At 48.8% G+C, this 72,089-nt stretch overlaps 2 protein-coding genes across 2 annotated transcripts; one reads left to right on the top strand and one right to left on the bottom strand.

Moving 5' to 3' along the window:
* Positions 1-45,432: 45,432 nt before the first annotated feature.
* Positions 45,433-47,737, top strand: LOC103642232 (uncharacterized). Its single transcript, NM_001301537.1, has 3 exons — positions 45,433-45,889; positions 46,019-46,326; positions 46,407-47,737. The coding sequence occupies exons 1-3, from the start codon at positions 45,511-45,513 to the stop codon at positions 47,589-47,591; spliced, it is 1,872 nt and encodes a 623-aa protein (NP_001288466.1). The 5' UTR covers positions 45,433-45,510; the 3' UTR covers positions 47,592-47,737.
* A 371-nt stretch (positions 47,738-48,108) lies between these two features.
* On the bottom strand, positions 48,109-52,164 carry LOC103642231 (glycosyltransferase BC10). The gene has a single exon (XM_020545928.2). The coding sequence runs from the start codon at positions 51,783-51,785 to the stop codon at positions 50,466-50,468; it is 1,320 nt and encodes a 439-aa protein (XP_020401517.1). The 5' UTR covers positions 51,786-52,164; the 3' UTR covers positions 48,109-50,465.
* Between the last annotated feature and the right edge of the window lie 19,925 nt (positions 52,165-72,089).

The following is a 72,089-nucleotide window of genomic DNA, read 5'->3' as shown; positions in this document are numbered from 1 at the left end:
CTCCTCCTACGAGAAAAACGATGATCCCCAAAGAGCTATCACATTAGGGGATGGAAATCAAGGTTTGGTCAAAGGACTTGGTAAAATTGCTATATCACCTGACCATTCTATTTCCAATGTTTTTCTTGTAGATTCTTTAGATTATAACTTGCTTTCAGTTTCTTAATTATGCAAAATGGGTTACAACTGTCTTTTTACGGATATAGGTGTTACTGTCTTTAGAAGAAGTGATGATTCAGTAGCATTTAAGGGACTATTAGAGGGTCAGCTATACTTAGTTGATTTTAATAGAGCTGAACTCGATACTTGCTTGATTGCTAAGACTAATATGGGTTGGCTCTAGCATCGCCGACTAGCACATGTTGGAATGAAGAATCTTCACAAGCTTCTAAAGGGAGAACACATTTTGGGACTAACCAATGTTCATTTTGAGAAAGACAGTGTTTGTAGCACATGTCAAGAAGGAAAGCAAGTTGGCACCCACCATCCACACAAAAACATCATGACGACAAACAGGCCACTGGAGCTACTCCACATGGATCTATTCGGCCTGATAGCTTACATAAGCATCGGCGGGAGTAAGTACTGTCTTGTGATTGTGGATGATTATTCTCGCTTCACTTGGGTATTCTTTTTACAGGAAAAATCTCAGACCCAAGAGACATTAAAAGGATTCTTGAGATGAGCTCAAAATGAGTTCGGATTAAGGATCAAGAAAATAAGAATCGACAATGGGACGGAGTTCAAGAACTCTCAAATTGAAGGCTTTCTTGAGGAAGAGGGCATCAAGCATGAGTTCTCTTCTCCCTACACACCTCAACAAAATGGTGTAGTTGAGAGAAAGAATAGAACTCTACTGGACATGGCGAGGACCATGCTTGATGAGTACAAGACTCCAGACCGGTTTTGGGCCGAGACAATTAACACCGCCTGCTACTCCATCAACCGATTATATCTTCACCGAATCCTCAAGAAGACATCATATGAACTCCTCATCGGTAAAAATCCCAATGTTTTGTATTTTAGAGTCTTTGGTAGCAAATGCTTTATTCTTGTTAAAAGAGGTAGAAAATCTAAATTTGCTCCTAAGGCTGTAGAAGGCTTTTTACTTGGTTATGACTTAAACACAAGGGCATATAGAGTCTTCAAAAATCCACTGGACTAGTTGAAGTTTCTTGTGACATTGTGTTTGATGATACTAATGGATCTCAAGTAGAGCAAGTTGATCTTGATGAGCTAGATGATGAAGAGGCTCCGTGCGTCGCACTAAGGAACATGTCCATTGGGGATGTGTGTCCTAAGGAATCCGAAGAGCCTCCACAAACACAAGATCAACCATCATCTTCAAATCAAGCATCTCCACCAACTCAAAATGAGGATCAGGCTCAAGACATTGAAGAAGAAGATCAAGAAGATGAGCCACCTCAAGAAAAGGACAATGATCAAGGGGGAGATGACAATGATCAAGACAAGGAAGATGATCAAGAAGTACAAGGTCAAAGACCGCCACACCCAAGAGTCCACCAAGCGATACAAAGAGATCACCCAGTGAACTCCATCTTTGGTGATATTCATAAGGGGGTAACAACTCGATCTCGTGTCGCTCATTTTTGTGAACATTACTCCTTTGTGTCTTCCATTGAGCCATACAGGGTGGAAGATGCATTAAGAGATTTAGATTGGGTGTTGGCAATGCAAAAGGAGCTCAACAACTTCATAAGGAAGAAAGTATGGCATTTAGTTCCACGTCCTAACCAAAATGTTGTAGGAACCAAGTGGGTATTCCGCAACAAGCAAGATGAGCATGGTGTGGTGACAAGGAACAAAGCCCGACTTGTGGCCAAGGGATATTCACAAGTCGAAGGTTTGGATTTCGGTGAAACCTATGCACCCGTAGCAAGGCTTGAGTCAATTCATATATTACTTGCCTATGCTACTCACCATGGCTTTAAGCTTTATCAAATGGACGTGAAGAGTGCCTTCCTCAATGGACCAATCAAGGAAGAGGTCTATGTTGAGCAACCTCCCGGCTTTGAAGACAGTGAGTACCCTAACCATGTGTATAAACTCTTTAAGGCGCTTTATGGGCTCAAGCAAGCCCCAAGAGCATGGTATGAATGCCTAAGAGATTTCCTTATCACTAATGGCTTCAAAGTCGGTAAAGCCGATCCTACACTCTTTACTAAAACTATTGCAAAGGATTTGTTTGTATGCCAAATTTATGTTGATGATATCATATTTGGGTCTACTAACAAATCTACTTGTGAAGAGTTTAGTAGGATCATGATTCAAAAATTCGAGTGTCTATGATGGGGGTTGAAGAATTTTCTAGGATTTCAAGTCAAACAACTACAAGAGGGCACCTTCATCAGCCAAACCAAGTATATTCAAGACATACTCAACAAGTTTGGGATGAAGGATGCTAAGCCCATCAAGACACCTAGGGAATGAATGGGAGTTCACCTTAGGGCCGTAAAAAGAATCATGAGATATTTAGTTTATACACCTAAGTTTGGACTTTGGTACCCCAAGGGATCCACCTTTGATTTAATAGGTTATTCAAATGCTGATTGGGCAGGGTGTAAAATTGATAGGAAGAGCACATCAGGGACTTGTCAGTTTCTGGGAAGATCCCTGGTGTCTTGGGCTTCAAAGAAACAAAACTCAGTAGCTCTTTCTACCGCCGAAGCCGAGTATATTTCCGCAGGCCATTGTTGTGCACAATTACTTTGGATGAGGCAAACCCTCATGGACTATGGCTACAAATTGAGCAAAGTCCCTCTCCTATGTGATAATAAGAGTGCAATCCGCATGGCGGATAATCCCGTTGAACACAGCCGCACTAAGCACATAGTCATTCGGTTTCACTTTTTGAGGGATCACTAACAAAGGGGGGATATCGAGATTGTTTATGTTAGCACCAAAGAACAATTAGCCGATATCTTTACCAAACCATTAGATGAGAAAACCTTTACCAAACCTAGGAATGAGTTAAACATTCTTGATTCTTGGAATTTTGATTGAAACATTGCACACATAGCTCATTTGTATACCTTTGATCATACCTCTTTTATGCCTATGACTAATGTGTTTTCAAGTGCATTTTTATGCTAAGTCATAGATTGAAAGGAAAATGGAGTCTTTGGCGAAGACATGGCTTCCACTCCACTCTATCGATATCATTTACCCTTTGTCGTCACTCCGCACCACTCTCCACTTTGGTATAATCTTCACTCTTATTACTCATACCAATGGGGAGCAAGTAAACGAAAAGGGCTCTCAAAAGACTTCGTTTTTGGCGATTAATGCCAAAGGGGGAGAAATATTAAGCCTAAAGCAAAAGGACCGCACCACCAAACTTCAAAAATTATTTTTGAAATGATGATTTATGTTTATCTTTTTAATTGGTATCTTAAGATGAAATATTTTAATTGATATATTTCAAAATTGGTATGTTTTTCAATTGACTAGAATTTTTCAATTTGGTATCTAAAAATACTTGATCTTCTTTTAATTGGTAAAACCCTCTTGAACACTAAGAGGAGAATTTCATTCATGGGGAGTTTTGTTTTAGTAGAAAATTTCAAATCTTAAAAAATGCTTCTCATAATCTTATTCATATACCTTTGACTATTTGCAAAAAAATTGAAAAGCCTTTCCAAAATAATTTGCAAAAACAAAACAAGTGGTGCAAATGTGGTCCAAAATGTTAAATAAAAGAAAGCAATCCATGCATATCTAGTGAAAGTATAAATTGGTTTAATTCCAAGCAACCTTTGCACTTACCTTATGCAAACTAGTTCAATTCTGCACTTATATATTTGCTTTGGTTTGTGTTGGCATCAATCACCAAAAAGGGGGAGATTGAAAGGGAAATAGGGTTTAACCTTTTCCTAAATGATTTTGGTGGTTGAATGCCCAACACAAAAAATTGGACTAACTAGTTTGCTCTAGATTATATGTTCTACATGTGGTAAAAGTTCAATACAAACCAATAAAAAGATCAAAGTTAGGGTTCAAAAGAAAGGAGTAAAAAGAAACCGAAGAGAACCCTGGTCTAGCGCACCGGACTGTCTGGTGTGCCACCGGACAGTGTCCGGTGTACCAGGGGTCGTACAGTCTGAACTCCTCACCTTCGGGTTTCTCAGACGCCGCTCTGCTATAAGTCACCGGACTGTCCGGTGTGCCACTGGACTGTCCGGTGAGCCAGCGGAGCAACGGCTCCAGCTCAACGATCGACTGCAACGGACACCTGCAAAAGTGCTACAGTGCGCGGACAGTTCGCGTAGAGCCAGAGCAGCCGCTAGAAGGCGCACCGGACTGTGAACAGTGCTTGTCCGGTGCTCCAAGAAGTCAAAGCTCCAACGGTCGAAACCATCAGAACCCTAACGGTTGGGTGACGTGGCTGATGCACCGGACAGTGTTCGGTGGTGCACCGGACTGTCCGGTGTGCCCATCGACAGACAGCCTCCCCAACGGTTGAATTGGTGGTTGGGGCTATAAATACCCCCCAACCACCACCACTTCAAGCATCCAAGTTTTTCAGACATCTCATTCAATAAAAGAGATAGTGCAATCAATACAAGACACAATTCAAAAGAATCAAAGCCTCTCCAAGTCCCAAATACACTCCAAACACCTAGTGACTAGAGAGAGAGTTTTGCTCGTGTTCTTTGAGCTCTTGTTCTTGGATTGCTTTCTTCCTTCCTCATTCTTGTTCCCAAGTGTTTTGTAAGCAAGGTAAGAGACACCAATTGTGTGGTGATCCTTGCGGGGTCTAAGTGACCCGTGAGAATTAAGGAGAAAGCTCACTTGGTCTAGGTGACTATTTGGGAGAGGGAAAGGGTTGAAAGAGACCCGGCCTTTGTGACCACCTCAACGGGGACTAGGTTCTTTGGAACCGAACCTCGGTAAAATAAATCACCGTGTCATCCGCTTTATTTGTTGGTTGATTTGTTTTCGCCCTCTCTCCCGGACTTCGATTTTATTCTAACGCTAACCCCGGCTTGAAGTGTGATTAAAGTTTGTAAATTTCAGTTTCCGCCTATCCACCCCCCTCTAGGCGACTTTCACCTCACAACCCCCATTTTTGTCGAAAATAGGTATGAGCGACCAATTTTAATAATACCGAAGCCTAACACCTACGAATTTTTGACCAAGAAATGGTCTCCACCATAAATACAAGAATGTGACCTATGGCATGGAAAAATATGCTAAGTAAGGTGTGCGAGCCTCTGGTCGATGATCAATAACCACTCAACCCCCATTTTTGTCGAAAATAGCCATGAGTGACCATTTTCAATAATACCGAAGGCTAACGCCTATAGATTTTTTACCAAGAAAAGTCTTCACCAGAAATCCAAGAAAGTGATCAATGACCATTTTCGATAATACTGATGGCTAACACATACGAATTTTTTACCAAGAAATGGTCTCTACCAGAAATCCAAGAATGTGACATATGGCAAGGAACCAGATGTGGGGTGAGGTGTACGGGCCTATGGTCGATGATCAATGGCAACACAACCCCCATTTTTGTCAAAAGTAGCGATGAACAACCATTTTTAATAATAGCGAAGGCTAACACCTACGGATTTTTGACCAAGAAATGGTCTCCACCAGAAATCCAAGAATGTGATGTATGGCAAGGAAACATATGTGGGGTGAGGAGTACGGGCCTCTAGTCAATGATTAATGGCCACAAAACCCCTATTTTTGTCGAGAATAGCTACAAACGACCATTTTCAATAATACCAAAGGCTAACACCTACGGATTTTTGACCAAGAATTGGTCTCCACCAGAAATCTAAGAATGTGGCCCAGGGCAAGGAAACATATGTGGGGTGAGGTGTACGAGCCTCTAGTCGATGACCAATGGCCACACAACCCCCATTTTTGTCGAAAATAGCCATGAATGACCATTTTCAATAATACCTAATGCTAACACCTACGGATTTTTTACCAAGAAATGGTCTCCACCAGAAATCCAAGATTGTGACCTATGGCAAGGAAACATATGTGGAGTCAGGTGTATCATCCTATGGTCAATGATCAAGGGCCACACAACGCCCATTTTTGTCAAAAATAGCCATGAACGACCATTTCCAATAATACCGAACCCTAACACGTACGGAGTTTTGACAAAGAAATGGTCTCCATCAGAATTCCAAGAATGTGTCCTATGAGAAGGAAACGTAAGTGGGGTGAGGTGTATGAGCCTCTAGTCGATGATCAATGGCCGCACAATCCCCATTTTTGTTGAAAATAGCCATGATCAACCTTTTTCAATAATACCGAAGGCCAACACCTACGGATTTTAACACCTACGGATTTTTTACCAAGAAATGGTCTCCACCAGAAATCTAAGAATGTGACCTATGGCAAGGAAACATATGAGGGGTGAGGAGTACAGGCCTCTAGTCGATGATCAATTGCCAGACAACACCTATTTTTGTTGAAAATAGCCATGAACGACCAATATCAATGATACCAAAGGCTAACACCAACGGATTTTTTACCTAGAAATGGTCTTCATAAGAAATCCAAGAATATGACCTATGGTAAGGAAAAAATGTGGGTGTGGTGTACGGTCCTCTGGTCGATGATCAATGGCCAAACAACCGCCATTTTTGTCGAAAATAACCATCAACAACCATTTTTAATAATACCGAAGGCTAACACCAACAGATATTTGACCAAGAAATGGTCTCCACCAGAAATACAAGGATGTGACTATAGCAAGGAAACATATGTGTGGTGAGGTGTACGAGCCTCTGGTCGATGAGCAATGGCCACACAACCCCTATTTTGTCAAAGATAGCCATGAGCGAGCATTTTCAATAATACATAAGGCTAACACCTACAGATTTTTTACCAAGAAATGGTCTCCACCAGAAATCCAATATTGTGACCTATGGCAAGGAACATATGTGGAGTCAGGTGTATGATCCTATGGTCAATGATCAAAGGCCACAGAACCCCCATTTTTGTCAAAAATAGCCATGAACGACCATTTCTAATAATATCGAAGTGTAACATGTATGGATTTTTAACCAAGAAATGGTCACCACCAGAAAGACAAGAATGTGATCTATGGTAAGGAAAAATATGTGGAGTGAGGTGTACGAGCCTCTTATCGATGATCAATGGCCACACAACCCCCATTTTTGTCGAAAAAGGCCATGAACGACCATTTTAAATAATATCGAAGGCTAACACATACAAATTTTTGACCAAGAAAAGGTCTACACCAGAAATCCAAGAATGTGACCTATTGCAAGTGTTGGAACTTGCTCTCTGGTGCAAGGGGATCCAACGGGGGTGTGTAGTGATGTAAACAGGGTTCTCGCACGAGATGCCAATAGCTCTGTTGATCTAGCCTCTCAAGGGCACTGTGCGGGGGTATTTATAGGTATCTGAGTGCCCAGCGTCCTGTGTTAAGGACGCAAGTGCCCTCAGACACCTAGGTTATCCCCAGAATATTCCCATAAAGCGGGGTTACAGACCGTAGTTACAGGGATGCCTTTACAAATTAGGCCCGTAATGCGCAGCGGCCACGCAGGGCCTGTTACAATGGGCCGGATCACACGTGGGCCTCCATGCTGGACGAGGTCGCAAGATGTGACGACCTTGTCACAGGTCTTCGTCCGGTGACGTATGGGACGAAGGGTGAGCCCGCCCGTTGTCTTGTCTCCGTTGGTCCAGCGATTACGGCGAAGGCATCGAGCGAAGGGTGGCGTCTCCGCCTTCGCCCCAACATTTTCCCTCCGAGGGACCAGTTCGACTAAGTCATCTGGTGCCGAAGACGTCGCTAGATGGCGGAGACGCTGCCCTCGCTCGAAGTGGTTCCGCTGGGGTTTTTGACATGACCGTTGATTGACACCGTACTGTTGGACTGCGGGTTTCTCGAAGCGCCGCGCCCTGGGTATAAAAGGGGACGGGGGCGGCGCGTTTTGAACTTTATCTTTCCGCGCTCCATGAAAACCCTAACCGCCTTTTCAAACCTCTTGCTGCTCGTCTGCCCTCCTTGCTCTTGCTCGCCGAAGATCTGGCCCGTGTGAAGCAGACAGCCCGCCGCCGCCGACGGTACGTAGCGATGCCGACCTCTTCTACTTCTGTTGCTGCTACGCCGCTGGCCGACGCGTCGTCTGAGGAGACGTTGAGCACTGTGGCGACGGAGGAGTTGCGCGCCGGCGATACGGTGGATTTCGGTGTGTCGCGGATGTCCTCGGTCCGCGTGCAAGATATGCAGCAGCTTGGTTACTTTTGCGGCGGAGTCACTCGTGTCCCGGGGACGGAGGAGGTCCCCGAGCCAGAAGGCGAGTTGGTTGTGTTCGAGGCGTTCTTTGCCGCTGGTCTTCGCCTACCTGCGCACCGATTTGTGCGAGAAGTCCTGCGCAGATTCAACGTCCAGATCCATCAGCTGACTCCGAATGCCGTGGTGGCTCTGTCGAAGTATGTCTGGGCGACGACTTCGTACGGCGGACAGCCATCGGTCGAAGTCTTCACGAAGTACTATTGCCTGCACTGGCAGAAAAGGATGATCGGAAATAAGGTTGCCCAGTTTGGGTCCTGTACATTTACGTCGAAGACCGGCAAGACCTCGATGGAGGTAGTTGAGTTGGTTCCTTGCGCCCACAATAAATGGGGCAACTGGCATGAGTTTTGGTTCTACGTTGCGGAGGGCACAGTCGAAGACCATCCGGGGCTCCCCGTGGCCGAGATGTGCTCGCATTATTACTCAGCATACCCGCAGTTTGAAGTGGCGGAGGAGGATGCAAGCGAAGGGGCCCTTCGGTGCGCGACCGGCCTGAGCAGCGGGCGCGATTTGGTTGAGGAGTTTGTGGCGTACGGGGTGTGGCCTTTGGCGCATGGCTAGGCGTTGGGCGAAGTATGCCCTCGCCAGATGCCTTCCCATGGTGGGAAGCTGGTGCGAAGTCCCGCCTTCGCACTGGATCTGCATAGCCACGATCCGGCCGCCTTTGTGCGTGAGGCGGAGGATGGGGCGGTGCGGATCGTTGGTCGGTACATGCCGAAGACAGAGGGCCAGCGTAGCTAGGATATACGCGGGTCTAATGACCGCTTGAACAGGGTCTTCGAGTTGAATCGTCTGCCGTATGGCGGTTATCCCGGGCAAGACGATGTGGATCGTCGCGGGAAGAAGCCAGCGGCAGAGACTGGAGACGACCCCGCGCCGGCGGCCGCCCCATCCTCTAAGAAGAGGAAGCTAGGTATTGCTACGGGAGGACTGGGGGTTTCCGATGGTTTTGCTAGGGAATTGATGAGGACATGCGTGGCCCCAGGGGGAAGAATGTCTTCGCCCGAGCTCCGGGAGTCTTCGGCGCGGATGCTGAGGGTTACCGGAGGTTGGTGGGCTAAGAATGTTCCTATCCCCCACGCGGCCGGTGAAGACTTTTTTACATCTCGCATGGTTCGTGATTGGAGAGTGTTTCCTTATGGGCGGAATATTGCTGTTGTTGTGTCGGCAGTGATGGACAAGGATCGTTAGGGAGCTGCGCAGAAGCGCCAGGCGGTCGTCAGGCTCCATGAGGCCAGGCCGAAGAGGCCGCGGGGGACTGCGAAGGCTGCTGCCCCCGGCGGAAGCCAGCCGCCGCTGGCGGCGAAGTCGGCCGCCCCTGGGTCCAGCAGGGTGCCGGAGGCTGCGAAGGCGGCTGCCGCCGGTGGTACCAAGTCTGCCCCGGCGGGAGCCGTGAAGGCCCGAGAGTTGCCGCCGCCGGGCAAGCGCGTTGCCGACTTCACCACCGATATTAGTGTGGAAGATTATCTTGTTGGTAAGTCGTTGGCTCGAGTTTTTTTTATTTTTAATCTGTTGATACGTCGCAGGGTCGGGCGAAGGCCAACTTGTTGTTGTTCCGCCCGCCGTGGCGGCCGCGGCGGCTGCCGTGGTGCCCAGGGCGAAGGGTAGTGCTCTTAGCGCCGGGGGCGAGATTCCGGCACTCGCTGTCGTCAGGGACGAGGCGGGCGCTGTGTCCCGCCAGCTGAAGGAGGCATTAAGTCAGGTACTTTGAGCTAGACTTCGGTGTTTACCGGCTTCGTTGGGGCTGTGGTCTTATGTGTGTTTTGTAGGCGGCTGACTTCGCAGACCGCGCGGCGTCGGGGGCCCTTACGGCAGTTGTGTCTGCCGAAGTCGAGAGACTTCGGGCGCAACATGCTGACGCCGTCCGGGAAAAGTCGGCCGCCGACAGCAAGTGCCGCAAGCTGGCGGATAAGGTGGCCGCGCTGGAGGGTGAGAGGACTGACCTCCGGCGCCAACTGGCGGAGGAGAGGAAGGAGGCTAATGAGGCCCTCGCCAAGGCGCAGTCTGCGCAGGCGGAGGCCAATTTGGCGCGGGCGGAGGGCAGTCTTGCAAGGCAGCGCGCCGAGGAATTGGAGGAGCGGCTCAAAGCTCTGCAGACCCGTGTGGAGAGGACCGAGGCTTCGACGCGCTCGGAGGCTGAGCGGACACGCAAACAGCTTATGGACTCATACCATGAGCTGGGCGCGCGGACCGCTGACTTCGAAGTGCCAGACTGAGAGCCCGGACTTCGCTGCCTCGAGTGGCTACAGGAGGAGTTGCTGGCGCTCCCCGCTATCGTGGAGGGGTTTATGTCCTATGCCTCCCTGGTCACCTGCGAAGGGGCGATGAACGCGCTTTCCCGCGAAGGGTGCCGACACTATGAGGTCTTCGACCAAGCTGATGAAGATTTCGAGCGCGATATTTACAAGGTTGAGGACCGTGTGGTGAAGGAATCCGCGGGAGCCCTCTACGACCGGATGTGGGGCCCTCACGGTCGGGAGGTGGTCAGGGAGCGGACCGAGACGACGAGGGGTCAGGTAATGTTTGACTTTTGTTTGGTGTTTGTTGAATGTGGGTTATATGTGGGTTTGCTGAATCTGTGTGCTGTGTCTCAGGCGGCGCGTGGCGAGAAGGTGGAGGACTTCGGGGCTTTGAACAGCGCGCAGCCTGACTCCGAGTCGAACCCGGTGGCGGCTGTGTCTGAGGCCGCCCCGGAGCCGCCCCCGGAAACCGTCGAAGGCGTTCCTGATGCCCCGCAGCCACTACGGTCGGCGGAGGCCCGTCGCCAACTGCCGCGCCGAGGACTGAGGATCCTGTGAAGATGGCGGCGGAGCCGGCAGCGGAGGATCCCGCGACGGCTGGGTCTTCGCAGGTGGCTAGTGGGTGTGGGTAGTTAGGGAGTTTTGGATATGTTGCTGAACCTTGGTTGCTGCGCAGGTTCAAGATTTTGGGCCTGCGCATGCAACCGCTACTGCTAATTTTTTGGCGGCTTCGACCGTGGATGATGGGAATAAATCGGATGAGTCTGCATCTAAGTTTTCTGATTTTGGTGACTCTGGGAGCTCGGTTGAGTGGACTGAAGAGTCGTCGGATGAGGACTTGGACTACTTTGCGGCCTTGGACGTGGCAGCGGCGGAGGCTTCGCCGCATGCTGCGGATGCTGATGTTGTGCCTGGTCCGAGCGCTGGGCGTAGGCGGCGAAGGGCGGTTGCGAAGCGTAGAGTGAGTGAGGCGGACGGCGGTCGGCTTCGTGTGAGTAGGGCTGGCAGGCGGGAACTGTTGTCCTTGCCGGCCGCTGTGAGTGCAGGTGAGGGGGAGCTGCGAAGTCTTTTTGCAGGTGAGGAGCTGAGGATAATGCTATTTAACTATAGGGAGATGGGAATTATTCCGAAGGTTGAGCCGATGTAAAGTGTGATGCCCTCGCTTGTACATATGTAATAGCTTGTATGATGAGGTTGTGTGCTTTCGCACATTCGGCTATGCTCACGAAGGCGTTGCGTACTTGGTCTGGTGTATTTGTTATGTTGGTCTGGTGCGCATGTAGTCGGTCTTTGCGCGGACAGTTTGGTGTAGTCTTTTTCGCACTTGTTAAGCTTGGTCCGGCTGCACCCTTAGGCGACTGTTGCACGGACAGTCTTCGCGAAAGACTTCGATTTTTCGCACTTGTTGTGCTAGTCCGGCTGCACCCTTAGGTGACTTTTGCACGGATAGTCTTCGCGAAAAGACTTCGATTTTTCGCACTTGTTGTGCTAGTCCGGCTGCACCCTTAGGCGACTTTTGCATGGATAGTCTTCGCGAAAGACTTCGATTTTTCGCACTTGTTGTGCTAGTCCGGCTGCACCCTTAGGCGACTTTTGCACGGATAGTCTTCGCGAAAGACTTCGATTTTTCGCACTTGTTGTGCTAGTCCGGCTGCACCCTTAGGTGACTTTTGCACGGGTAGTCTTCGCGAAAAGACTTCGATTTTTCGCACTTGTTGTGCTAGTCCGGCTGCGCCCTTAGGCGACTTTTGCACGGATAGTCTTCGCGAAAGACTTCGATATTTCGCACTTGTTGTGCTAGTCCGGCTGCACCCTTAGGTGACTTTTGCATGGGTAGTCTTCGCGAAAAGACTTCGATTTTTTGCACTTGTTGTGCTAGTCCGGCTGCACCCTTAGGCGACTTTTGCACGGATAGTCTTCGCGAAAGACTTCGATTTTTCGCACTTGTTGTGCTAGTCCGGCTGCACCCTTAGGCGACTTTTGCGCGGAGTTGTCGCACACAAGGGTAGCTAGCGCTTGGCCTCGCGGTGACTTTGTATTAGTCGAATGTCGAAGACCGTCGGCGCGGTCTTTTTTCGACGTAGATTTTTGCAGGGGATTTTTCACTTGTATATTACATGACTCCGCCTCGTTAAAAACCTCACCCCCCGGGAGGAAAAGAGTGCGGGCCAGAATAAAATTGTTTTTGCGAATTACAAGGGCGAACTGGCCCTGATGAGTTAAACAAAATATTTGCGGAGATTATCGATGTTCCTGGAGTGCTCCAAGTCTTCGTCGTTTGGCGTTGCGAGCCTGTATGCGCTGGGGGAGGCCTTCGTCTTGACAATGAAAGGGCCCTCCCACTTGGGCTCCAGCTTGCCCCTGGACTCTGTCCGAGCTGTTCGGACGAGTACGAGGTCCCCTTCGCTGAATTCCCTCGGGATGACTGCGTGGTCGCGCCATGCTTTTGTCTGGGCTTGGTATTTGTTTAGAGCCTGTAGAGCGAAGACTCGGTCTCCATCGATGAGATCCTTCGAAGTGGGTTCGTCCACGTCGGGGACAGCTGACGAAACTGTTCGCGGGGACCCATGTTTTATTTCTTGTGGGGTCATGGCCTCCAATCCATATAGAAGGCGGAAAGGGGTGAACCCAGTCGCCCTGCACTCAGTCGTGTTTAGCGCCCAGACCGCCTCAGGTAACAAATCGGCCCACCTGCCCTTTTTCGTCGAGGAGCATCTTTTTGACAGCTGTGAAAATTTTTCCATTGGCGCGTTCCACAACTCCGTTGGACTGCGGGTGATATACTGAGGCGAAGGCAAGCTTGGTGCCAATGGAGAAGCAAAAATCCTTGAAGTCTTGGCTGTCAAACTGCTTGTCGTTGTCAACTGTTAGTTCGGACGGTACTCCGAAGCGGCAAACAATGTTTTGCCAAAAGAATTTCTGTGCAGTCTTTGATGTTATTGTGGAAACAGCTCTTGCCTCGATCCATTTGGTAAAGTACTCGACAGCGATGAAGGTGAACTTGAGGTTCCCCTGAGCCATGGGCAGGGGCCCGACGATGTCCAGGACCCAGCGCTGGAGAGGCCATGTGTGGGCGATCAGTTTTGTGAATTGCGAGGGGCTGTCTGATCGAGGAGAAAACTTCTGGCAGGCTTCGCAGGACCTTGTGACCCGATTTGCGGCGTAGATCATTGCGGGCCAGTAGAAACCTTGGCGGATCACCTTTGCGGCTAGGGCCCTTGGCCCTGCGTGAGAGCCACAGGTACCACTGTGGACGTCGCGCAGGATTTGGACGCCTTCGGTCTCGGTGACACATTTAAGCATAGGCTGACTGACCCCCTTCTTGTAGAGTTGGCCCTCAATCAGTGCGAAGTCCCGGCTTTGATGTTTGAGGCGCTTGGCCTCGTTGATGTCGGTTGGGTGGTAGTACCCCTGTAGGAACAAGGTTATTGGTGCCCGCCAGTCTTCGGTCATAATAAGGTTGACTATGCGGTGGCCCTCGCTGTCATTGGTTATTTGGAGCCCTTCAGGGCTCCGGACGGCTGGCGTGCCGATAACATGGTAGAACACGTCGGAGGGCAGGGACTCGCCTCTGGCGGCAGCCTTGGCCAATGCGTCGGCTTCTTCATTCTTGGCCCGGTCCACATGCTGCAAGGTGAATCCCTTGAACTGTCTCTCGAGACTTCGGATGGCCGCGAGGTATTGCATAAGTGCGGGGTCCTTTGCTGCATAGTCTTTCTCGACTTGGCCGGCAACTACCTTGGAGTCTGTTCTGATAATGCAGGTGGTGACACCAAGGGCCCTCAGCTTGCGGAGGCCGAGGATGACCGCTTCGTATTCTGCTATGTTGTTTGTGCATCTGTCAGATTCCAGAGCGAAGCTGAGGCGTGCCGCGTATCTGTGCTTGACCCCGGCGGGTGAGGTGATTACTGCAGCGGCGCCTGCCCCCGCATGGCACCATGCGCCGTCGCAGTGGATCGTCCAAACCTTCTCTGCGGACGGGTCCGACTGTGTTATTGGCCCAGTCCAGTCGACGATGAAGTCTGCCAGGACTTGTGACTTGATGGCTGTCCTGGGCTCAAAATTGATGTGGTAGCCGGAGAGTTCGGCCGCCCACTTGGCAATCCTGACCGATGCCTCTGGGTTTCTGAACAATTCACCTAGTCCCCTGTCTGAGGTGACTCGGACCTTGAATGCTTCAAAATAATGGCGCAATTTGCGCGAAGACATAACAACTGCATAGGCAATCTTCTCCAGTTCCGTCATGTTACATTTGGATGGTGTTAGCACTTCGGAGACGTAATAAACTGGACACTGCCTGATCACGCCCTTAACTGTCTGCTCCTGCACCGGTGCCGCGCTGACCGCATGCGGCGAAGCCGCAACATAGAGCAACAGGGGTAGCGAAGAGTCGGGGCTTGTAAGGACTGCCAACTCCGACAGGTACTGTTTTAATGAGGCAAAGGCCACCGCCTGCTCTGGTCCCCAAGCGAAGTCTTTTGCGCCACGGAGAGTTTTGAGGAAGGGGAGACTTCGCTCAGCGGATTTGGAGATGAATCTATTGAGGGCGGCCAACCTGCCCGTCAGACGCTGGATGTCTCTGGCGGACTGTGGAGGCGTCATGTTGATGATGGCCTGAATTTTGGTTGGGTTGGCCTCGATGCCGCGGTGTGATACCAGGTAGCCCAGTATTTTCCCCTGGCGAACGCCGAAGACGCACTTTTCGGGGGTTCAGGCGAAGTCGTGTGTCCCGCATGTTCGCGAATGTCTTGGCGAGGTCAGCAAGATGGTCCTCCTTGCTCCTGCTGGCGACGACGATGTCGTCCACATATGTGAATATATTTCTGCCGACTTGCCCCTCGAGCACTGTTTTGGTAAGCCGGGAGAAGGTGGACCCGGCGTTCTTGAGTCCCTCCGGCATTCTAATGAAGCAATATGTGCCGAAGGGTGTTATAAAGCTGGTGCTAGCCTTGTCTTCCTCCTTCATATATATTTGATGGTAACCGGAGAAGCAGTCAAGGAGTGACATGACTTCGCATGCGGCCGCGCTATCGACTATTTTGTCGATCCGAGGCAGCGGGAAGTTGTCCTTTGGGCAGGCCTTGTTGAGACTGGTGAAGTCGATGCACATTCGCCACTTGCCGCTCTTTTTCTGCACCATCACAACGTTGGAGAGCCACGTGGGGTAAGCCACTGGCTCGATAAATTTGGCTTCCAGGAGGCGATGTACCTCGGCCTTGGCGGCTTCTGTCTTCTCGTCGGACATTTTGCGGAGCCGCTGTTTTTTCGGTCTCACCGAAGGGTCGATTCCCAAGCTGTGCTCAATTATGGATCGGCTGACCCCGACCAGGTCGAGGGCTGACCAGGCGAAGACGTCTTTGTTCTTGGACAAGCAGCAGAGGAGTTTCTCCTCTTCATGCGAAGTGAGGTCTTCGCTGATGGTGACTGTCTGCTTGGGCGTGGCCTGGTCTAGGGGAACAGTCTTGGTCCCATCGTTGCTCTGCAGCTATGCCTTGTCGTGTTCTTTGTCGGTTGGGCTGACGGACGCAGGGACCTCGCGCTGGGCCATGAGGCAGTGCACATTTCTTTGCCCGGGGACGAAGTCCCGCTCTATGTTGCACGCAGTCTGCTGATTACCGTAGACCGTGATGGCGCCTAACGGACCTGGTATCTTCATGCACAGGTACAGTCCGTGAATGGCTGCCTCAAACTTGTTGATAGAGCCCCGGCCCATGATGGCGTTGTACGGATACACCATATCGACGATATCAAAGGTTATTTGCTCACTTCGGGCATTGGGTGCTACACCAAAGGAGAGAGGCAGTTCTATTTTGCCGACAGGAAAGGTGCCCTTGCCGCCGAAGCCATACAACGGGTTGTCCGAAGGCTTGAGCAGGCTGTGGCTTATGCCCATGCGGTCGAAGGCATGGAGGAAAATGATGTCTGCTTGACTGCCATTGTCGACTAGGACTTTGTGCAGGTCCCAGCCTACCATGCTGCAGTTGATAACCATGGCGTCGATGTGGGGGGCGCTGCGCAGGTCGACGTCTCGTGCATCGAAGGTTAGCGGTACGTGGGACCACTTTGTCTGCATGACTGGGCCGGTGATGGTGACGTGGTTGATGCTGCAGTAGTGGTCCCGCTTCTGCCGCTTTGTGTCGAAGTCGGTGCTAGACCCCCTAGTGATCATATGAATGACTCCGCGATACGGCTGATCGGCGAAGGCCTCTTGTTTTGGGGCGTGGGGGTGGGGGATGTTTTGATGTTGCTGGTGTGGAGGTGGGGGTGGGGGAGGTACGATTTGTACTTCCTGGTGGTGTTGGTATGCGTGGTGCGGTGGATGCGGGGCGGGGCGTGGATGTATGGTGGAGGGGGTTGCTGATAAGTGTGTGCGACAACTCTAGGGTTGTCGGCTGGCTGCGCCCGTGCCATCCTGTCTTTGGTGGCCTTCGTCTCTGGGCAGTCTCTGGTTTGGTGGGCGCAGTCTTCACCATGAAAAAGACAGTAGAATCGGCGCGGCGGCTGCGCACGCCCTCGACTCCAACCGCGAGTTCCATTTCCGCGGCCCTGGGGGGGATATTCCTGGCGGCGAGGGGCGTCAGCAGTGGGGTGCTGGTTGGCGATGTTGTGCACTTGCTGCTGATTGCGGCCGTCTCGACCGGAGTCTAGCTGCGGAGTCCTCGTCCACGTGTGGCTGGACTGTGGAGCATCTTTGGGTTTCCTCTGAGACTCAACCTTGCGCTGGTGGAGCTCTTCGGATTTGGCATATTTTTCAAATAGCTGATATAATTCCTGGAGGTTCTTGGGCGGATCCCTGATGCAGTGGCTGTAAAGGACGCCGGCGCGAAGGCCACTGATGGCGTAGTGGATGGCGATCTGGTCATCGACTGAGGGCAGCTGTGACTTGAGTGTTAGAAACTTGCGGTAATACTCCCGCAGAGTCTCTTTTTCCAGCTTCTTGCAGAGTGAGAGTTCGGCCAAGGCGTCGGTGTCTGGGCGGTACCATTGGAAGTTGAGCAGGAATTTGTCCCGGAGGCTTCTCCAGGAGTCAATGGACAGCGGGGGCAACCTGGTGAACCAGGTGAGAGCTGGGCCTTCGAGGGCGATGATGAAAGACTTGGACATCGTGGCGTCGTCCCCTCCGGAAGATGCAACGGCGACCTGATAACTCATGATGTACTGTGTTGGGTCAGTACTGCCGTTGTACTTGGGATAGGTCCCTGCCCGGAAGTTGGCAGGCCAGGGTGTCACTTGCAGGTGTGGCGCCAGGGGACTTCGCTCGTCGAGGTAGTTGACCCCTTGGAATGGCGCGGCGCGCGGGAAGGCGTGGTCGCGCTGGGGGAAGTGTAGGTCTTCCATTTGCGTGCGCTGTTGCAGGGGTGGCCCGTGCTGCAGGCCAAGGTGGCCTTCGCGCATGTCTTCCAGTTGTGCGCGCTGCTGCAGGGGTGGCCCGTGCTGCAGGCCGAGGTGGCCTTCGCGCTGCATCAGCGCGATCTCCCGCTCGAGGTCCTGGGCCTTCTGCTCTTCGTCGCGTATCATTTGCCGCAGCTTGGCTAGTGCAGACACACGCTGGCGCTTGGCCTCCAGTATCTCCTTTTGCCTCTGGAGATTGCGGTTCTTGATGCGCAAGGCGCGCAGCTGTAGCTGTTCTTCCGCTGAGACGCCGAGGACTTCGCCGTCCTCGGTGAGGTCCGCGCCCTCCGGTGGGGCAAAGCCTGGGGGAGGTTGCGGTTGTCCTTCAGGGCCGCAGGTGCGGAGAGCGTCGTCTTCGCAGGTGCGGAGAATGTCGTCTTCAGTAGCCTCTTGGTGGGTGGAGTGGGTGAGGGCGAGGGCCTTGCCCTTTTTTGCGGCCAGCAGTGCTGCCTTCGCAGCCTCGTCAGCCTTCGAGCTAGCTTTCTTGGGTGCCATCGCGGGTGGTTCTTTCGTAGCACGAACGGTGGGCGCCAAATGTTGGAACTTGCTCTCTGGTGCAAGGGGATCCAATGGGGGTGTGTAGTGACGTAAACAGGGTTCTCGCACGAGATGCCAATAGCTCTGTTGATCTAGCCTCTCAAGGGCACTGTGCGGGGGTATTTATAGGTATCTGAGTGCCCAGCGTCCTGTGTTAAGGATGCATGTGCCCTCAGACACCTAGGTTATCCTCGGAATATTCCCATAAAGCGGGGTTACAGACCGTAATTACAGGGATGCCTTTACAAATTAGGCCCGTAATGCGCAGCGGCCGCGCAGGGCCTGTTACAATGGGCCGGATCACACGTGGGCCTCCATGCTGGACGAGGTCGCAAGATGTGACGACCACGTCACAGGTCTTCGTCCGGTGACATATGGGACGAAGGGTGAGCCCGCCCGTTGTCTTGTCTCTGTTGGTCCAGCGATTACGGCGAAGGCATCAAGCGAAGGGTGGTGTCTCCGCCTTCGCCCCAACAGCAAGGAAACTGTAACACCCTGAATTTGGGGTATAAAATTTCTTCTCTAAATGCCTACCAAATTCTGGTTTTACCTCTTGTTCCTCTCTCTCTCTAGACTTCCTCTCTCTCTCTCTTCCTTTTGATTAGAGTTAAGTCAACTAGGTGAGGGGTTAACTATTTATTTTATCAAAACATATGTGAGTCATGAAATGTTGCTTCATGCTAAGCCTAGATTATTCTGTTGTTTGATGCACATGTTTGAATTAGTTTGAATTTGAATTTGGTTTGAATTTGATTTGAAATCCATAGAGAAAATAAAAAGAAAAATCCTTTAGAAATTCCAGGAAAAAGAAAAACAGAATTCAGCCCAGTTCGGCCCAATCCAGCCCAGCTAGGTCGCACGCCCGCGTCGCTTGAGAGGTGGGTCCCACCTATCAGCGACGACCCGCATCCACGCACGCGCTCTCTCTCCCTCTCGCTGCCTGGTGGGGCCAGCTTGTCGACGCCGGTTCTCTCATGCACGCGCTCGTTCCCTCTCTCTGCCCGGTGGGCCCGCTCTGTCAGCGCTGACTGTCTGTTCGCGTGTTCGCCCTTGTTTGCTCGTGGACCCCACCTGTCAGCCAACTCCCCTTCCCTAACCTCCCGCCCACGCTCGCCGTCGTGGACGGCGACCACGACGCGCGTTTCCCGGCCACTCCCCCACGCGCCTGACCCCTTATCTAGAGCCTGCACTCACTCGCTCACTCCCCTCGCTCAGTTGCACCCCCAGCAGACCCCCCCTCGCTCGGTTTGCGCTCATCGGACCTTCACCGTGTAGCTGAAGGCCGCCGCCGTCGACCCGAGGCTTCGCCATGTCCCTCCGGCCGTTCAAGCGCCCCAGAGCCCTCTCTCAAGGTAACCCAACTCCCCATGCCTCTGATTTCCCATTCCCTGCCCCGGTGCATGCGCAATCGCTCGTCGGAGTTGATGTGCGGCTTCGTCGGGCCCCTCCACCGCAGACGTGCCCTCTGGTGCCTCCGCGCCGGTGTCGTGCCAACTGCTGAGTCCGCCGTGTCACCCCGTGCTCGCCTGAGTCCTTTCCCAGTGCAGTAGACCCTCACCATGGCCATGCCCTCGCCTCCGGCAAAACTTCACCACGGAGTCGAGCGGCGCCGCCTCGGGTAGCCCGGCAAACCCAGCCCGAGCTTGCCATCAGATCTCAGGCGTCCACCTGAGATCTGATGACCCGACTTCAATTAAACCAGATCTAATCCTAATCGTTCGATTCAGATCTGGCCGCTCGGGTGCGCGCCCTCGCTCGTGCTCTGCAGCTGGGCCCGGCTAGTCAGTCCGCCTCGCACCTAGGTCACTGACACCACTGGCCTGCTTGTCAGCCCACACTCACGTCCGTGTGCGCGCTCGCTCGCTCAGATCTAATCCTGGCCGTTGATCTGCGATCGTGCGGTTGAGATCATCTGGTACCCCTTTGCGCGGTAGATTTGCTAAAGAGCCCCTCGGGTTTCCAAGAATCAACTTGTCGTCCCCTAATTTCACGCGCAGGCCCTAGTAATTTTGCAGAGAAAACCCTAACCTTTTAGTGAATCGCAGAATTAGATCTAATTTTGTATTTTGAATTCCAAAACTTGTTTATTTCATATCTTTTTCATATGAACTCTGAATTGAGCGATTCAAATTGCAAAATATTCATAAGATTATTCTTTATATGTTTAAATTATAATCATTCATTGTCTGCATGTATTAATTTTATGCCTAGACTATAGATTAGTATTAGTGATGGGTTGTTTATTAAAAAGAAAAACCATAATGGTAATTAGATGATTAACTTTGTGAGTTTAATATCATATGAACCCATCCCTGGTATAATTTTGGTGATATATTAAGATAAATGAATTTAAGTGATGTGATCCCCGAGATAGACAGTACTTAGAGAATCACGAACCCCTAGGTGTATTAGTCCACCCTAGAACCCAAATCTACCTCTCGTGTTTATACTGTTTTTCTGAGCTTGTGTTCACTTGATTTGTACATTTTTGGTGTATTGTTTCTTTGTCTTTATCCAAATGTATTGAATGTATGATCGCTTTGTTTAGACAACGAGCAGCACATGGTTCCTGAGTGTGTTGCCGAAGATCTTCCTGAGCAACAACCTGGTGAAGGCAAGTGTTCTCTGACCCATCCTACTTACTTCATAATTCACCGTCCCGCATTACTTTATTGAAACCTAAGGATTTACTAGTCTGTATTTACCTTGTCCTTGTTTACCTTTTTGGGTTATTATAGTTAGCTTCATGCTATTGCTCTAGTTTAAACATCGAACATGATGTGAATATCTATGATACGATGATAATATCTTGATGATGATTTTGTGATACTTTAGGGGACTTAGGCTGTTTCTTGAGTACCTCTCCATAAGGACCTGTTCATTGAGTGACCACCCGGGATAATAGTGCAACCATGAGGGTGGAATGGGATACCCTTAGTTGATTAATTAGAGGAACTTGAGGTGTAGCCGGTTTCACCGTAGGGCCATCAATGGGGTTCGGGCACAGTACTTGCTCTACCGAGGCTGGTTGCCGACGTTCTTTCGATTTGGTTTTGCTAGTCACCCTTCTTGTGGGGAGAAGTACTATGTTTATCAAACTAGAGAAACCTAACAAGTGGCTATCACCTCTAGGGAATCTTTATAAAGGCTACATAGTGTTTCCCTGGCCATTCACCTTGGTAGTGAAGATTGGGTCTGTACAACCCATGCTGGAAAGGGATCATGACTCGTGGGTAAAGTGTGCAACCTCTGCAGAGTGTTAGAAACTGGTATATCAGTCGTGCTCACAGTTAAGAGCAACCTTGGAATCCTCTTTCATTAGAAGAACTTCAGATACTTTTATGATGATGGTAACTAGTGATGATTATAACTCTAGTCTCTGGTATTTCCTCTTGGAGGGAGTCTCTTGGGTAATAAATGGGTTTATTACTAGTAATAAATACTTGGCCAACTAAAAACAACTGCTTTAACCTTAACTCCACATACAACTACTCCACTTTAGCCAAATGGGACATTTGCTGAGTACGTTGATGTGTACTCACCCTTGCTTTAAAAACTACCCCACCCCTGGTTGTCCCCATTGCAATCAGTGCTCAGGAGGAGATGCAGGCAACATGGAGGACTTTGAGGAGTTCTAGGACTATGATGAGTTCTAGTTCTGTTAGTGACAAACCCCCAGTCAGCTACCTGTGAATGCCTTATCTGCTATGTTTCGTATTCCACACTTTGATCATGTTTATGACTATGTTATGTTAATGACTCTGTGGATGTCTTGGACATCTTGATGTAATAAAGTACCTTTTTCGCTATTATTTTGAGCAATGTGTGATGATGTCCAATTATGTAATCGCTGTGCAGATGAGATTCCGATCTTGGCACGTACATGGTTCGCATTCGGTTTGCCTTAAAAACCGGGTGTGACAAAACATATGTGGGGTGAGGTGTATGAGCCTTTGGTCGATGTCAATGGCCACACAACCCCCATTTTGTCGAAAATACCATGAACGATCATTTTCAATAATACCCAAGGATAACACCTACATATTTTTTACCATAAAATGGTCTCGACTAGAAATCCAAGAATGTGGCCTATGAGAAGGAAACATATGTGGGGTGAGGTGTATGAGCCTCTGGTCGATGATCAATGGCCACACAATCCCTATTTTTGTCGAAAATAGCCATGATCAACCATTTTCAATAATACCGAAGGCCAACACCTACCAATTTTTGACCAAGAAATGGCCTCCACTAGAAATCTAAGAATGTGACCTATGGCAAGGAAACATATGAGGAGTGAGGTGTACGGGCCTCTGGTCGATGATCAATTGCTAGACAACCCCCATTTTTGTTGAAAACAGCATGAACGACCAATTTCAATAATACCGAAGGCTAACACCTACGGATTTTTGACCAAGAAATGGTCTCCACTAGAAATCTAAGAATGTGACCTATAGCAAGGAAGAAAATGTGGGGTGAGGTTTATGGGCCTCTGGTCGATGATGAATGGCCAAACAACCTCCATTATTGTCGAAAATAACCGTCAATGATCATTTTCAATAATACCGAAGGCTAACACCGACAGATATTTGACCAAGAAATGGTCTCCACCAAAAATCCAAGGATGTGACCTATGGCAAGGAAACATATGTGGGGTGAGGTGTACGAGCCTCTGGTCGATGAGCAATGGCCACACAACCGACATTTTTGTCGAAGATAGCCATCACCGACCATTTTCAATAATACCTAAGGCTAACACCTACGGATTTTTACCAAGAAATGGTCTCCACCAAAAATTGAATATTGTGACCTATGGCAAGGAAACATATGTGGAGTCTGGTGTATGATCCTATGGTCAATGATCAAGGGCCACACAACCAACATTATTATCAAAAATAGCCATGAGCGGCCATTTCCAATAATACCGAAGCCTAACACGTATGGATTTTTGACCAAGAAATAGTCACCACCAGAAATACAAGAATGTGACCTAAGGCAAGGAAAAATATGTGGCGTGAGGTGTACGAGCTTCTTGTCGATGATCAATGGCCACACAACCCCCATTTTCGAAAATGGCCATGAACGACCATTTTCAATAATATCGAAGGCTAACACATACATATTTTTTACCAAGAAATGGTCTCCACCAGAAATCCAATAATGTGATCTATTGCAAGGAAACATATGTGGGGTGAGATGTACGAGCCTTTGGTCGATGATCAATGGCCACACAACCCCCATTTTTGTCGAAAATAGCCATGAACGAGCATTTTCAATAATACCCAAGGCTAACACCTACATATTTTTTACCATGAAATGGTCTCCACCAGTAATCCAAGAATGCGGCCTATGAGAAGGAAACATATGTGGGGTGAGGTGTATGAGCCTTTGGTCGATGATCAATGGCCACACAATCCTCATCTTTGTCGAAAATAGCCATGATTAACTGTTTTCAATAATACCGAAGGCCAATAGCTATGATTTTTTGACCAAGAAATGGTATCCACCAGAAATCTAAGAGTGTGACCTATGGCAAGGAGACATATGATGGGTGAGGTGTACGAGACTCTGGTCGATGATCAATGGCTACACAACCCCCATTTTTATTGAAAATAGTCATGAAAGACCAATTTCAATAATACCGAAGGCTAACACCTACAGAATTTTGACCAAGAAATGGTCTCCACTAGATATCCAAGAATGTGACCTATGACAAGGCAAAAAAATGTGGGTGAGGTGTATGGGCCTTTGGTCGATGATCAATGGCCAAACTACCGCCATTTTTGTCGAAAATAGCCATCAACGACCATTTTTAATAATATCGAAGGCTAACACCAACAGATATTTGACCAAGAAATGGTCTCCACCATAAATCCAAGGATGTGACCTATGGCAAGGAAACATATGTGGTGTGAGGTGTACGAGCCTCTAGTCGATGAGTAATGGCCACACAACCCCCATTTTTGTCAAAGATAGCGTTGAACGATAATTTTCAATAATACCTAAGGCTAACACCTACGGATTTTTGACCAAGAAATGGTCTCCACCAGAAATCCAAGTATGTGACCTATGGGAAGAATACATATGTGGGGTGAGATGTACAAGCCTCTGGTATATGATCAATGGCCACACAACCCCCATTTTTGTCGAAAATTGCCATAAACGAACATTTTCTTTAATACCAAAGGCTAACACTTACGGATTTTTGACGAAGAAATGGTCTCCACCAGAAATCCAAGAATGTGACATGTGGCAAGGAAACAGATGTGGGGTGAGGTGTACGTGTCTCTGGTCGATGATCAATGGCCACACAACCCCCATTTTTGTCCAAAATAGTCATAAACAATCATTTTCAATAATACCGAAGGCTAACACCTACGGAATTTTGACCAAGAAATGGTCTCCACTAGAAATCCAAGAATGTGACCTATGTTAAGGGAACTTATGTTTGGTGAGGTGTACGAGCCTCTGGTCAATGATCAATGACCACACAACCACCATTTTTGTCAAAAATAGCCATGAACGATCATTTTCAATAATACCGATGGCTAACACCTATGATTTTTTACCAAGAAATGGTCTCCACTAGAAATCAAATAATGCGATCTATGGCAAGGAAACATATGTGGGGTGAGGTGTACGAGCCTCTAGTCGATTATCAATGGCCACACAACCCCCATTTTGTCGAAAATAGGAATGAACGACCATTTTCAATAATACTGAATGTTAACACCTACGCATTTTTTACCAAGAAATAGTCTCCACTAGAAATCCCGGACGCATGGTCGTCATGCCCTGCTACACGTCGTGCCTTGTCACCGCGCATGGGCAAGCGCACAGCAGCGCCTGCCTCGTTCGACCGAGCACGCCATCGCACTCGCCTCCCTCTGCTCTCGCTTTGCACCTGCTTGGTCGATCTCCACTCGTCTTCCTCATCTCCTCCTCGCCATGAAAAGCCACCATGGCCGACGCGAGATGAGCTCATGGTCACGCTCCCACCGTTCCACATTGTCCAAACCGTGCCCAGTCCTTGCTTCTCTGTCGTGAGCCGAGAACCCGGAGCCCACGCTTGAGCTCGGAGGAACCATGAAAGTCCGTCGTCGACGTTGTCGTGCTTCGGTTCCCGCCGGCGTGTGTGGACCGAGCATCTTCGTCCATCTCCTGCACCCCTGAGATCGTCACCGAGGTCGCCTTCACCCACCATCGCTCGTTGTAGCTTCGCCTAGCCATCTCTGCCGCCGGCCGAGCCACTCCTTCTCTCCTTTATCTCTCTATTCCGAGGAAGAAGATAAGGGTACCGCACGTGAATGGGTCAAAACCCGAGAGGTTTTCTGAAACGGTCATAGACTCACGGTTATAGTGTCCGAGGACCTAGAAGTAGGATCCGTATTTGTTTAGAACCAGAGGGGCTAGCATGCAAAGTGGGTTTTTTCGTTTCTATTTTCTTTTTTTGGTTTAAACAGCAGGAAAACTTGGAAAATTTTATAAATCGAGTATTAGAGCACCAAAATTTGTAAAACATTTTTTGGTACTCCTCTGTAATGGATCTATGGTCTAAAAATGTTGCAGGTCACAGTTCCAGTATGTTTATATATGGTTTGAATTTAAATAAGAAAATCGAGTTTCCATCTAAGTATTATTATGAATAGATTAGTGGTGACAAAAATAGGATTTCTAATTTTGTTAGGTTTCTCTTGAGATAGTCTATCTGTGATAATTATTGTAGAGGTATGTTTTATTGAGAAATTGATTTTTGTGAATTAAAAAGTGAAGTTGCTGATTTCTTAGAAATTAGGAAATAAATAGCAAAACCTCTAGTATTCAGGTGAAAACTTTTGTGAACACCACTTATGTGATTTGTCACCCCTGAAAATTAATATGAACCATCAGTCGTATAGGAAAATTTTGAGTTATAATTTAAAAATAGAAAAGATGTTCTCTCTAGAAAATCATGGAAAACAATTTATAAGGAAAATGTATGTGTAAATATTTGTGACATGTTATTAAGCCAAGTGAAGTATAGGAAAAATCTAATAATGGTTGTTTAGCTCGTTTGGTAACACAAAGTATAGGAAAATGGTTGTATAGGAAATATTTCCTTGATACCTTTTTATGAAAAGATAGTGATGCTTAGCCCTACTTAGAAAAATAAGATTGTTTTTAAATGATGATGTTTAACATTGGATATGGGTTTTTTGTAAAAAAGAACTTATGATGGTGAATCCAAATGGCCATGATGGATTCAGCATCCAAAAAGAGTACATATCTCAGGTACCAAGTTTTTGGGAATGGTTTAAAAAATGGAGACTAGACATTGAGCAAGAAAGTTCGCATATCTGTGTTGATTAAGGACCATACCGATTGTAGGCTTGCTGACCTAGGATCTTTTAGCTAGCCACATACCTCGTCATGGGTAAGCCTTGCCTTGGCCGGACCAATACTAGAATAGCTCGCATGCACTAGGAGTGGAGAGATGGCGAGAGTAGCATGTACCCACCTAGCAAGAGCCTGGATGGTGGAGTACTATGCTCTCGGGTCACGTGAACCTGTTCTGGTCTTGAGAAACTCGGGTGCTAGTTGATATATTGAAGAGTTAAGTGCTACATATGTTTTATGGTTGGAGATCACTAGCTGGGTATTAATCGATTCGGATCTCCGTTACTGCTCAGATATGAAGACTGGATCACGGCCCTGCATCGTAGTTAATAAGTGAAACAAGAATTTGGTAAAAGAAAGCTAGATCAGGACAAGTGAATGCTCTAGATTAGCCAAATCTAGAATAAGGAAAGAACTCAACTTGCTAAATAAAATTTTATCTTAAGGATTCAGTTTTAGTAAGCTTTTTCTGTAAATGAGTCCTTGAATCTTGTTTAACCATACCTTGATTCCCAAAAGCTAGCATACTCTTGGAGTCTTGTTAAGTCTTATTGAGTAATTGCCTACTCAAATTTCCTTTCCCTATGTTTTTAGGTAATAGTTTTGTGCTGTTGTGGATGGTGCTAGGTGCCGATGGGCTTGGCCTTCTTATATAAGTATATCCCGTCTATATTCTTTATGAGAATTATCACACAAGCTGGCATATATTTCAAACATTTAATTGTTTATATTTCAAAGTTGTAACTCAGACTCTTCCAAAGTTGTTCTACCTTTGAATCTCTTTTGTAATCATCTCTAAGATTGTATATTATAAACTTATTATAACTTGTAAACTTTTGTAATAAGAATTCTGCTGCAAAAACTTGGGTATGTGATTTGTGTTTACTTAATCTTGCGATCTTGGTTATAAGTGGTTTATCTGGGGTCCTTAGGACACTCGGACGGATCCTGTTAAGTTATCTGGTGCACATGCATAGTCGCCTAAGGTCTTTGAGATGAAGACAGGTGCATGTGGGCCCAATAACTTAGGAAGTTTTGCCACAAGGTCTGTGGGCTAGAATAATCCGAGGACCGAGGACAATGACGAAGATGTCCTCATGAGGGTCGAAGGAGGCAAGAGGCATGGGCGGTACTAGATTGCCGATGTGGCAATCGACTCGTCCTCCACTACCACTATGTCTCAGGTGCAAGAAAGGAGCACGAGCGCAAGCCCAGCCATACGACCTCGATAAGACAACTCACAACATCGCATACAAGAACTCCAGGTCAGTGCTTTTGTGTCTTGTCATTCATTGAGTTGTATACCTTCTCTTTGCAATATCGTAACATGGGGTGAAATATTGCAGGCCCAGCTAGAAGAAGAGAGGAGGGAACATCTGGAAATGGAGGCGAGGATGAGGGCAGAGTGGGAGGCAGAGCAGGCAGCTCACTTGGCCAATCAGCAAAGGATGGCCGACATGTTTCAGTACATGCACAGTCTTGATGCCGCATCGGGTTTTGCTACACCACCTTCGTTGTTCCCTGCAGCTGAACCTCCACAGTTTTCTACTCCTATGAGTATAAAAATTTTAGTCATCTATGATATATATTCATCTGGTTTCACACATGCAATCTCTTCTTTGTGTAGAATCAATCGGCAACATCAAACAACCCTCATGGTTCGCTCAACCCTTCACCGAACCAATCTAGCTAGTCACCTCACTGATGTTCTTCTGAACTTAGTTGTGGGACATGTTTATGGCATACATTGGATGCTTGTGGACTTATTTCTGTTAGTACTTGTGAGTTTTGTGAACTATTTTGTGATACATGTGACTTTTGTGATCTTTGTAAAGAAACTTGTGAGATTTGTGGTCTTTATGAGATATGTGGTGTCTATGATGTATGTAATGATTTTGTGATAGTTATTATGTGTATGTGATAATTCCGTGATATATCTTTTGTTTGTTTGGATGGAATAATAAAAACAAGTAAAAGGGGGTCTCTAGTCACTTTGCCGAGCGTGACACTCGACAAAGAGTGTCTTTACCAAGTGCGATAGCCATAACACTCGGCAAAGAAGCTCCCTTTATCGAGTACCAGCCCGCACACTCATCGCAGAGACTAACGTGAGGGCCCGTGGAAGCTCCCTTTGTCAAGTGTCAGGCTAGCAAGCTCTCAGCAAAGGCTTCTTCTTTGCCGAGTGCCACTTCACACACTCTGCACAGAAACTGGCGTGGGGCCCACTGAAGCTCCTTTTGCCGAGTGTTTGTTGTTCTGGCACTCGGCTAAGGCTCCGTCACTTGGCGCCGTCACGACGACTTTTCGTTGCCGAGTCCCCGACTCGGCAAAAAGGCTCTGTCACTGTCACTTGGTGTCATCACGGTGACTTTTCTTTGTCAATTGCCCGACATAAAGTACTCGACAAAGAGGTTGTTGCTGATAAACTATTTACCGAGTCCTTTTTATCGAGTATTACACTCAGCAAAGAGTTTGCCGAGCGTTGTCAAGGATTTGATACTCGGCAAAGTAATATGTTCCGGCAGTGATGAGGTCTATTTTTTTCCAATCTGAAGAACAATTCGGTGCTTGTAGTACTACACAAGAAATCTCTACTATATTAAAGCATCAGTTTCAACGGTCGTCCCGCGTCAATATTTTTCAAAAAAACCCTACATTTCTTTAGAATCAACCCACACTCCTATAATCTCTTCTCTACTACTATAATAGAAGAGTTTATATAAAAATAAGATGAAATTATGTATAAATGAGTGTTTGAACATTGGTTGTTGGCACCACATCCACACCCACGTAATCAATAGAAAATATATATTTTATGCTTTATTAAAACAAAGTTTATCCTATGTCACATATATTAAAACTGTAGCAATGCACGAATATATGACTAATAATTAGTGATATTCATCAGGGGAGGCACCGATCAAATTACAAGCTGAACAACCATGTGCGGGCCAGGCCGGGTGGTGTCGGTCGCTCACTAGACTCCAGTCCTCATTGTTTTTTTTTCGGCACATGCGTGTTTCACTTCTTGAGCTAAGCTGAGCTGGCACCAATTATTATGTGCATCTCGCGAGCATCTTCCGATCAGTTTCGTTCGTATGACAAGCTAGCGTACGTCTACCAACCGCTGTACAGGCAGCAGTCACAAGCGAGGGACGTTCCAACGGAAGCAGGAGTGACTGTGACGTCTGTCAATCAATGAAAACAATCACCCTCCTAATAAACCAGAAAAAAATTTACCTATTAGACCTAGTTTGGGAACCCTATTTTCCCAAGAAATTTTTATTTTCCCAAATAAAATTAGTTCATTTTCTCTTGGGAAAATGATGTTTCCAAACTAGCCCTTAGTTGTTTTTAGCTCAATCCAAATACCCTCGCTAATAGTCTAACTAACTATTATTTGCACCCTCAACTACCCAATAGTTGGTTAGCAAGTTCATTCTAGCTAAAACCAGTTACTCCCTCTGCCCACATGAATTAGTCGCTTTCAATTTGTCCTACGTCAATCACTATCAACTTTGATCAGTTATGCCGGATGTTTCATAAGATTTTACAACATAAAAGTAAAGTTACTAGATTCATCGTGACTTCAACTAACATAATATGTAATTATTTTAGTATAAAAAATTAATCTTATATATATTGTTGGTCAAAGTTCAATTAGTTTGACTTAAGATAAACCCAAAACGATTAAATTATGTGGACGGAGGGAGTAGTAGTTGTGGTGTCTCGGTACCTTAAGATTGGGGTACCCACTATTGCTATCCTAGAGGCTAGGTCTGTCCAGCGAGGGCGCTGGCCTCAGGTGGGGGTCAGCATCCACGATTGGCTCTTCGGATCCTCAACAGAGGGGCTCCGAAGTTGCCATGTGCCCTAAGAATGAGGACTCTCTACATCTAAGCCTGGGGGCCGGACCCCTGAGGGACGAACACGGACACCTGTGTGTGACACCCGGACCTCCGGCCTAAAAAGGTCTCGTGTTGCCACGTGTGCGGGCCAATATCGGAGGGGTCTGAGCTCCCCTAGTACCTTCCGGACCCCCCAGCTAGGGGAGGACCTAAAGGCCTGTGCGAGCCATCCAACCTCCAGTCTAAAGTGGTCTGGTGCTGCCACGTGTCTGGGCTAGTACCAGAGGGGCTCGGACTGCTCCTCCGAGCACCTTCCGGAGCACCGAGTGGAGGTGGTCCAGAGCTGCCACGCCCACATACGCTTCTTATCCTTGCTCCCCACTCAGGCGGAGTCTCGGTACTACCACGTGGCCTATGGTACGTGACGTAAGCCAACGGGTGGAGCCTGACACAAGCCTTAGGCGTGGGGCGTCTCTGCATTAAATACGGATAAGACGTGCACTTGTCCACTCCGATGGCAGGCGGCGCGGCCAATCCACAACCCATGGGCTGCACTGTAACCCACACGTTACCGAGGCAAGACCATTGACCCAATGTGTCGCATGGGTGCCCCTAATTATGACTATTGCTGCACCTCGGGCGTTACCGAGACAAAGGGGAACACACGAATAGATAGGACGACACCGTTCGTTCGCCTAAGCCACAGCCTACGTCGTAGCCTTTGCCCACACACCATCAAGACCGGGCAAAGGACAATACACGACTGAGGGGATTTCAGCTCTGCTCTTACTCTGATCTCATTATATTCTTGGGCCCATCTGTCGGGGCTCAACACCCTTGTACGTGCCCCCTTGGACAATAAAAGGGACGGCGCACTCGATACTAGGTGTTGGGGGTATGCTTCGTAGCCGAAGATCCTAAAAAGAACACCTTTGAAAGGTCTTTTCAGAAACAAGCGTCGAAGCTATTATCTATAAAGCTTCGGCACAAAGACAAATCTCAAGATGAAGGGTCGAACCGACTTAAAGATGAATTGACTTAAAGACCCATGATGTTTTGTGTCATTATTGTAGTCGATTGTAAAGGACATAAATATAATTTTGCGTAGGTTGCATCCTGTGCCTATAAATAGGTGAACAGTATCATGACACTGTTCACGCGATCCTGTAATCATTGACACGTCGCGCTTGAATTATTGCTTTCCGCCAAGGCGAAGGTATAAATGTGCCTAAATATTATGTTTTAATACTTGTATATTCATATAATAAAACATGTGAATATATTTTATACATTATGTTTCATTTTCCATTGTTTGTTGTCTTACAAATATGATCACGAAGGTGAAATCTTCGTGATACTTTTCTTATGACCTTCGTTCGAAGCTCATTAAATCCTTGGGGAGATAATGCTTCAGCGGACGAAGGGCATTTATACTTAACATCTTTGTGTTGCCTTGTTCTTAATTCGAAGCATTTGAGAACAAGTCCCCAACATTGGCGCCCACCTCCGGTGAACTCACTTCCACTTTCTGAGCTGATGGCTTCGTTCAAAGCTGGAGTTGCTTCGGCTTCGAAGCTTGTACTCCCGATAACAGGTGGTTCATGCTCAGAGCCGGCTAACAAGAAGCAGAAGAAGGAGGCACAGAGAAGGGTACAACATGTAGGGGTGCAAGGACCCTTCATCAAGTCAAGATGGTCTCACATCCCGATTACCTTCTCCCAAGAGGATCTTCAGCTCAAGGATTACCCTCACAATGATGCTATGGTTATCTCTTGTGTTATCAAAGGATTTCTGGTCCACAATGTTTTGGTTGACACAGGCAGTGCAGCGAATATTATATTTGCTAAGGCCTTCAGACAGATGCAAGAGCCTGAAGATAAGATCCATGACGCCACACATCCCCTATGTGGCTTCGGAGGAAGGCAGATTGTAGCACTTGGCAAGATCACGATGCCAGTGACCTTCGGATTTATCAACAACACAAGGACTGAACAAGTTGTGTTTGATATTGTTGACATGGAATACTCTTACAACGCAATCATTGGTCGTGGTACTCTCAATGCTTTTGAAGCAATTCTTCATCCAGCATATCTTTGCATGAAGATACCTTCGGATCAAGGGCCTATTGCTATTCATCGAAGTTAGGAAGCTGCCAGAAAGGCCGAAGGGAACTGGACAGATTCAAAAGCAATCCATAACATAGATGGAGCTGAAGCTTGTGAGCAATACAAGTACAGAAGGGAGAAAGCTGCTTCGGCCGATCAGCCGAAGCCCATGCTCTTATGTGACGACATAGCAGAGCAGAAGGTGCTATTGGGATCTCAATTGTCTGAGGAACAGGAGAAAACCTTGATAAGGTTTCTGTTCAACAACAAAGATGTCTTTTCATGGTCAGCTAATGATCTCTGTGGAGTCAACAGGGATGTTACTGAACACTCGCTTAATGTTGATCCATCCTTCAGACCCAGAAAGCAGAGGCTTCGGAAGATGTCTGATGACAAGGCCGAAGGTGCTCGGAATGAAGTAAAAAGACTCCTCAGCGCCGGAGTCATCAGAGAAGTGAAATACCCAGAATGGCTAGCCAACACTGTTATGGTAAAGAAAGCCAATGGTAAATGGAGAATGTGCATTGATTTTACTGATCTCAACAAGGCTTGTCCGAAGGATGAGTTTCCATTACCAAGGATAGATTCCCTAGTTGACGCAGCAGCTTCGTCAAAGCTTATGAGTCTGTTAGATTGTTATTCAGGCTATCATCAAATTTGGATGAAGAAAGAGGATGAGCCAAAAACCAGCTTCATAACCCCTAGTGGAACATATTGTTACCTTCGGATGCCTGAGGGGCTCAAGAATGCTGGAGGAAGCTTCAGCAGAATGACAGCGAAGGTTCTTCATTCTCAGATAGGCAGAAATGTGCTAACTTATGTTGATGATATTATAGTAAAAAGCACGAAGCAAGAAAATCACATTGCTGATCTGCAGGAGACCTTCGCTAATTTCAGACAAGCCGGTCTGGAGCTGAATCCAGAAAAGTGTGTCTTCGGAGTGAAGAAGGGGAAATTCCTTGGTTGCCTAGTTTCAACAAAAGGGATTGAGGCTAATCCAAATAAAATCGAAGCTATTCTTCGGATGGAACCACCAAGCACAAAGAAGGGGGCTCAACGGCTGACGGGAAGACTTGCATCTCTGAATCGAGTCATATCTAGATCAGTAGAGAGAAATTTACCATTTTTTGAAGTGTTGAAGTGAGCCGAAGTTTTTCAATGGGGATCAGTTCAGCAGAAAGCCTTCGACGAGCTGAAGCAGTATTTGATAGATCTAACGACATTAACTCCACCAGCGCCAGGGGCTCCTCTGTTGTTATATGTGGCAGCTTCACACTCAGCGGTAAGTGCAGCACTTGTCCAAGAGAAGCTTGAAGGGCAAACCAAAAAGCAGGCCCCAATATACTTCGTCTCCGAAGTCCTTAGTTTATCAAAGAGAAACTATACAGAATTGGAGAAGGTGTTGTATGCTGTTTTGATGGCTTCTAGGAAGCTTCGACATTATTTTCAAGCATACCATATAATTGTTCCTTCTTCACAGCCTTTGAAGGATATTATAAAAAATAGAGAAGCTACTGGAAGGATTGGAAAGTGGGCTGCGGAACTCAATGAGTTCTACATTGATTATGTGCATAGATCTTCGATTCAGTCCCAGGCGTTAGCAGACTTCATTACTGACTGGACGCCAGGGGCTCACGAAGAAGAAGCAAGTAAAGATGCCGAAGCTTGGATAGTATTCTGCGATGGTTCTTGGGGAACCTTCGGGGCAGGTGCAGCTGCCGTCTTAATTGCACCTTCCAAAGTCAGAACATGCTACGCAGTGAAACTTGATTTTAGTTGTACAAATAATATTGCTGAATACGAAGCTTTGCTTTTGGGTCTTCGGAAGTTGAAAGCAATGGGGATAAGAAGGGCGGTCCTCAAAACTGATTCTCAAGTTATTTCTGGCCATGTTGACAAAAGTTGCAAAGCAAGAGATCCGAAGCTTGAAAAATATTTGGATACAGTTCGAAGACTTGAAGCCTCCTTCGAAGGGTTTTCTGTTAAGAATATTCCACGAGGAGAAAATGAGCACGCTGATCTACTAGCCAAGTCAGCAGCACAGGGGCTGCCATTACCTTCGGAAGTTTTCTTTGAAACAATAAAAGCACCTTCGGTTGACCTTTTTGAAAGAGCAGTGCTCAATATATCTGATGTTTATAGCGAAGATTGGAGAACTGAGATCATGTATTTTCTCTAGGGCAATTTTCTTTCAGATGACGAAGCTTATCAAAAGAGAATAGCGGCAAGAGCTCGTCCATATGTAATAATAGAAGGGTAGTTATACAAGCATGGAGTCTGTTCTCCATTACTCAAATGTCTATCCAGAACTAAAGGTATAGAGCTGATGAAAGAAATACATGCAGGCCTGTGTGGATCTCACATCGGATCCAGGCCTCTGTTGGGTAAAGTTTTTCGTCAAGGATTCTATTGGCCGAAGGCAGCTTCGGATGTAGCAGAATTAGTCCAAAAATGTGAAGGTTGTCAAAAATGTGCAAGAGATCAAAAACAACCTTCGTCTCTAACTCAATTAATACAGCCCACTTGGCCATTGCAAAGATGAGGCCTTGATTTGCTAGGCCCACTTCCACCAGCACAAGGGAATTTAAAATATGTTGTAGTGGCAGTGGAATATTTTTTGAAATGGATTGAGGCGAAGCCTTTAGCCACAATAACTTCGATTACTGTCCAAAAGTTTTTCTGGCAAAATATTGTGTGTCGCTTCGGAGTGCTGAAGGCCATTACCGTGGACAACGGAACGCAGTTTGATGCCGAAGCTTTCAGAGAGTTTTGTGAACAAATTGGCACGAAGATCCATTTTGCATCAGTTCGGCATCCGGAGTCAAATGGACTTGTCAAAAGAGCTAATGGCATTATAATGACAGGAATAATGAAGTTAATCTTCAACCAGCCTAGGGGGAAGTGGCCGAACGAATTAATCAAAGTGGTGTGGAGCCACAACACAACAATATCAAGGTCAACAGGTTTTACACCATTCAAATTGCTGTTTGGTGACGAAGCAATAACCCCAGAAGAAGCTAAAGCAGGATCAATAAGAACAATGGCTTCGGCAGAAGACGAAGCTGATTATTCTGTGGCAAAAGATGCTATAGAAGGGATCAGGCTTCAGGTTGTAGAGAATATCAATAAATATCAAGCCGAAACAATAAAATGGCGTGACAGAAAGGTTCGGTTAAAAAATATTAAGCCAGGACACTTGGTACTTCGGAGAGTCGCCAACCCAGACACAGTAGGCAAGCTACAGTTGAAATGGAAAGGGCCTTTCCTGGTAGTATCTTCGTCAAGACCCGGTTCCTACAGGCTGAAGGATATGGACGGCAGCGACATTCCTAGATCTTGGAATGCGGATGAGCTTCGGCGGTATTATGTGTAACCTGATGTAATCTTTTTTATTCTTTCCTATGGCACCCTTTTCCTTTCCAAAGGGGGAGAAAGGTTTTTAATGGGGCCATAGCATGTAATTTCTCTTTTTCTTATATCAGCTCTACAAGAGCAGTATCCCCCAAAGATGTAAATGTAAAAACTGGGCATGCACCATCGAGTGCAACGAGAAAAAGAAAAAACACGGAGAAGCTCGAAAGACGTCCCTAAGGGGATGCAGAGCACGACGAAGCTGCAAAAAGCCGTTCCTAAGGGAGCGCAGCGTAAGTTTTCTACTCAAAAGTCGTTCCTAAGGGAATGCAGAGCTTACAGCGAAAAGTCAACGCTGATTCCGCTGAAATAAAAGGCGAAGAAGCTCCTGAGGGAGGCTTACAGCGAAAAGTCAACGCTGATTCCGCCGAAATAAAAGGTGAAGAAGATCCTAAGGGAGGCTTACAGCGAAAAGTCAGCGCTGATACACCGAAAAATAAGCGGTGAAGCCGAAAAATAAACGGCAAAGATTTGTTACTATGGTTTCATATGTGTCTTCGAACATTCATTTGCACGATACATTACATCATACATTTGCATTCATAAATATTCACTTAGACATACATAGGATCATCATCATCATAACATACAAACTTGTTTCGGCTTCAAAAGAGAAGGCTTCGGAAAAAAGAGAAAAAGAGGCAATTTTATGCTTCGCTGTGTACGCAAAGAAGGGAAGGTGTTTTTCGCCTATGGCTCAAAAGTATTAATTTCGTCCACACCAAAGCATTTCATACATGGACGGAAAAGTAAGATTATATTACAAAGTGAAATTCAATTACATCATACTTTATACAAGTTATCACAGGAGTTTTTTGAGCTATTTTTACAGACTATTCGAGCTTCGACAGCATCTCTGGAGCTTCTTCCTTTTATTCTGCAGCTTCAGCTTCGGCTTGGTCAACCTGTATGTAAGTATTATAAGCTAAATTCAAATTTCAAAGGAAAAGGTAATCATAAGTTATAATATTGTTACCAGCTTAAGGTGGTTTCGGGCTTCGTCACCAGCTTTCTCTCGCCCACCCTTTGTCCATATCACCTTTATAAATTTATTCGCAATGCTTCGGGCGAGGTTAGGAATATCATCTAGAATTGCTGGTGATAGGCTGAAATTGGGTCTGTTGATATTTTTTTCCGTGCTCACAGCTAGATTTCAGGAACGCAGCAGCGGTGCCTCGAGAAGCTACCAGGGCACAAAAGTCGCCGTGTCCAGCAATAACATCATCGAGGTCATCAATCTCACATTCGATGTGTTCGAAGGCTCCTGGTAGATCTTCAGCCGAAGGAATAAATTTTTCACTACTGGCCCCGACTGAATAAAACACCTTCTTCAGTCGTTGAACACATTGATTGCTGAATTTCAAACATTTGTTCTGAAGGTCTATCAATGATTTTTTTCAAAACTAAACCATTCTGGATTTCAGCCTCAAGTTTTTCATTAAGCTTCAGCTTTTCTTGTTCGAAACCTTCTGACTGATAGAGAAGCTTCGTATCCAGTTCTGTTATTTTAGCTTCGGCTTCTGCTTTTAAACCTTCAGTTGTTTGGAGTTCGAACTCTTTTTTCTCAAAAGCAGTTGTTTGATCTTTTATTTTGTTTTCTAAGTTTTCAATTATAACCTCATGCTTTTTGTCTTCTAAATCCTGTTGCATCCTCAAAGCTTTGCTCAATAGCATACTCTGTACACGAACAACCTTCGTTAGAAAACATTTTTTATGAAAATAAAAAGTTAGAGGGAGATTGTTTACCTTGAAATTGGAATAAAACAAACTACCGACGATGTGTTGTCGTCGGTAGCGGCTAATATCGGCTTCGAGCTTCGGGAAACCGATACTCTTTGATAGAGTACCGATAACCTTTGCTCCGGTCTGATCTCGGATGCAGCCTAGCTTCTCATCATCAACACCTCCGAAGAGAAGTGCCCTGGCCGATAGCCGCAAGAAATGGCATACTCTTTTAATTCTTCTTTTTCGGCTTTTGTTAATTCTTGACCAACCAAGTTTTGAAAATTGAAAATTTCATCCTCCAGTGTTTTTCGGCAATTTCTTTCTTTTTCTCGGCCTCTGGGGCCAAAGCCTCTTCGGTGGCTCCAGCAGCTTCTTTTGCAGCCATGTCTAGCAGAATTTTATCTATATCAAGGGCCACACTTTCCAAATTAATGTCTTCGGCTCTAGTAGCTTCGGCATCTGTGGCCTCCGAACGTGCAGCTTCAATTGCTGTTGTGCTTTCAATAGCAGGCACCTTCGGAGCTGAAGCCCTTGGTGGTGTTGCTTCAATCACTTCTGTTACAGTAACAATCCTTTGCCTCTTTGGTCTAGGTGCTTTTGTTTTTGTGGGCTCCTTTTCCTTATGAAAAAGCTTCGTCAGATGAAGCCCCAATGGACTTAGTTTGACAGGCAAAGTTTCAGTCATTACCTTTAGGATTTCCTCTATTTCAGTAGCAGAAGATGTCGCAGAAGTCTTCTCTTCCTCATCAATTGATTTTTGCTTTGGGGTCGAGGTCTTTCTTTTCTTCGAAGCAACTGCTTTCGCCTCAGATTCTTGTTTCTTCTTCTTTGATTGATCTTCGTCGTCTTTATTCAAAGCACTAGCCACTCTTTTTCTTTTTTGCCCTTCGGCACCCTTGTCCAGTCGCTCATAGTCAGGATATTCAAAGCCTATAGCATCCATCACTCTGTTTAGCCTTCGTTTCGGACGGGTGCCGAAGGCCGCTGTCATCAATTGATCTTCTTTTTTAGAATAATTTCCAAGAATTTCATTGCACATTACTTCGATTGTATCCAGCCATTCTTGGTAGGGTACTTTGAAATGTTTCTTGAACTTGTAGTGGTAAGGCAACCGAATAAGTTCCCCTTTCTTCTTTTCCCCCTCTAGTTTCGGCATTTCCCACTCCTTCAAAGTCGGAAATACTCTGAAGGCCAAAAATTCCTGCACCAAGTCTCTAGTGCCAATATGATCTGCAATTACTCGAAATTCAGCCAAGGCAATCTGGCTCGGGCTCCCCCGTTCCATGTTGCACGGGGGTCTTGTTTCTCCGAAGGTCAGTTCTAACGGACTCTGGACCAATTTATCTTCATCTTCGTCAATTTTGACATAAAACCATTCAGATTTCCGTCCTGCTGGCCATTTGCTCCAGTAACTAATCACTGGGAACTTTGTAGTTTTGCGGTAAGCAAAGTTGTAGCAGCCAAAATTTTCATGCAAACCATCTACCCTAGCCTTGGTTTGGTAGTGCAGTTCGTGTACTCGGCAGAAACCTTCGGCGAATGGTTCCACCCCCTGGCTTCGGAGGGCCCAGATATAAACACTCAGCCTAACGATAGCGTTAGGCGTCAGCTTATGAAGGTAGATCCCATATTTCTTCAACACACCAGCAATCATCTTGTTCAGAGGGAATCTTAAACCAGCTTTAAAAAGACTTTTGAAAACCACCACTTCATTTTTTTCCCGGCTTCGGGATAGTTTCTTCTCCACCAAATCGAATCAATTCCTTCTTTGCTTCACTAAGATAGCCCAGCTTCACCATCTTAGGAAAATCAGCTTCGGAGATGGTGGACTTTCCGAAGTCTAGGTGTCTATGCTTGCTCGGCACTACGCTGCTGTAATCATCTTCGGAATCAGTTTCTTTAACAGCAGCCCGTTCTGCTTCGGCAGCAGGGATGTCCTCCGGTGTTACCAACCCAGAGCGCTTCATTGCTTCCGAAATAGGAACAGTCTCAGTAGCTTCGGTCTCATCTCCCTCACGATCGACCCGAGCAGTAGAGCGAACTCTGGCCATTTGATTATGACTTACTTGAAATTTTTGGTGTTGACTTTTTTGTTTTCTCCGAAGCTCTTACTCTTGTGCCGAAGCAGAATCACAAGCGAAGTTTCGTCTGAGCACGATGATTAAGCTTCGGCTATGACTAAAAATTTGGCAGCAAAACAGTGCAATAGCAATGAATGCCGTGGTAACTTCACACCTACCTGTCTGTTTATATAGTGTCGCAGGTGGGAAGGTGAATCGACAAGGTCTCCAGCACCGAACAAACAGTCACCCGCACTTACTGAACGGTGGGCCACAGGGTCCGAGAAGGTGAATCGCTGGCGCGCGCGTAATTGGTGCAAGATGGGGCGCGCGCGACGATTATTTTAATCGTTTCTCGCCAACGAGCTCAGGGAAGGTGTTTTTTGGATCTTCGGCGTCCCAAAGCCTAGAAGACCTTTTCACGGATCAAGCTCGTTACGAAAAACGATCTAGCACCGCGAAGGGGCTACTGTTGGGGGTATGCTTCGTAGCCGAAGATTCTAAAAAGAACACCTTCGAAAGGTCTTTTCAGAAACAAGCGCCGAAGCTATTATCTATAAAGCTTCGGCACAAAGACAAATCTCAAGATGAAGGGTCGAACCGACTTAAAGATGAATTGACTTAAAGACCCATGATGTTTTGTGTCATTATTGTAGTCGATTGTAAAGGACACAAATGTAATTTTGCGAAGTTTGCATCCTGTGCCTATAAATAGGTGAACAGTATCCCGGCACTGTTCACACGATCCTGTAATCATTGACACGTCGCGCTTGAATTATTGCTTTCCTCCAAGGCGAAGGTATAAATGTGCCTAAATATTATGTTTTAATACTTGTATATTCATATAATAAAACATGTGAATATATTTTATACATTATATTTCATTTTCCATTGTTTGTTGTCTTACAAATATGATCACGAAGGTGAAATCTTCATGATACTTTTCTTATGACCTTCGTCCGAAGCTCATTAAATCCTTGGGGAGATAATGCTTCAGCGGACGAAGGGCATTTATACTTAACATCTTTGTGTTGCCTTGTTCTTAATTCGAAGCATTTGAGAACAAGTCCCCAACACTAGGGGAGTCAGTTCCAACTCACAGACTAGACACACTTGCTCAAGCAATACAACACCAAGTGAAGTAGGGTATTACTCTTTGGCGGTCCGAACCACTCTAAATCTTTGTGTTCTTGTGCATTCACCCATCTCAGTAGGCTAACCTCAAGCCCCCTCCTCATCTTAAGATTTAGGCGGGTGCTATCCGCCACCTGGCTGGAGTTTACCTTCGACATTTGGCGCGTTAGGTAGGGGAGGATGCTGAGCCCCTGTGGGTTCTTGCGCCAACACTCTAGCAACTCCAGTGCACGCATTTCGTCGCTTGACTGGAGTTTACGTCTTGAACATTTTGTGCTAGAGGGATGGGGGGACATGATATGTTTTCTTCTACGAGTCCCTTCCTCGTCTTGGAGCTCCTAGCGTCTCCAACAATTGCAGCGCCACCTAGGCGATGAAGTACCCTCTCCTACAATCAGCGGGGGCCAGGCGGGTGGCTTCTGATACCCGGGCCTTGTTGGACTTCCTTCCTGGGTCATTCAACCAAGTTGAGGAAAGTCGCAATATGACTTCCTCTATCTACCAATGGATTTCAGGAAGGAATCCAGCAAGGGCCACACCTTCATCAACTTCACCTCGTCGGAGGTGGCCTATCGGTCATGGGGGTCCCGTAGGGGCCCACCACGCACACTGGTGGGGTTTAAGGGCAGCGCCAAGACCTACGCTACCCCTGCGTCGACCTGCTGATAGGCTTTAGGGCGCCAAGACCTAACTCGCCGGCCACACCCCAAGCTCCATGGCATTCGTGGTAGTCGTTGATGGCCACCGTCATGCTCTGCCTTTGGCTATCGCCAAGGTAGAACGGGCTGCTGCTTACCCTAGAAGTCTAAAGGAAATCAACACTTGTGCAACGTAGGTCATCCCCCTAGCTTCTGCTTGTAAGATAGCATGAGAATGTACTCTTCCTTTGTAATAGGATAGCATTTATCTATGGCCCGTCCAATAAGCCCGCCCTCATAAGCCCGGTCTCTGCTGCCATCTGTGGCCCAGCTCGACGAGGGTCACCCTTATAAACCAAGTCTCTAGTGTTTGTTGAACACACTTTATGTATACAGTTATGATGGAAGAATATGTTCTCATCCATCGATTTCTTTTCCTGTTTACACGTGTTGTTTTCCTCTACCCATTCTATGGGCCCAAACTTCAATTGTAATCATGAAATCTAAGTTATGTATCTAACCTTGCATTGGTTTTGGGACCCCACTTGATGATGAATGGGGGCTGACTACTAGGAACTTAGTCTAGGGGAAGAGTCCATGTTCTCAGGGGTGGTCCGGAGCCAAGTAGCCACTTAGCCTGGTTCCGTACCCTAGGCCTACACCCTCCACCACCCTAGAATAGCTAACATAGTACCTCAGACAAAGTACTTAGAAGTCTGAACCACATACGAATTTAAGGGTCGGACCTGAAATTAGGTCCATCAAGATTTAGATGCATGATTTGATGGATTGAATACAACAAAGTTAGGGTCCAGAAGGAGACCTACTATACACCAACCTTGAGCCATACCCAAGGTCGGCCCCTGGTACAATGATAATCCTGGACAGCCAAGATCACGAGTATGTCAGGGGCAGTAGAGGAAAGAACTTGTCTTTACAGGAGGCAACAAGGTCGAGTCCAGTGGGGTCTGCCCTCATGAAACATGACCTACTAGTTTTCCCATACTCTTCAAGCGTATTAATCTTTGAAAAAATTACTTGCTCCCAGTTCTGTCTTTGCAGCGGTGGCAAGGCACCACAAGGTGTGGCAGCAACGGATGCGAAGCCGCGGGACACCACCCGTCGACGGCATGGCAGGAACAAAGCACAATTGTGGCCCCACCTGTGGGTTTGCTACCTCACCCGAGGTGGGCCCTGGGCCTCTGTAGGTACCTCAAGATTGGGGTACCCACTACTGATGGGTCAAGACGGGACCCCTAGGGCTATCCTTAGTCACATAGTCGCTGGCGGTCTGTCCTGGCCTATAGGCTAGGCCCATCCATCGAGGTTGCTGGCCTTAGGTGGGGCCAGCATCCACGAATGCCTTTCTAGATCCCCAACCGAAGGGCACCAAACTTGCCACGTGCCCCAAGAATGAGTACTCTCTATAGCTATGCCCGGGGGCCGGGCCCCCGAGGGATGGTCTCGGACACCTGCGCGTGCCACCGAGACCTCTAACTTAAAGAGGTCCGGTGCTACCACATGTGCATGCTAGTATCGGAGGGGTCCGAGCTCCCCGAGTACCTTCCATACCCCCGTCTAGGGGAGGACCCGAAGGCCAGTGTGAGGCATGCGAACCTCCGGCCTAAAGAGGTCCGGTTCTGCCACGTGTCCAAGCTAGTACCATAGGGGCTCGGACTGCTCCCCAAGCACCTTCCGGAGCCCCGGCTAGGCGTGGTCCAGAGATGTCATGCCCACACACGCTTCTAACCCTTGCTCCCCGCTCAGGCAGATTCCCGGTGGTGCCACGTGTCATATGGTACGTGACGTAAGCTAACGGGTGGAGCCTGACGCAAGCCTCAAGCATGGGGCATCTCTACATTAAGACGTGCATTTTTCCACTCCGGTGGCAGGCGGCATGTCCAGTCCATAAAGCACAGGTTGCACTGTAACCCGCGTGTTACCGAGGCAAGACCATTGACCCAATGCGCCACATGGGCGCCCCTCATTACGACTACTACTGCTCCACGTGCGTTACCGAGATGAAGGGAACAAGCAAAGGAGACACGACAACACTGTCTGTTCGCCTAAGCCGCATTCTACGACGTAGCCTTTGTCCACACGCCATCAAGACCGGGCAGAGGACAAGATGTGATAGAGAAGATTTCAGCTCTGCTCTTACTCTGATCTCACTATATTCTTGGGCCCATCTATCGGGGCTCAACACCCTTGTACGTGCCCCTTGGACTATAAAAGGGACGACACACTCGATACTAGGGGAGTCAGTTCCAACTCACAGACTAGACACACTTGTTCACGCAACACAACACCAAGTGAAGTAGGGTATTACGCTTCGGCGTCCCGAACCACTCTAAATCTTTGTGTTCTTGTGCGTCCACCCGTCTCAACAGGCTAACCTCAAGCCCCTCTCCTCATCTTAGATTTCGATGGGTGCTATCCGCCACTCGACTGGAGTTTACCTCCGCCAGTGTGTTTGGGAGAGCTTCATTTTAAGAATTTTATGTTTATTCCAACTTGTTCCATCCAAACAGGTCTAGCTTCATGAGCTCTAGCTTTGAAAAAATGGAACTAGAGGCCAGCTTCGTGAAATTCATGAAGCTTCTCAAGGAGTACTTCACAAACACTGTTTTCATACATCCTCATACAATTGAACAAAAATTACCCACCATGCCATCAGTTACACAACATACCACTACCACTTCGGTTCTCAAGTGACAACCCACTAATCATCAAGGGTAATCTAGAAAGCTCACACAAATCAACTGTATTACAGAAGCTGGAGTCCATGTGCAAGCTAAACACTACTCAAACCCACCTTAACAATTTGTTGAAGTTGTTTTATGTTGAAACTGAAAAATCGAAGTTGATGAAATTCTTTAAGTAAAGCTCTCTTAAACAAGCCCTTAGTCAGTTGCTATGCCCATAGTATATCATACTAGCCAATTGCACGTGGTTTGTTACAGTTGTTATATATCATATAAATAGGTATTGAGATATTTATTTAAATATAATTATTGTTTATTTCTAAACACTAAGTTACGTGTGGTCTAGTGGTTAGCCCAAATTTCTAGAGCAGGGGGTGTGAGTTCGAGTGCTCGTTCTGCACTATTTTTTGTGGTTAGTAACCGAGAGAGCGCTATGTGGGCGCTGGGCGTGGGGCCCACAAGGCAATAGCTAAGAGAGCGTTGTGTGAGCGCTGGGCATGGGACACACAACGCCGAGACGGGGCAGAATCATGGTGGGACAGCACGTCGTCGAGACGGGGCGCGTGGAGCGAGAGAATCAATCGGGGCGGACCCAGATTGTGGTAACACCAGATATATATACCCATATTAGGCTGTTAATATAATAGAGTAGTATAGATTATGTGTTGTCAATCAAGTTGCATTGTTAGCGAGGAACAATGCAAAACTCACAAACCGACAGATCGGCAAGCATATTACAGCAGTATACGTCGCATTTACATGCACATGATTTTTTTTTGTTTCGGAAAAGGGTTTTTAATTCGCCACCGACAGTGCCAACTGCCCCTTCCTAGCAGAGCAAGGAAGGGGAAACCGGGGAAGGCCAGGCTCCATGGAGCACGGATCGGGTCAGGTCAACTACCCCATCCTAATCTTCAAAACTCCCCTGCCCAGGAAGGCCCGAAGGCACCATCGCCGTCCCCGTCCATGCGCCGCTGACCGCGCGCGCCATCAAAGCCAATTACCCAGCCATCTAGCTATCAGCCATGTATTCGGCCAACCACTGGGGCGGCTCGTTCGAGATCGCCGATGGCGCGGCGGAGGACGACCACAGCCGCAACATGGACCTGGACCGCGGCGCGCTCTCGGCGCGGCAGCACCACGAGCTGGACGAGACCCAGCAGAGCTGGCTGCTGGGCCCGCCGGAGGCCAAGAAGAAGGACAAGTACGTGGACCTCGGTTGCATCGTCGTCAAGCGCAAGATGCTCTGGTGGGCCTTGTGGTGCGTCGTCGCCGCTTTCGTCCTCATCGGCCTCCCCATCATCATCGCCAAGTCCATCCCGCACAAGAAGCCAGGCCCGCCGCCGCCAGATCAGTACACAGATGCGCTGCACAAGGCGCTCCTCTTCTTCAATGCCCAGAAATGTAAGTGACCTGAATTTTTGCTTATCTTGGCGCGTTGCTTTCCGAATGGCCCTGTACTGTACTCTACTCTATTGCAAGGACCTGTAGATCTGTATTCTCTGATCCCTCAAATTGTAATGGTTCATGCAGCCGGCCACCTTCCCAAGAACAATGGCATCAAGTGGCGCGGGAACTCTGGCCTGTCAGACGGCTCCGACGCCAAGGACGTCAAGGGTGGCCTCGTCGGCGGCTACTACGACGCTGGCGACAACATCAAGTTCCACTTCCCGATGGCCTTCTCCATGACGCTGCTGAGCTGGTCGGTGATCGAGTACAGCGCCAAGTACAAGGCCATGGGGGAGTATGACCATGTCAGGGAGCTCATCAAGTGGGGCACCGACTATCTGCTGCTCACCTTCAACTCATCTGCTTCCACCATCGACAAGTTATACGCTCAGGTAAACGACAGTATCCATCCCTTGAGATTTCTGACGACACTGCTAGCTGACTGTTGAGTTGCTCGCTCCCTCCACTCCAGGTGGGTACTGCTAAGATCAACGGCAGCCGGCCGGACGACCATTACTGCTGGAACCGGCCGGAGGACATGGCATATCCTCGCCCTTCACTGTCCGTGAGCTCCGCCCCTGATCTGGGTGGCGAGGTCGCCGCTGCCCTGGCGGCCGCCTCCATCGTGTTCCGCGACAACGCCACCTACTCCAAGAAGCTCAGCCAGGGCGCGGCCACCGTGTACAAGTTCGCGCGGCAGTCGGGTCGGCGCACCCCCTACTCGCTCCGTCAGCCGGACATCGAGTACTACTACAACTCCACCAGCTACTGGGACGAGTACATGTGGAGCGCGGCGTGGATGTACTACGCCACGGGCAACAACAGCTACCTCACCTTCGCCACCGACCCGCGGCTGCCCAAGAACGCCAAGGCCTTCTTCAACATCCTCGACTTCTCCGTGTTCAGCTGGGACAACAAGCTCCCGGGCGCCCAGCTGCTGCTGTCGCGGCTGCGCATGTTCCTCAACCCCGGCTACCCGTACGAGGAGTCGCTCGCCGGCTACCACAACGCCACCAGCCTCAACATGTGCATGTACTTCCCGCGCTTCGCCGCCTTCAACTTCACCAAGGGCGGGATGGCGCTCTTCAACCACGGCAGGGGGCAGCCGCTGCAGTACGTCGTCGCCAACTCCTTCATCGCTGCGCTCTACGCCGACTACATGGAGGCCGTCAACGTCCCCGGCTGGTACTGCGGTCCAAACTTCATGACCACCAACGACCTCCGTGAGTTCGCCAGGTCTCAGATCAACTACATTCTCGGTGACAACCCCAAGAAGATGAGCTACGTGGTTGGGTTCGGCAGCAAGTACCCACGGCACGTGCACCACCGTGGCGCGTCCACGCCGCACAACGGCGTCAAGTACTCGTGCACCGGCGGCTACAAGTGGCGCGACAGCAAGAAAGCGGACCCCAACCTGCTGGGGGGCGCCATGGTCGGCGGGCCCGACAAGAACGACGGCTTCAAGGACTCGCGCAACACCTTCGGGCAGAACGAGCCGACGCTGGTAGGCAACGCCGGCCTCGTCGCGGCCCTGGTGGCTCTCACCAGCAGCGGCAGGGGAGTCGGCGTAACCGCCGTCGACAAGAACACCATGTTCTCCGCCGTGCCGCCAATGTTCCCCGCCGCGCCGCCACCACCGTCATCATGGAAGCCATGACGACCGTGAACATTCATGGTCATACGATTTTTTGTGATCGATCACGTACGCGCGCGAATTCTCTTCTGTACAATACCACACGTAAATTAACAGTACGTGTAAGCAAATATATAGTACGTAGCGCACGGTGGATCATCGGCCGGACATGCTTCACGTGTGATGGTTTTCTATGGATAATGAGTGGTGTTAGCTCTCTCCCCCTCTCCCAGTACTTGTTTTGCATACAGTACGAAGACGACGCTCCTCGTCCGTGCTCCACCAAGTTGATTTCTCAATCAACACGCCGACTCATCAACTCTACTCAAGATGGCTCCTCTTCAAAAAAGGACTTGGCTCTCAATGCCAACCATGAGAAGGACAAAGCAAAAATAAAAAAAAATCTTGAGAGCTCAAGTAATGATAAAGTTGATGTAAAGCTAGCACTCATGGCGAAGGAAACAACAAAGATACAACAAAAAAAGCATCAAATTTTAATCAAGAAATAATAATTCTTCTCTAGTAGCAAGAGAAAGTCTATCTCAGAGATAGGTTGATATAATTATGGTGAGCTTGTTCATCTTGCTCACAGATGTTCCAAGCCCAAGAAGAAGTTTGTAATACCCAAAATGTAAATAATGAGAATAGAGTTGATCTCCTTATTCGTGTGGCCTCTACTTATTAGAACATGTGAATAATATATTTAAAAGTGAACAACTAAACAAGAGACACATAAATAACATATGCATCATGATGGAGTTTATTTGATTGTGCATCTATAAATAATAAAAATAATAATATCAAAAACAATACATTGATGTACAAACTAGAATTTAAAACCTAATTTGGAATCAAAGCCTTGGAGTAAGAAAAGAAAAACACTATATAAACCGAGAAATAAATATATAAATATATCAAACCTCACCATACTGGGGTACTCAATTTGTACATTTAACGGGGGTACAATTTCACAACTAAAGTTGAATTCACATTTGAAATAAAAAAATTAGAAAAGAAAAAAAAGGAGAATAAAAAGAAAAGGAGAAGAAAACCTAGCTGGGCCTGCTACTTTATTCTCGACCCACTTGCGCAGTCCCCGCCCGAGGACCAACTGGATCCTGCGCTACCCAGCTCCCTGGTGTCGGCGCCGATGTCTGGGCCCTGGTGTCAGCTCCCACGCAACCGCTGCAATACATCGTGCCCATCTCACCACACGCCGACATGTGGGCCCAACTCGCCAACCCCCTCCTCCATTGCCACGTGCACGAAGCGGACTTCACTGTAACCATCGTGCGGGGAGCTTGGGCTCAGGCTAGCGTAACCACGATTTCCCCAAACCGACCTCTAGCGACAATAAAAGGGTGGAGTCGAGTCCTTTTCTCCCATTTCTCTTCGCCCCGTAGCAACAGACGACAGGTGTCACACTTGGATTTAAGGAACTCGGGCGCGAACATAAACAACATATGTGCTGGGACCAAGTCTTACACATATGATGAATAGTGGTACAGAAACGAATGTTACAACTTTATTATATAATAGGAGTTCTGTACAAAATAAATAAATAATTACATCGCAAGGAGACAACGATCTAGCAACGCAAAGTTGACTGGGAGGCGACAACCTTTAGAACACTTCATTATACAATGGATCTTCAGGAAGGTGTTTTCTTCAGGAAGGTGTTTTCGTACCTTCGGCACAAAGCGTCCCAATTTTGATTTTTGCGATTTAAGCTCGTTATGAAGAAACAAACTCATTCCGCAAGGGGCTACTGTTGGGGGCCTACCTTACCGAAGGTCCTCAAAACACCTTCACTTTGGCATGATTAAATGTGTTTCAAGTATAAAATGAAGGATGGGCGATGCTAACCTTCGTCCAAAGCATTGTGTGGAGAGGCTTTGTCTGTACACATAAGCTGCAGAGGTGCAAGCCAAAGTAGTCAGCCTCGGCATGAAGAAAAGCTTTGGATGCAAAGTCGATGAAGAAGAAGAGGTTCAAGACTTGCGCGACAAGAAAGAAAGGGAAAAGACAATAATATAGAAAGAAAGGGAAAAGACAATAATATCCCTATATTATTTGTAAATCATGTTTGTAAATCTTATGGGCAAGATTTTAATTTTCTACGAACATCCTTTTCTATAAATTGATGAACAATGCACTGCATAAAGACACCTTGGAGGGCCTTAACTTTGTTTTACTTGGCTTTGAAGTGCTTTCATGCTATCTTGTGTCAGGAAGCCGAATGTATGTTTGTAAACTTGTTCAATACGAAGAAAGATGGGATCAATGCTAAGGCATATGAGATGAGTTATACAATCTATCGCTCATTCTTGCTTTTGCTTGATACCTTTTCACCTTCTATAGATGATATCACCATATATTGCTTGACTATGGAATTAAATTCACATAATTAAGTGACACCGATATGCGATAATGAGAGTGCCATCAACCCGGTTCAACACTGAAAGACAAAGCACATTGATATATATTACATCATTTGATAAGAGGTCATCAAGGCAAAGGGGATATTCGAGTGTAGTCAATAAAGATCAACCTGTCCATAATTTCACCAAGTCACTTGATGAAGCAGGGTTTTGCAGGCTTCAAAATGAACTAAACATTCTTGATTTCTTCAACATTTATGAATGACATGCATCTCCTTCGACTACTCAAGATATCACCGATTGCTCATATGTATTCATTCATCCCTTACTAGCATTGTGCTTCATCTAGCTACACCTGTTATGTCTAGCAGACCAGCTGCTAGCAAGTTCGTCCATCTGTTAGGCCCATGAGTTTTTGATCCTATCGAAACAAACACTTGTCTGCTTCTTGAGTTTTCATATGTGTTGCTATCCTAGACACTCAGTAGAAAAGGGAAAAAAAACAGAATGAGAAAATTCAGAAGTCTAGCAGCGTGTTGCTGAAGTTGAGCAGCATGGGCAGCGCGCTGGGCGCGAACTTCCTGGCGAAGAGGTAGCAGACCGTGGTGGGCTTGCCGTTGTAGAGGCACAGCGTGCCGTTGCTCCGGATGGCGGCCATGAGGTCGGCCGTGGTGGCAGCCTTGCCGAAGCGCGCCGGGTGCGGCCCCCCTCGCGACCAGTCCACCCAGGTGACCGTCCGGTTGGCGTTGCGCGCGCCGTGCCGCAGGTGCAGGAACGTCGGGATGTAGTGCTCGTCCGGGTAGCACGACGGCGTGCAGTGGCGCCGGAACAGCGCGTAGTAGCGCTGGTCCGCCACCACGTCGACGGCCAGGTCCCGGCTCATCTCGAACCACTCGGAGCCCTTGCGCCAGTGCTCCTCCAGCACCTCCGGCGCCATCTGCGGGTTGTACCGCCCCGCGCACTGGGGCACATCGATGTTGTAGGACTCCACGTAGCTCATCGCCGAGTTCACCAGGTACTCGTACACCGTCCGGAAGTTGAACACCGGCACGCAGCTCTCGGACACCAGCACGAATCGCTGGTTGGACCAGTCCAGCAGCGCGTTCGCCAGCAGCCGCTTCTCCGCGTCCACCAGCGTGATGGAGCCCCACGACACCTCCCCGCTCGGGATCTGCCGCCCGTGGAACGGCGAAGACGGCCGGTAGCGCCCTGCGTAGCCTGGCAGCGCGTGCACGTACACCGAGTAGAGCCCCTCGTGGCCGTGGAAGAAGCGCTCCCACAGCGGCGCGAACGGCAGCGGCCCGCGCGTCAGGAAGAGGAACGCCACCTTGGGCACGCGCTGGAACGGGTACTCCTCCACGCGCGGCGCCATGGACGCCCGCCAGAACAGCTCAGGGTCCGACATCGAGTGGCCCCATGTCGGGCCGGGATCCACGAAACCACGGAAGTCCAGAAGCACCGCCGCCGTCACCTTCTGCTGGATCCTCTTCTTCTTAGTATTATTATTCCTGCAGCTGCGGCTCGCGGTGGAAGCAGCCACGACATCGCCATTATTATTACCACTGCTGCCGGCCTGCAGGGAAGAGGAAGAAGATAACAAGGGTGACGAGGACCCAATGCTGCTGTAGTAGTAGTAGCGCGACACGTTGACGTTGGCCGACAGCCCGATGAACACGCCGGCCATCAGCATCACCAGCACCACCACGGCCTTGAGCAGCCACGACGACCAGCAGTAGTCTTTGCGCGGGGTCACCGGGAAGCCGACGATGTAGGCCTCCTCCTCGTCCCCGGCACTGCCTCGCCGGGACTTGAGGGTGCCGCCCGGCTTCATCACCATTCACCGGCTCTCGATCGTACGTCGATCCGTTAATATAATATATATAGATAATCTCTATATTATATTGTTTGTGTCTTCGTTCTTTGCTCCCTCCTCTCCTGCGAGCAAGACCTTAAAGCCCGATCGAGACCAGCGGGAGGGATCGGAGGAAAGCCTCCGGCCCGCGATGGCCGTCGCTGCCCGCTACCGTACCTGGCCTGCTGCTGATTGCTTCCACGTACGCGCCACTCGATCTGTCGCCGGCCGGTGGAACAAGCAGACGGCGACCGAAATGCAGGTACGGTCTGCCGGAAACCACCAAGAGATCGATCGAGATATGCATGGACGGAGTTGTAGATGGCCGGCCGGCCCAATAATGAGGAAGGGATCGGAGCCAAAGCCAAGGAGGGGGCCGGAGAGAATGCATGCTGCTGCACTAGCTATCTGCTAGCAGGTGGGCACGTGGAGCTTGGACGGCCACTGGCCCACTGCTAGCGACTGACACGACGGGGTGAGGGGTCATTGGTCAATGGACAAAGCAAGGCCGTCCGGTCGATGCCAAGCTTAGACACACCATGAGCTAAAGCTAACTACATACTCATTCTTTCTCTTCGTTCTTATTGCCACTAGCTAGGTGTAAACCTCGATCTGCTCTCAGAGTTGTAATAACTTCACTAATTATTTAAACAACAGGGTTGTAGGCCTGTAGGGTATGGTTTGGATTTTTCATAATTACTATCATTAGGGCCTCATGAAGCAAAATTAAAGTTGACGAGTTTACAAGGGGAAGGGGAGAGACAGCAGGGGGGGGGGGGGTTGGAGGCACTTGGAGCATTCACCGACGATGTTATGATCAGGACGCCACAGCCGGCAGCGCCAGAGGAGAGCTTCATCCTTGAATTGTCGAAGGAGCTCCGATGGGGAGGCCAGTAAACCCCGTTGAGATCACGGCATTTCTCCGTTTCCAAACTCCAAAGCAGCCAACAACATAGGAGGCAGCACGAAGGTGGCGAACTCTAGGCACGGGAAACCGACGGAGGCAGGGTGATTGATGCCCCTCTTATTTGATCATGGATTGGAGGACATCGTCGGCCACCAGGAGGAGAGGTAAGGGGACATTAGGTCGCCTTGACACAACCCCTTTTACATTCAAACCAGGGACCCAAGATGACGTTGTTAACGACGACAATAGTTCTAGAGATCGAAAGAAGCCTGATTGTCTAGGAGATCCAAAGGTCAGTCAAGCCTCTAGCATGGAGAACTACTCTCAGGGTGTCCCAATTGAAAGCGTTGAACGAAAGCCTTGGTGAAGATGACCTTAAGGACGGTAGCCTTCTCTTGTGACACCGCTACACCAGTTCGAGCGCATGCATGAACAAAATTCTCAGAAAACGATCGGCCTGATCGACATCCACTAGACATTGGATCTCACGCTATAGCCTTTGTCGGAGAGGGAATTCTCCGGCCGGGTGGCGGAACACACCCGTCCTAAATTCTAAGACGAGGAGGGGCCTAAGCGTTGTGCCTGTTAGATGGAAACGGGAAGAACACAAGAACACACAAAGGTTTAGAGTGGTTCGGGCCGCCGGAGCGTAATACCCTACTCCACTGTGTGCTGTATTGAGCTTGAGACCTTAAGAGTCTAAGTGAGCTTGAGCCTAAGTTGGGTCTGCCTTGTAACGCCGTGTGCCTTCCCTTTTATAGCTCAAAGGGGACACGTACAAGGGTGCTGAGCCCCAACATATGGGCCCAGGGGCAAAACGAAAGTAATACATATAGAAGCTTCCAATGCCAGTGTCGCTTAGAAGATCTCCGAGCGCCATAATGTTCGTAGTCCATATAGTATTAATATCTCGTGGCTGCTTCCTCGGTAACGCGCGAGCCATGATGAGCACAGCGTATGCCGCAGCATGGGCGTACTGCCTGCCAACGAAATGGACAGGCACGCCGCCTGCAAGATGGTTTGGTCGCCGCCCGTCAGCGGAGTGGACAGGGCACATTTAATGCTGAGGCGGCACATCGCCTGCCAGTGGAGTGACAGGGCTCATTAAATGCTGAGGCGGCACATCACCTGCCAGTTTGGTAGGCGGTGCGCCTTATCCGCAATAAATACAGAGGACGCGTGGCCCAGAGGCCTTACGTCAGGCTCCGCCTGCTGGCTTACATCACGGGCAGTGGGCCACGTGGCAGCATCGGGTCTCCGCCTGAGCGGGGAGCAGAAGCGTACACGGTATGGTCCGGACACGTGTCGGCTCCGGACCCCCGCCTGGCCTTGACTAAGGTCCGGGTATTCTTTGTCCCAGAATCCCGGGACCCTACTGAGAGTGGCCCGAACCCCACACAGAGAGGTCCGGGACCCGTCCCAGGGGTCCGGCCTGTACCCGCGGAGGTCCTGGACCCTGCCTCGAGGTCCGGTCCATATATACAGGGGTCCGGCACCTTCCCATGGGGTCCGGACCCACTGTTGATGCCTTTAGCATATCGTCTTCTCTGGCCACGTGGCGGCCCGGAAGCCACCCACGTGGTGGGGTCGGGTGCTGTTTACCATGCGATTAGAGATAGCAGCATGGGCACCGTGCCTTCACACTGTAGTAAGGGGTACCCCTGTTTCAGGGAACCAACAGTGGCCCCCGGGCCCACCTCAGGGGAGGATACGAGCTTGCAGGTGGGGCCAAAGCCTGGTCGGCGATTGGTGCGCCGCTTCCGTGCGCTCGCTGACGTAATCACTGCCAGTCCACTTTCGATCACGCCAACTGCCACGTCTGTCCCCGCGGCTGACTGACCCGCGGCCCCACACATGATGGTTTCCCCGGGCCACGCACGAGGTGCCTCGATTCCGCTGCACTAGTTTGAAAAATTACCTTCTCTGTCTTCTGCGGCGGCCCCGAGGAGGCGAGGCACTGGCGCGAGTGGCAGCTCGCTCTTCCTGTACTCAGAAACTGATATTCGAGGAGTATGACTCGTGGGCCCGGGCCCCTGTGTCAGAGACTGGACCGTTGTTTTTGGTGGAGGTGAAGAGGTGCACTCCCGCGGGCGGCGGCTCGCTCCTCACGCGGTGGTTCGCTTTCTTCGCCCTCAGAGACCGACGCCCAAGGAGCATGACTCGTGGGCCCGGGCCCTCATGTCAGAGGCTAGGCCGCTGCTTTTGGCAGAGATGAAAAGGCACGGCGGTTCGCTCCTCGTGTGGCGGTTCGCCTTCTTCGCACTCGGAGACCGACGCCCAAGGAGTATGACTCATGGGCCAGGGCCCCCGTGTCAGAGGCTGGGCCGCTGCTTTTGGCGGAGATGAAGAGGCACGGCGGTTCGCTCCTCGTGTGGCGGTTTGCCTTCTTCGCACTCGGAGACCCGCACACCAGCTGTATAACTTTGTGGACCCGAGCCCCCGTGTTAGAGGCTAGGTCGCCTTGGTGCGCGTCGGGTGAGATTTTCTGCGGTGTCTCGGGGCGTGAGTGGGAGAGTCCTCCTTGAAAAGGGATTCACCCGAGTGCGGCAATCATTCTCTTCACTCACTGCGCCCTTTTGCCCTCGAGCTCTCCGCGCTCTTCTGCCGCCGTAGCCGCTATGGCCTTGCTAGACCCTCCCGAGTGCTTCCAGTCTGAGGTGGCACTCAACTTGGTGCGCAACCTGCTTGGATGGGGTGCGCCGGCATTCGCCGGAAGGATCCATGTCGGCACCTCTCCCCTCGACGATCTCGTCGGCGGGGAGTTTGTGCTCTTCGTCTCCAACCTCCCCTGTGGGTTGGTGCTGCCGATCTCGTCTTTCTTTGTGCTGCTGCTGGAGGAGCTCGGCCTCCAACCTCAGCACTTCACGCCCCACTTCATCCTCCAGGCGGCCATCTTCGCCTACCTCTGCGAGATGCTCGTGGGGGTGACGCTTCTTCCGCCTGCGCTCAGACGAAAGGGTGTTGTGCAGCGACCTTCCAGAGGTGGAAAGCGAGCTGAGCTGCGGCTCCATCTTTCGCGTGAGCTTCACCAGCATCCCATGGTACACCTCCATGAACTGGTCTAGCTCCAACTCCATGAGGCGAGAAGCGAGCTAAGCTGCGGCTCCATCTTTTGTGCCTCCATATCTTTGGCTTTTATGGCCTTGACGTCGCCTCCAATGGTGACCGCTGGTCCGGTTGCCGATACTGAAGACGCCGCCCGGGAGGTCGTACAAGATGTCGTGGAGACGGCGGCCCGCGCTTCCAGCGCGACCCTACTGATGTCGAGTAGCTCATACCTGTAGAGATGAGGCTAGGGCTCCGCTTGAAGACGGATGTAATAACTTTTGTTTTTGTAAGATACTTTTGGGAACTATCAATTAAACAGTTCTTGTTGTGTGTGGTTTTATCAACTCCTCTCCTGGTACTTGCCCCCCCTGGGATGTAGGCTCGACGTGTCGAGGCTAGATACCAGCGTACCTAAGAAAGAGTTGGTGTCCCGGCCCCCAGGAGGTAGCCTCGACTGGTACCTGGACCTGCACACAACTTCAGCTAGGAAGTGTTAGTAGCACACCCATTAGGACCCATCGTCTGGTATTAGCCATCCTTTGATTCATGCAACAGGACCTGCAGGATTTGGCCTGGGAAGCCAAACCGTGTGTCCAGACCTCCTGAATCATAGTTCCAGATACTAGGACACCCATCGCAGAGTGGTGGAGCGTGTAGGCTTACGGTACGGGACCAGGCTAAGCAGCTACACGGCTCTGGACCACCCCAGGGGACGTGCGTCCATCCTTTAGAACCGGACCCCAGGTTTTCGGACCCACAGGGCTATAGTTCCAAATACTAGGATACTGGCCGCAGAGTGGCAGAGCGTGCAGGCTTAGGGTGCGGAACCAAGCTAAGCGGCTACACAGCTCCAGACCACCCCAGGAGACGAGTACCCATTCTCTAGAACTAGACCCCAGTCTGCCGGACCCCCCTACTTTCGTAGAGGGGTCCTAAACTGCAAGCCTAACTACTCAATTCGGATGTCATTATACCAGCAAGGGTGGGAGACCGTATGGGTGGGTTAGATAAAAATAATAATATCTGGAATCTGTAGCAGAATAAAACCATCATAGGAGCACATCTGAGGAGGTAAATTCTTTCTTTATAACTTGATATGCATGAGTGCAGACCAACAGGCCGGGCTTATGAGGGCGGACCTCACCGGGCTGGCGTACACGTATGCACAACCTAGTTACAAGAAGAAATCATAACCCCTCGGACTCGCTTCTGTGGGTTGGACTTACAGGAATGCTCTATGTTCCAGGGATTGGGGAGAGGCACTCCTTCAGTTGTGGCGAGGCGGACACCCCCGGGTCGGCATGCTTCCGTCACCTTGAAGGGTCCTTCCCAACTAGGGGAGAGTTTGTGGAGCCCTTCTCGGTTCAGTACTCGCCGTAGGACTAGGTCCCTGACCCCGAGCTCCCTACTATGCACGAACATTTGGTGGTAGCGCCTAAGCGCCTGGTTGTACCGTGCATTTTGGATCGTTGCTTGCCACCTGCGCTCGTTGATGAAATCCACGTCCTCACGCCGCAACTGTTCCTGCATAGACTCGTCAAAATACTGGACCTGTGGGGAGCCCATAAGGGTTTCCGGGGGGAAGGCAGGCCTCAGCCTCTGGTGGTCCGGCTAGTTGTCGTCGCCGGAGTCGGAGTCTCCGGTGAAAACATCCTTAAGGACCCCCCTCGGGCGACTGATACCCGAGGTCCCGTTCTCCCGTGGCCACCTCGCCGCTGTCGACCCTTTCCTTGCTAGGCCGGCGACGAGGAGAGGAGCCACCCCTGGGGTCTGCTCGCGACGCTCGCTGATGCGCTTCGCGAGTTCGATGATCTTGCGACACTCCGCGGTGTTATGGCGACTGTTGGGGTGTACAGGGCATGAGCCGTTGTTACCCCTCTGTGGCCGTGGGTGCTTGTTGCGCTCATTCCGGCCCCCAGTCGCAGCTGCGACGACCAGAGCAGCAGACGTCGACTTCTCGTGGCCGTGGTTTTTTTTCTTCTTTGTTTTGTCGTCCTAAGCGATGGCACCCGAGCCACCTGTCTGGGCAGCCTCGGTCTATGGCACCGAGTGCCATGCACGGCCCTCGGCAGCTCTGGCGCACTTGTCGGCCAGAGCGAAGAGTGTGGTGACAGTCTCCACGTCATGCGTGGCTAACTTCTCCAACATCTTTTCATCACGTACTCCCTGGCGGAAAGCAGTGATGATGGAAGCATCTGAAATATGAGGTATGGTGCCTCGTACCTTGGTGAAGCGGGAGATGAACGTCCGGAGAGTTTCCCCGGGCTCCTGCCTCACTGCATGGAGGTGGGCTTCCACGCCATGCTGCTGATAAGCGCTGGCGAAGTTCGCTATGAACCTTGCGTAGAGCTCTTCCCAGGAGTAGATCTACCCTGGGTTAAGATTCATGAGCCAAGTCCGGGCCGGCCCAGACAAGGCAACATGGAAGTATGTTGCCATTACGGCGGTGTCTCCACCGGCCACCGTAATGGCGGTGACGTAAACCTGCAAGAATTCCGACGAATTTGACGTACCGTCGTACTTCTCCGCAAGGTGCGGTCGGAACTTGGATGGCCAAGTCGCCGCGCGGAGATGATCCGCTAGTGCGGCGCAGCCCACGCCAGCCAATGGGACATCCGCTTGGATTCGGGCGCCTGTCGGAGTCTATGGTGCAACCGCAGCGAAGTCGTAGTGAAGGTTGCGACCATCGACGTTCTGTCGGCGCTCCCGCGCCCTCTCCAGAGACACACGGGCATCCTCGCCCGCGCGCCTGCGGTTGAGTTCTGCCCGCAGGTCATTAGACCTCCCCAGAGAGACTGGAGCGTCCTCTCCTGCACGTCGGCGGTTGAGCTCCGCCCGCAAGTCCTCGATCGGTGTGGTCCTCACTGAGGGGGAGCGCATGATGCCGACACCTCATGTTGACGCCGGGATGATGGAGGCCTGGCCCTGGTTGAGCCAGAGTGCGTCATGCCGAGCAGACGGTCGACGTCGTCACGCCACTGCTTCATGGCCCCCGGCGAGGCCGTGGAGCTAGGAGGGTGGCGCAACAGTTCCCTGCCCGCAGACAGCGCCCCAGGCGCAGCCCTAGACGCCCTGGATGTCTGTGCGGGAGTGTGCTGCCACGCAGAGTGCGCAGCAGCTGTCGCCCCAGGTGCAGGGAGGTTGGTGGCCCACGGTGTGGAAGAGGCAGCCTCCTCCTCCAGCATGAAGTCCTCGGGCAAGAAATCTTGGTGCTTGACGATGTGGACCATGATGTCGAGCAGGAAAACAAGCAAAACTTAAAGCCTAAGCCCCTACCTGGCGCGCCAAATGTTGGAGAGGGAATTCTCCGGCCGGGTGGCGGAACGCACCCGCCCTAAATCCTAAGATGAGGAGGGGCCTTAGCGTTTTTCCTGTTAGATGGAAACAGGAAGAACACACAAAAGTTTAGAGTAGTTCGGGCTGCCGAAGCGTAATACCCTACTCCACTGTGTGTTGTATTGAGTTTGAGAGTCTAAGTGAGATTGAGCCTACGTTGGGTCTGCCTTGTAACGCCGTGTGCCCTCCCTTTTATAGCTCAAAGGGGGGCACGTACAAGGGTGCTGAGCCCCAACATGTGGGCCCAGGGGCAAAACGAAGGGAATACATATAGAAGTATCCAATGCTAGTGTCGCCCAGAAGATCTTCGAGCGCCATAATGTCCGTAGTCCATATAGTATTAATATCTCGCGGCTGCTTCCTCGGTAACGTGCGAGCCATGATGAGCACAGCGTATGCCGCAGCATGGGCGTACTGCCTGCCAACGGAATGGACAGGCACACCGCCTGCAGGATGGTTTGGTCGCCGCCTGTTAGCGGAGTGGACATGGCACATTTAATGCTAAGGCAGCACATCGCCTGCCAGTGGAGTGACAGGGCTCATTAAATGCTGAGGCGGCACATCACCTGCCAGTTTAGCAGGCGGTGCGCCTTATCCGCAATAAATGCAGAGGACGCGCAGCCCAGAGGCCTTACGTCAGGCTCCGCCCGCTAGCTTACATCACGGGCAGTGGGCCACGTGGCAGCATCGGGTCTCCGCCTGAGCGGGGAGCAGAAGCCTACACGGTATGGTCCCGACACGTGTCGGCTCTGGACCCCCGTCTGGCCTTGACTAAGGTCCAGGTATTCTTTGTCCCAGAATCCTGGGACCCTACTGAGAGTGGCCCAGACCCCACACAGAGAGGTCCGAGACCTATCCCGGGGGTCTGGCCTATACCCGCGGAGGTCCTGGACCCTGCCTCGAGGTCCGGTCTGTATATACAGGGGTCCGACACCTTCCCATGGGGGTCCGGACCCACTGTTGATGCCTTGAGCATATGGTCTTCTCTGGCCACGTGGCGGCCTGGGAGCCGCCCACATGGTGGGGTCGGGTGCTGTTTACCACGCGACTAGAGATAGCCGCATGGGCACCGTGCCTTCACACTGTAGTAAGGGGTACCCCTGTTTCAGGGTACCGACAACCTTGTTGGGAGGATTTTTAGATGATCTTGACACTGCAATTCTAAAGACATATTGGTCTGAAGAACTTGTTGGGGGTGTTTGGTTTAAGGAATCACTACATCCAAATTGAGATGATGCATCATGGGTTCATTCCTCAATAGGGTGTTTGGTTTGAGGAATGAGCTAGTCCATCATCTTCTCACTCCTCACTATTTTTGTTTGGTTTGTGAAATGGAATGAGTTGATCCATCACCACCTCATTCCTTATAGTTAGTTAGTTAGTTAGTTAGTACTAATATGAGGAATGGGGTCATCCCACCAAATTTGAGGAATGAACCCATGATGCACCACCTCAAGTTGGATGTAGTGATTCCTTAAACCAAACACCCCCCAAATTTGGTGGGATGACCCCATTCCTCATATTAGTACTAACTAACTATTAGGAATGAGGTGGTGATGGATCAACTCATTCCATTCCACAAACCAAACAAAAATAGTGAGGAGTGAGAAGATGATAGGCTAGCTCATTCCTCAAACCAAACACCCTATAGAGAATGAAGTAGCACATGGCTTCTTCAGCAGGAGTACCAGAAAGGATCGATTGATTCTTGACTGGTCGACATCCTCGCGGAACAAGGAATGGACCAGGTTCATGATTGCTTGTTGTGTTATTTCCAGTATGTGGCGTGTTCACTAAGCACTAAGGCGGTCTTGTTGCGGTATAGCTCTCGGACCTAAGACTCATAGGGAGACAAGCAGAAGAGTTCTTCTATGGAATTGAAGAGCAGAATTATGAATTTGCAATTTGGAATGAGGGTGTGGGGCGCATGTTACATCGAGTCCAATCTTTTGCAGAATTACGAACGGAGTAGTTCCCCAAGGCAGACACACGCACACGCAGCTCGTCAAATTTGTTCGGATCTCGATCGATCGGGAAATGCCGCATGAAGCAGGAGACAAGCGAGAGGAGGGGAGAGATCAATGCAAGTGAAATGAAATGAAATGAAATGAATGGAGCCGGAGAGGAGAGGTTTCTACCTGGTAGCTAAACTGAATCCTTAGCGAACGAAAGAAAGGAATGGAATCGGAGTCGGAGGTGAGGGGAAGTAATCTCACCTGAAGTAAAGCAAACTCCGGAGCCTGGAGCATGAAGGGGACCGATCGATTTGGCTAGCAAGGGGAGGGGAGCGCGCGTGCAGTGCTGAGCTCTCCTCCTCTCCTAGTCTCCTGCCTGCTTGCCTGCCGGTGCCGGAGCAGCACGTAGCTGGGCTGGAGTGGAATGGGAGCGGACAGCGGAGTACTCGAGCCGGCGCGCGGGGTGGCGACGGGGCGCTGGCGGCGGGCGCGCGGCTGATAGGTAGCGGTGGGCACGCGCGGTAGACAGAGGGAAAGAAGAGAGACACACGAGGTTAGGGATTTAGGTTTTGGGTTAAGTTCGACGGTGTCCACGTGGCCCATGAATTTAACTTAAGAACGTGGGTACCCACGTTCCTAATACGATAAGTTCAACGGTTCTAGCACGTGCCCACGAATTTAATTTTAGAACGTGGGTACCCACGTTCTTAAATTAACCCACGAACATAACTCAATTAAGAACGTCGGTACCCACGTTCTTAAATTAACCCACGAACATTTATTAGTTTCTTGTAGTGTATGTCAAGCACGCTTCTTCTTTGCAACAATGTTACCGATAGCATCCAGGTCGATAGCCACCAAGGCCAGGAGGGGAGGAAGGAAGGCTGATGAAGCCAAGCATTTTTTCTAAGAAAAAATTTGCATTTCAGGGTGCAGTATGACAAGGATAGCACGAGGGCATTAAAAGTCAGCCATGTTGGGAATAGTCCCACATTGTGTGGTGAGGGTGGGCATACATAGTTTATATGGTTGAGTGTGCAACCCCCTAATAGGCTAGCTTTTAGGGGGAGTGTTGGCCCAAGAGATCTAAAGCCCGCTGCTATACGTTCGGGCACGTGTGTCATGTCCGACAGCCTGGGTGGGCGCGTGCAGTGTGTGCAGGTGGCCCCGATGGACACGCTATGTGTCGGCGGTCCGGTTCCGACAATTGGTATCAGAGACATGTGTCGACGGTCCGGTTCCCACAATTGGTATCAGAGTCAGGTTGGCTCAGTACATTCTCAGACAAATCTCGGCTCACAATGTGTGAGGGGGAGATTGTTGGGAATAGTCCCACATTGTGTGGTGAAGGTGGGAAAGCATGGTTTATATGGTTGAGGGTGCAACCCCCTAATAGGCTATCTTTTTGGGGGAGTGTTGGCCCAAGAGACCTAAAGCCCGATGTTATATGTGCAGGCGCATGTGTCACGGGCCGACAGCTTGGGTGGGCACACCGTGTGTGCGGGTGGCCTCGATGGACACGCCATGTGTCGGACACGCCATGTGTCGGACATGCCATGTGTCGGACACACCATGTGTCGGCGGTCCGATTCCAACAAGTGCACCAGGTTTTCAAGATCCAGAAAGAATTAGAAAAGTTCTGAGATTGAAGAAGGCTCTATATAGTTTGAAACAAGCTCCAAGAGCTTGGAATGCCAGACTTGACTCTGAGTTAACCCTTCTGGGTTTTTAGAAGTGTAAGGTGGAAAATGGTGTGTACATGAAAGGGACTGGCCATTCTTTGTTGGTGGTAGGAGTCTATGTTGATGATCTTATTATCTGTGGGCCTTCTGTGAATGAAATCACATTTTTAAGCAGTAGATGAAGCATACTTTCAGCATGAGTGACCTAGGCTTGCTCAGTTACTGTTTGGGTATGGAAGTCAGACAATAGGAGAGTGAGATAACAATTTGCCAAAGCTCCTACACAACAAAGATTGTTGATCAGTGTAATATGACACGATGTAATCCTACATACACTCCCATGGAACAATGAACAAAGCTGACATCTGCTCCAAAGGGTACTGAAGTTGATCAAACAAGATACAAAAGCATCATTGGTAGTCTAAGGTACTTGGTGAATACAAGACCTGATTTATCCTTCTCAGTTGGGCTTGTTAGCAGGTTCATGGAGACTCCAAACAAAGAGAACTAGAGTGCCGTGAAAAGGACTGTGAGGTATATAGCTAGAACAATCAATTTTGGAGTAAATTTCAAAAAAGGAGGAGGAGGTGGTTTGTCTCTATTAGGATACACTGATAGTGACTGCTCCGGTGATCTTGTTCATAGGAAAAGTACCTCTGGTATGTGTTCTATTTGGGTATGAATCCAATAACTTGGTCATCTCAAAAACAAAGAGTGGTTGCTCTGTCATCTTGTGAAGCAGAATACATTGCAGCAGCACTTGGTGTGTGTTAGTGGGTCTGGCTGAGTATGCTACTAGCAGATATTACAAAAGAGGAGGTGTAGAAGTTTAGTCTACTCATCGACAATATGTCTGCAATAGAACTAAGCAAGAGCCCAGTGTATCATGAAAGGAGCAAACACATCGACACTCGCTATCATTATATTCTTGATTGCATTAAACAAGGCAAGGTGGATGTAGACCATGTGGGGACTGATCACCAGCTTGCAGATATACTGACCAAGCCATTGGGTAGAGTCAAATTCGTGGAGCTGAGGACAAAGATGGGAGTGGCTCCGGTTCAACTAGATTAGGGGGTGATTTGTTAGTATAAATAAAAGTTTCCTTTATGTAATCTAGTTGGATAATTTTTAGTTGAGGCGTAGAATCGTGGGCAGTCAGTGCAGTAACTGACTGCGCTGTGACCGCCTGATCAGGACGACCCTGTTGCTTGGACACGTTGCATGAGTCCACTGATCCTAGAAAAGAGGAGAACGTGGGGCACGACTTGTGGTGGGGGGGATGGGGAGGTCCGGGTATTAGGTCCATGTAACACTTAAGTGTAGTAAAACCTAGAAAATATGTTGCGGCAGTTGCGCATACCAAGCTCTGTTTTCTCTGTGTTTTCATACCAGTGTGGTTCGGCCTCTGGTGGCGCTCATCTGCCACGGTGACCACGCCTAGAAGCTAGACTCACCGCCCGTTGTTGTCATCTGCAAAGCCGACCGTTGAGCCCGGGGACCCAACAAGCCACATGAGAGTGTTGGGCAAGGAGGACGAGAAGTCGTTAACAACAAAGGCTATAGCCAAATGGGCAAGCGTGGGTGACTCATGACAGTTCAACTAGATGTAGAGGCAGCCAAGGAGATGGAGCTTCTTGTTGGGACGGAGGCCGAACCATACCTCAGTCAACCCTCCGTTGATCGACCAAGCTAGGCGAAGACCAGAGACTTCGATGAGCTCATGCTACGAGTAGAGCCTCCATTCACCGTGGCCGACGACAACCTCACAAAGACATCTCTACATGGGCTAGCCGAAATGAAGTATCCACGTCATGTCAACCAAGCAAAGGCTGGCGTGTATTGAGCTAGACGCCCTGAGGATGAAGGCTCCCTTCACGGACCTCCCACATGGACATTGCTGAGGTGCCCAACCATTAGGTGTGAGGGCGCTTGGAGGACAAAGACCTGGGGGAAGCATAGATACCACAGAGTCGCCCAAGGCTTTGTGGGCCGCTTCGATGGACCCACTTGTCAGTGTAGTAATCGGGTGAACATTTTGGTGCGTCCGACCCTGAGCGTTACGACGCTGTAATTATCCCGTTGTACATCATATTCTTGGGATGTAGTTGGTAACCAGGGGCACGACACAAATGCATTTTAGGTTATTGACCCCAGTTACCCTATAAATATCCCCACCTTGTAGTTGGACAGGACACGCTCGACGAGACGCAACAGTTCCCTACCTAACGTTTTGTTGTACTTCGAGCTTCTCACCTACTCACGAGTGTTGGGGCCCACCTGTCGGAACCAACATTTGGCACCCACCATTTGTGCTCTAAAGACCAATCCCATGATGGCTCCTAAAAAGTCAACACTGGGGCCAATTCCTCCCCCATGGACGAAGTCGACCAGGCGGCCCTCACCAACACTAAGAAATCTAAGGTTGCCTTCGCCGACAACATCCCACAATCATCCACCAAAACGTCCCTCCTCATCACCGAGCCCGATGGTGAAAACTACCAGCCTCATAACCAGGAACTACCACCATCCCTAGAGGCATGTATTTACACTTGCATCTCAGAAACCCAAGATGTTGAACCATTCAATCCACGGAGTCACCCCTACAAGGCCAAAATATGACCAGACATAACAAGAAACATGCCATCAACAATACCACCAGGCTTCGCACAACCAGAGAATCAGTGGCACCCTTTCGTTAGGCATGCCCATCGCGAACAAGGGTGAAGGCGACCTGCTAAATGGAGCAGACCTCGGCATCAACACAAAAGAGAAAATTTTACTCAAGAGCCTTTGCATGTGCGCCAGCAACCTCTAGAAGCAAAGGGATACCCTTGCAGCCAAGAAACAACGCAATGAGGTCCAAGACAAGGGTTCAACAACTCATCATCCAACGTGAGAAAGAGCGTATGAGAGCTTATGGGGGATAGATATCCCCTAGGTACCAGTGACCCGGATTAAGTATATGGGCTGTTGAAAAGCCTCAGTGGGCCAGATGGATGAGCTTCATAGACCAATCGGCAGACTCAAGCTAGCAAATGATGTGGAACTCAAGAACATCAGCATGAAGGCTTCATAACAAACTCCCGTGCATGCAGAGACGAAGATAAGCTAGTGGCAGATCGCATGCTTCCGTGTGGGTCGGAGCTCTTTTCGAAGATGTAGGCTTAGCAGAAGTGATAAGTTTAGCCTATAACTATAGATGTCCAAACGGGCGGCACGGCCCAGCCCGAGCCCATTCCGGCTTGGCCCGTTTGAGCCTGGCACGAATAAGCCCTAACAGATAACCGTGTCGGGTTGTGTCACCCGACAGGCTAATTCTACGAGCCGAGCACGACACTGATTCGTTCCAACCGTGCCAGGTTGGCCCGGAAAGCACGCCCATGAAGGAGCCTGTGCCAGCCCTAGCATGACAAATACCAGTTTACACATTATCCCTTCACTTGCACATTCACACAATTTATATTATATATATATATATATACAAATTAGAAGTATACATAGATTCACACTTGCACATTCACACAGTTGAGATAAAGAGTAGATCCTAAATAAAGGATTAGAGTTGTTCGTGCAATGGCTGCCTCATTAAAAACCTTTCTAGGTAAAAACTCACTCCTCATGAGAAAACCCTAGAAAGGAAAAAAGTACAACCCATCTCTAATTTAATAGTTCATGTCAAGTTTGTTTAGTTACATATTACAACTTACATCACCAGATTTCCAAATCAACCGAATGGAGTAGGAACTAGGAAGATAAAAGTCCTAAGGGTCATCAAGATAAAGTCCTTCAAATGCATCTTCAAGTTCTTGGTCCTGTGTACAGTGCTGCCCTCTAGCTTCACCAAGTTCCTAGTCTTTCATGCAAAGAAGCATCTCTACCATTTCTGGTGCTAGGCGCCTTCATCGTTCCTCGATTATCCTGCTATAGAGACTAAATGCAGATTCTAAGGATATAGTTGAAACAGGAACAGAAATAACATACCTAGCTAAGATGGAGAGAACAGGATAGGACAACTTATGTTCATGCCACCATTTTAGGATATTGAAGTCCTCATCAAACTTCTACAAAGTGTCACTATCCAGGTAGGAGGACATCTCTGTGTCAAGTGAACTAAGGCCAGCACTAGAGTTTGCTTATTGAAGCAAAGCAGATGCTGATGTTCCACTACCAAGGTTAGGTGTGGTAGAACCAGGATATGGGAACTCAGAGGTACAATCAGATGCATAAATCAACCCCAGTTTTGTTTTCTTTTACCTGTGACAGTTGGTCAGCTTGTCAGCTCAGAACAAATCAGAACAGATCAACAGCTTGTCAGCTTCAGCTTCACACTTACACCGATCACAATTCACAAGTATATGAGGTCAAAGCTATATGCCTCACACAGATGAGACCTAACAACAGATCAACACCTAAAGAATGATTAATAGAACAGATCAACAACTTGTTAGCTTCACCTTCACACTTACACAAATCACAATTCACAGTATATATTTGTAACGACCTAAACAATAGCCAACAGAACAAATCAAAATCACCTAAGCAATAGATCAACAGTCAACACCTAAACCCTAAAGGCCTAAACAATAGATCAAAAACACCTAAACAACAGATCAACAAAGCCACCTTTATTCATAGGAATAAAAATCCCAAACCCTAAACAACACTTCATAGGATTCAAACCTAAACAACAGATCAAGATCAGGTTACCTCTGTGGCTCTATGCCAAACACGGCTCGTCGATGGTGTTACCAGTACATCTAGAGCACAACAAGCAGATCAGGATTCCAAGAAATAGCAGTTCATCAGTTCATCACACAACAACTAGATTAGGAGCTTAACAGAGGAGAGCAGATGAACACTAGTGAGCAGTAGATCCAGAGCAGATCTGGTTACCTCTGTGCTGGACAGGGAGATGTCACCAGTGCGCAATAGATCTGGAGCACTGGTTCCGTCGCCAACTTGCCATGGAGACGGTTGGAGCCGATGCGCACTGGTTCCTCACGGATCCACACACCTCACAGTCAGGAGCAGATCCGAAGCACCAAGCACCAGTTCACAGCCGTCGGCGCTGGTGCCTTTGAGGTTGAGGTACAGAGGTCAGAGGGGGAGGACTGGAGGAGCCGGAGCAGGAGCACGAGCACCAGGCCACCCGAGCACCAGCACGTCAGAATGACCGAAACCGATGAGGCGACGATGATGGAGGCAAGGTAGGCCAATCGCATAGAGGTAAGGAGCACCGAAATCTGGAGGGTTCGAGAGACGATGAGAGGCGATGCAAGAGCGCAGCGGAGAGATCGAGAGCGACTGAGCGAGAGGCGAGCCACAAGCGCCAAGCGGAGAGGCGTGAGAATAGGAGTGGAGCGAGTGGGCAGAGTGGCGTTAGGGTTAGGGTTATATGGCCACGACGGGCGAGGGCACAAGGCATTTGTGGGCTGGGCCTCTGGCGCTGGGGAGTGGCTGAGTGGGGGTGGGGGAGGGCTGGTCTGTGTCTTTGTGTAGCAGGCCGGTAACTATCACACCCGGATTTAAGGGATAAAGCCGGGTGCATCTCATATGTGCGCCAAAGAAGTACACCACATATAATAACAAAGTATATAGAGATAAATGTCACAAGTATCATTATTACATAGCGGAAGTCTTATAAAAATAAATGAGAACAATAAAGAGAACTAAGTATTATTTCTTGGCGCCATCAAGCTGACTAGGAGACGCCACCTAGATAAGCTCGTACTCTTCATTGTAAGGCTCCTCCTGGACCACCCGTTCTTCTCTTGTGGGGGTTTATATATCATAAGGGTAAGCTCACAAAAGATCATAGCTCAACAAGTTGTGGGGAATAATGTGCATGAACTCACCAAAGGTGTGAGCCCATGTGATATGTAAGGCTGATCAATAAATAATGGTTGAAGCTGAGCATTGCTTTTACTTGGCCAAGCAATGTTACTTGGCCAAGGGTGTCCCATTCCACCCTTGTGGTAGCACTGTTTTCCCAGGTGGTTCTCCATGTTCCAATTAACACAATAATCTTATCATGAACAATAAATAATAAATAGTAATAATAAGGAATGATCATGTGCCAAATTTATCTCAACACCCAAAAGCACATATAGCACTAGCAAGACTACCCAAAAAGTTCAGTGGTGATCAAGGCACAAGATAAAGCATACTAGGGTGACCTATTGGGTTCCCATCAAAATTAAGCCTAATCATGCCATAATGATTAGAGAGAACATTATTGGGTAAATAAAAGTGGTCAAGGGCACAACTTGCCTTCAACGACCTCTTGCTCAGAATTATCCACTTGTTGAACACCGGGGTCCTCAGTGGCTTGCTCGTCTATTGCCAACAATACAAACAAACATGGTACAGGAGAAATTAACATCACACCAAACATGAGACCCTACTGCATAATAATATTCTACGCATCATAACGAGATCGCAGGAACAAGAATCACTAAATTTGGAGTTACGATTATCGAGTTACAATTTTCTGAAGTTATTAAGTGATTGGTATAGATTAAACTAAATGAATAATTTTAGCCTATGTTTCATGACAAAACAGAGTTACCAGGTGATAAAAAATATTAAAACAAGATTATAGCAACTAGAATGGGTCAAAAAGAAATTAAAATGAGTTTACTATGATTTAAACAAGTTTTTGGAATTATTTTAATACTAAAATTATTTTCTATATTGGTTTTATCCTATTTTCCAGCCCTCTGGACTGCGCGCAGAATTACTGGAAAGCGTGGGGGCTAACTTATAAATAACAGGACTAAACTTCAATTATTCTCTCACTACTAAGGACGGCAGGTTAATTGTAAATAAATTCGGGGTCTCTTTAGTAAAAAGGTCGGGCCGAAGGGGTATCTAGAAACCCTGGCCGCCACATCATGAGTGGACGGTCACGATTCGATCGACGGGGGTTATGAATCGGTATGCGCTTTCGGCCGTTGGATCGTGATCCCCCAGCCCAAATCAAGGACGTGGCAAGTCACGATCAGATCCGCCCATTTGTAGATCTACGATTTAGATCGAAAGTGGGCGAAAGGGTATTCGATATCTAATCTGAGCCATCTAAAGGAGATCAGACGGCACCAGAGCTTTCTTCTTCCCTGGCCGACTGGACGGCGGCAGCGCAACACCTGCGACGATCCATTGCCGAGTAAACCAAAACCCTACCCCGGGGTATCCGCACCGATCCGATAAGCGTTAACCGCAGCAGATGAGAAGTGAATTCGGTGGGACGTGTCTCACCGGAGGATTAAGCGACGACCGAGCGGGTTCACGATGGAAAAATTGCTTGGCGCAGTTTCTAGACTCCGGTGAGCAATCACTAGCTCCCTGGTTGTTGATCGCGCCCGGGGAGGAGTGGCACACGATCCACGTGGTCCTCTGTGTCTCAGGGCGTGAGGGGTTTGCGCAACTGGAGACTTCCGAGCGGCGACGACTGCTCGGGGCTTTCATGCGTGGGCTAACAGGACGGTCCATGGGCTCCAATTTATCTCTGCAACCTTGGTCAGGGGAGGGAAGGAAGATGTGCCACGTTCCACGCCGCGGAGGTGTTTTCGCGCGGGCTGTTGCGTCAGAGAGGAAAGGGCTGACATAAGGGCCCCACCCGCCAGTGACTAGTTCCTAGCGCGATGAGTGGACTTCCTGTCATCCCCGGCCTACCCGCCTGTGGGTGCGAGAAGAGAAGGGAGTTGAATGCGCGGGCCCAGGTGTCGGTGCATAGAGCAGCCGGGCTAGGTTAGCGCGGAGGCGTCGTCAGTTGGGCCGCCCAGCCGATTTCAGCCCAGGCGGGTGTCCAAGCTTTTCTTTTTTTCTTTTCTCTTCTCATTTCCTTTCTTTTCATTTTTTGAATCTCAACTTTGAATCCAAATTCTGTTGTGATTTTTTGTGCTTAGGTTAAATGTACCAATCAAAGATGCTAGTATGAGAAAATATATTTATTTATGTATTTTTCTTTACATTGTATATAGGGTTTCCCTTTTCTCCTCTTTCCTTTTCTATTTCATTTCCAATGTTAGATTTCAACTTAGGTTTAATCCCAATTTCAATATTAATGAATTTTTATTACTATTATTAGTATCATTAAATGCACAAACAAATAAGCTCCAACATGATGCACTATTTTCTTTATTTAATACAATTGTGGGTAGTCAAGGTGACCCCATGATTTGAATATGCAAAAATGAGAAAAACAACACAAGTAGTCTAATAAACCTTTTATATTTCCAAATTCTTGTGCATTATATAACTTCAACTATTTGGGTATTACAAATCCTACCCCGTGAAAAATAATCTCGACCTCGAGATTAAGATGAACTAGGGAAGAGGTGGGGAAATTCTATTCGTAGCTCTTCTTCTCTCTCCCAAGTAGCTTCTTCCTCTACATGGTGACTCCATTGCACTTTGCATATTTTTATCACTTTCTTTCTTGTAACATGAGCCAAAGTGTCAAGGATCTTGACAGGATGCTCAGTATAGGTTAGATCTCCTTGCACACTAAGTTCTTCCATTGGCAACCGTTCTTCCAGGACATGGAGACACTTTTTGAGTTGAGATACGTGGAATACATCATGTACATCAGACAGATGATTTGGTAGCTCAAGCTGGTAGGCCATCTCCCCAACTCGCTTAAGGATTTTGAAGGGTGCAATAAAGCGTGGGGATAAATTGCCCTTAACTTTAAACCTCCTCATTCCACGAATTGGTGACACCTTTAAGTATACGTGATCACCCTCTTCGAACTCCAGTGGTCTTCTTCGGTTATCAGCATAGCTCTTCTGTCGAGTCTGTGCTATCCTCAAGTTCTCCCGAATCATACGGACTTGTTCTTCTGCCTCTTGAATAATTGCAGAGGGGTTCTGCATTTTCTGCCATATAAAGCTTCAAATGTAGACATCTTGAGACTAGCCTGATAACTGTTGTTGTAAGAGAACTCTGCATATGGTAGACTCTTCTCCCAACTGCCGCCATGCTTCAGAGCACAAGCTCTCAACATATCTTCTAGTACTTGGTTAATTCTTTCAGTCTGGCCATCAATTTGAGGATGATAGGCCGAGCTGAAGTTCAACTTTGTGTTGAGGCTCTCATGTAGCTTCTGCCAGAACCGAGATGTAAATTAGGATCCTCGGTCAGACACGATCTTCTTAGGTACTCTATGCAGACAAACTATTCGTGCCATATACAACTCGGCTAGCTTGGCACATATGTAAGTGGTTCTCATAGGGATGAAGTGAGCTACTTTGGTTAGTCTATCCACGATTACCCAAATAGAGTCATACCCTACAGAAGTGCGGGGTAGACCAACGATGAAATCCATACCAATTTCTTCCCACTTCCATTCGAGTAT

Source organism: Zea mays, chromosome 10 (genome assembly GCF_902167145.1).
Source record: "Zea mays cultivar B73 chromosome 10, Zm-B73-REFERENCE-NAM-5.0, whole genome shotgun sequence".
Lineage (NCBI taxonomy): Eukaryota > Viridiplantae > Streptophyta > Magnoliopsida > Poales > Poaceae > Zea > Zea mays.
This window is presented reverse-complemented; position numbering and strand designations above follow the sequence as displayed.

Bases quoted from the DNA above. Each gene is read 5' to 3' on its own strand.
- LOC103642232 (NM_001301537.1), top strand. From the start codon at position 45,511: ATGTATTCGGCCAACCACTGGGGCGGCTCGTTCGAGATCGCCGATGGC. The intron at 45,890-46,018 runs GTAAGTGACCTG...TGGTTCATGCAG, and splicing joins CTTCTTCAATGCCCAGAAAT to CCGGCCACCTTCCCAAGAAC. The intron at 46,327-46,406 runs GTAAACGACAGT...CCTCCACTCCAG, and splicing joins TCGACAAGTTATACGCTCAG to GTGGGTACTGCTAAGATCAA.
- LOC103642231 (XM_020545928.2), bottom strand. From the start codon at position 51,785: ATGGTGATGAAGCCGGGCGGCACCCTCAAGTCCCGGCGAGGCAGTGCC.